Source organism: Tachypleus tridentatus, chromosome 12, assembly GCF_004210375.1.
Source record: "Tachypleus tridentatus isolate NWPU-2018 chromosome 12, ASM421037v1, whole genome shotgun sequence".
NCBI classification, from domain to species: domain Eukaryota; kingdom Metazoa; phylum Arthropoda; class Merostomata; order Xiphosura; family Limulidae; genus Tachypleus; species Tachypleus tridentatus.
The window spans coordinates 24,718,724-24,790,812 of NC_134836.1; the positions used below are offsets into that span (position 1 = coordinate 24,718,724).

The 72,089-nt window shown below is 32.7% G+C and overlaps 1 protein-coding gene across 1 annotated transcript; it reads left to right on the forward strand.

The window, feature by feature from the left end:
* The first annotated feature begins 2,873 nt into the window (after positions 1-2,873).
* Positions 2,874-43,054, forward strand: LOC143235239 (DNA primase large subunit-like). Its single transcript, XM_076473204.1, is given in 14 exon segments — positions 2,874-2,986; positions 5,256-5,446; positions 6,454-6,566; positions 17,415-17,509; positions 19,697-19,823; positions 20,580-20,675; positions 25,375-25,512; positions 27,591-27,740; positions 29,618-29,800; positions 30,976-31,102; positions 33,478-33,533; positions 33,535-33,561; positions 41,337-41,502; positions 41,866-43,054. Coding segments are annotated over 13 exon segments (1,551 nt in total). The 5' UTR covers positions 2,874-2,986; positions 5,256-5,289; the 3' UTR covers positions 41,982-43,054.
* Positions 43,055-72,089: the final 29,035 nt, after the last annotated feature.

The window sequence follows — 72,089 nt, forward strand, 5'->3', positions numbered from 1 at the left end:
TTGTGTGGATTTCTGGCAGGAAAAGAGAATTATTTTGAGATTTAGATACAAGTGTGTATATGGAGTAAAAATACATGTCATTCCTTTGTAAGAAAACATTGTTTCACAGTGTAGTATATTTCTTTCTTTTCATAAACTGAGTCAATTTAGGGAAATTCAGAATTACTTTCCAATATATCTTATAAAACCTCCCGTTATACATTAAACCTGCATTATTTTATTTTCATCGAAAAATCGGTCTTAACTGTAAATATACAAACGTTGTGTCGGCCCGGCATTGCCACGTGGGTTAAGGCATTCGACTCGTAATCCAAGGGTCGCGGGTTCGAATTCCCCATTTCAGCCGTGGGGGGTGTTATAATGTGCGGTCAGTCCCACTGTTTGTTGGTAAAAGAGTAACATAAGAGCTGGCGGTGGGTGGTGATAACTAGCTACCTTCCCTCTGGTCTTACACTGTATTATTAGGGACAGCTAGCGCAGATAGCCCTCGTGTAGCTTTGCGCGAAATTCAAAAATAAACAAACATTGTGGGTTACTTTGTTTTCTCTACACTGCTCTAGTGCATTGTTATTCACTCAGTAAAACACTGTTATTTATTCACCTTTCTCAAATGCAATTTAACATTCCTACGAAAAGACGTTTCTAGTCCTGATTTCTCCAAGCCCGTTCCCCTGGCTGTGGTTTCACTAGATAGTAGACAGGGACAGTGGGAATCTCGTTAATCCATTCATTAATGGATTTAAATGGCAATTTCATTTAAATACAAAATTATTAGCCGAATATGAATAACCTTTCAAGTTGCTCTGGGGCCTATTAGGCCCCACTTTTCGTAGGAGTGTTAAGGAACAAACAAAATTATGCAACTAAATCAGAAAACTATTTTGCTTTTAAATAAACGTTATAAAAATGATACACGTGATTGAATAAATTTTTCAAAAACAGTATTTATTTTCTCATTAAGTCTAATTGAGAAGATCTATACAATGGAACTTAAAATTATATGTCAATATTACGATATAGCGTATAATTTGTTATGTTCAGTTCTTCTAAGGACTATGAAAAGTTGCATATACTTTTTATTAAACCGAATTGACCAAGATTGAAATTGAAATTATCGTTAAAGTCGAAGTGAAGTATTTGGGACTGTGCTAAGTGCTTTAATTGATTCTCGTATTTATAATGTATGTTTGTGTCTAGTCAAAGTGAAGTATTTAATGAGAAGTTATTGAGTATTCAGTACAAATGATTGAGTCTGTTTGCTTGTTAAATTATTTGTTGTTCAATGTAGATTTCGTAGTTTACATTGGAATGTTGGTCGAGGCACTCTATGACCACTTTTATGAAGTTGATTTTAACATCATTTGTTTATAAGCGGTCTTACCTATTGGACAAACTGGGCAATTGCTCGAGGCCCTACGTATAGAATGGCTCTCTATGCTATGCCTTCTAAGCTTCTAAAATTTTCTTATCATTATGAGACTCTATTTACTGAATTCTGTCCAGTGTTTCAAATGACTAAGGCCATACATTCCCTCTAACAAACGTCTAAATCGAAACAATGAAAATATAGCATGCAACAATACAATTAAATTAAAGCCAGCCATAAAGAATTATGACCACAAAGACAACAGTTCAAGTGTTTGTAAGTTTGCTTTTAAGATGCATATCTGGTTTCTAGATCCTAAGGATGTATGAAACTATCCAATTTGCGAATATATAAAATTCTTGGATTAAAAGCTGAGATAAATAGTACAATTCTAAAACTATTGTACAGACTGATTTTTACACATATTTGTTAATATGAAACAATTCAGTATTTTAAAGTTATTATTTATCAAGCAGCATGATGTTTTATTTGTTACAATATTGAGTTTTGTTATTTCATTTCATTTTCTCCTTTAATTTTGTGCTTTTATTTTATTAAATCAGATTTTTTAAATTTAATTTAGTGTCTTTGTGTGTGTTTTCTTATAGCAAAGCCACATCTGGCTATCTGCTGAGTCCAAATTAATTTAGTAACAATGTAGATTGTTATAAAGGAATTTTGAATTTTTATACGAGTTAGATTGTAGAGAGCGTTGTATACTGGCGGCAAAAGTTAACACAAGAATCGATTTGGGTCTGTGTGTTTATGGTACATAAGTATTTGCTGTTTGATTCTAGTATTAAGTCTAAAACACTAAACGGAAGTGTAAGTAAAATATTTTTAATGTTGTTTTACGTTTTAACACTTTGTACTATTTTACAAATAATTGAGGTTCTCTTTCAAATTAAGTGAGCTTGGAACTAAAAATTCAATATTGAGCAGTTCAACTTATAACTAGACCTAAGATTTAAACTTAAATTGTACTAAAAGTAAAGTTGTAAAACGTAAAATATGAACTACGTCATGAGACTAACTCAGTATCTGAACCATCGTTCCCAGGCTTGTTGTTATATTTGAATTGTTGCTTCCGTGAATGTGAAATTTTGAAAGAATAATTTGCAAGTGAAGTACTAGGGCCCAAAGGCATATTCATTAGCAAATTTTGGAAAGTGAGGAATGAAATGGTGGCTTTTCCTGCATTTTGTTTTACATTTCTCTAGTAATTATATCCTGAACATACATGTAATTTGTTTGGTACAATAACTATGCCATCCAGCTTCTGCAATGTTGTCTGTTGACTGTTCACCACTTCACATCTGAACACTAAATTATATGTTGTTAGTTGTTTTTCATTTTTGAAATTGTTTACATTTACCCATAATATAAAACTGCACCTTCAAGTTTTGTATGTGAGCAATTAAAGGAATTTAAATGTAAAGTGCATAATTTCTGACATTGTCGTGTGGTAGGTTTAATGTCTACTTTTTCTGATTGAACTTTGTTATCGGGAAAGTGATTTTCTGGTGTTTATGAGTGGGTGGAGGAGGAGTCAAGTGCAAGTACCATCTGCATAATACACTGAGTTAATAGAACTGTATCGCTTTTTTTACTATCCATCTGGTAAGTTCAGAGAGTGCACATATAATTATATTCAACTATTTTTTGTGATATTTGAATACAAGATTTATGGTTAATCTTATATTTATTTTCCAACAGACATTGCCTTTTATTTATTGCTTTTTACCAAATGAAATCTACAGATTGATGCTGATATAATCATTCTCAGTACTTTTTATATTAAAAATGTTCCATTTCATTTTTTTAAATTGGATAAAAACTAGTTTTATACTGTGCCTTTTTAGTCATTCACTACTTGTGCATAAGTTTGAACAGTTTTGTTCTATAAATTGCAACAAAACTATTTTAGAATTTTGCTGAAGTTATCAGGTAATTTTTAAAAAATGTGAACTGTATAAAGAAATATTTAATCAAAGAAATCTCAGTTTCTGGGAAAAGCTTAGTTCATTATGTATTTCAAACAAAGGAAGTAATCAATTTAGTTAAACTGTCTATTACTCTTTAGGACCTGATTAAAAGTCTCTTCCTGTTTTTTAGAGTAAAAAGAGTGCAAAGTACATTTTGTAGTGAACAGATTCTAGATTATTTTTGACCACAGGAGGTTTTTTTTTAATTCAAATGTACATGAGCAAGAAAAAGAAAATACAACTGTAATAGCTAGTTTTAGATAAAAGTACTCAAAAATTTTCAACTGTGATGATATTTTGGTGAGCACTGGAAAGTGTTCATTTGCCCTAACTAGTTCAGGATTATAAAAAATGTGTAAAGTAAGCTGGATTCCTAAAAATAGTTTATTTAAGTAGTAAATAAAAATTAATTCCTATAAATTACTCCAAACCTAGAGAAAATTTGATTAAAATACTTGATACATTTTCATTTGTCATTCAGTATTTCAACTTTTTGTTTATTATGCAATTATAATAATTATTCTCCACAGAATATAGATTGAACACTAACCTAAGCCTCCTACGCTGATCAAATTTTGAGATGTTACTGGGTTTATATCCAAAAAATATAATTAACAGTGATTGTTACAGAGTGATGAAAGAATAAGTTTTTTAATAATTATAATAACACAGTTTGAGCATTATATTTATCTATGCCAATTAATGGGTATGTATACAGCATTAGTTTTGGTATATATATGTAATTTGCTTTGATTAGCAGTTAATTTGTATATCAACAGGTGAATACAGTAACTTAGAAAATGACATCAGTTTACATGTGATTATAAAAAACTTACTAGTAAGAGAGAGCTGTAATTTTGCATTTGATTGCCTTTTTCATGGAATTATAACTACCTTTGAACAATTACTCTGTTCTCATTATTTTCTCTGTGTGGATATGTCAGTTTACAGACTTATTAAGTAAATCTGTTTTTACTACTACTACATTGCATATAAGCATATGTTAATGTCACAATACATAATTGTTTGAAAAAAAATGTTTACAGTAAGTACAATGAAAATGTTGCTTTACATGTCTTTTATTGTCATGTGTAACTTTTTAACATTATAACTTATGCTAGTAGCATAGTTTCTGATATGGAAGACTACTTATAATGGTATTGTTCAATAAACCTCTAAACACTTATAAAACGTCAGTCACAAGTTCTTCTGCTTCCAGAGTTAAGCAATTAATTTGATTGACTAATATATTTTGTTATCTTTGAACAATTATCACAATTAGTGTAATTTAAAATAATCATTTAATTGAAGTTAGTGTTTTTTTAGTATGTTTTTAGTAATTCGTGATTGTTCAGCATAATCAGTTAGAATCATGACTTGCAAAAATATTAAATATTAGTGTTCCAGTTGTGAATATTCAAGCTGTCCAAGTCTCATGTGAGAATGATTAATTAGTTGAATGTAGTCAATATGTGACCCTCCCTGATCATTATTATGAAATTCCATTAATCATTCAGTTTAATATGACTCAGTCTGTGTTTGACATTCAATAGCCCACAAAAGGTTTCAATTCTGACTAATATCTGCTGATTAATTATACTAGCTGTTATTGCTGAGTGCTTACTCTTCATGGTTAGGCAGAACTGTAGTAAATTTGTTTAAAATAATGAAATTAGACATCACCAACAGACTAGAAAGACAGCTACCCATTGCTACTTTGTGAAATCATAAATACCTAAAGTAAAGATCTTATAACAGTAAGTTGATACAAACAAGCTACTGATGAGAACATTTCAGAATGTTAAGAAAAGTTAGTAAGGAAAGAATCGAATTTTTAAATCATGATTTTTTGCACATGTCAGTTTTTTATTTTAAATTTAATAGTTTTTTGTTCCTCCACACAGGCTTAGGAATCTCAGCTTAAAATCAGTTAAGGAAATGGAGTTGCCTTCTCGCTACAGACGAAGAACAGTGCAGTTAACAGGAAGTAGGAAAGATTGTGATTATCCTCACATTCTACAGTTTTACAGGCTTCCTCCAACAGGCAGTATAAGTCTCAAAGAATTTGAAGAATTTGCTATTGAAAGACTGCAAGGTCAGTTCATTCCTTTTTAAAATCATGTAAAAAAAATGTAAAATCCTACATTTGGCTTATCCACAACCACCAACCAGCCAAAACCATTTGAATTCTTTGTAATATTTGTTGGAGAGATGGATGGTTGTAAAGAGCAACATTTCTTTTTGATTTACAATAAATATTAAGCCCTGTTTATCACTTATTTACAACAACTTATAGATTTATACTGGTTTCAAGGAATTCTACCTATTATCAGTAGTTCTGGACAAGGGCTAAAAAAGGAGCCAAGTATTCATATAGTGGTGGACTATATTATATGTATGGTGATTTTAGTTGTCTTTTACTCACCACGATAATCCTATACTTATGTAAGATTTGGAAAATATGTAGCATTGATGCTAATACTTTATTCTTCTGAAATATTCCAGACATGTTTTGTAAGATATTAAAAATAAATATGAAGCTCATTGATTTATACTAGTTTCAGAGAATTAAATTCCTACTCAATAACTCTGGACAAGGGCAACTCTGCTGGATAATATAGAAGAATAGATGACTAGTCATGAATTTTACATATTCCTCAAATCCTGTACAAATGTAGGTTCACTGTGGTGAGTACAAGAATGAAAATCATATGTATAAATTTTGATTTTTTACTGTTGAAACATCTAGTATTTTGCTTGAAAGTAAATCACTTTATTATGCTTGTAAATTATTTGCCAACTTGTCATAAATTGGTTTCAACAACAGTTTATATTTTTTGGGGGGTAAATTTTTTGTAATTGTGAAAAATCTTTGTTTACAATCATTTATATAATATTTGTCAATTTATAGTGACAAATATTTCAATAAATAATTATTAAATAAATTGTTAAATTTCACATAGAGAAGATTTATTTCATAATGCCATTTTACTAGACTTAACCCAGGCATTTTTAATGTGTAATGCTGTTTAACATGTATTCATAACTTATTTAGAAACTTTACAAAGAGTTTAGAATTTAACTAGAATGGATGTTTTATAGTTTTGAGAGCAGTTGAACGTGTAGGATTGAAGTACATGAAATCAACCAATGACTATCGAGATGCATTTTTAGCTGAGTTGACAAAACAAAAATTGAAAGGATATGTAAAAAAAGCAAGTATTTCTTACATTTCATTGTTTTTTAGCTACAACAATGTATAGCTTACCAAAACACTTTGATTCTTAAATAATTCCACACAAAAAATGGCAGTATCTTGCCATTTTTCATGCCAATTTTCATGATTCTGTGCATGTGTGTGTGTGTATGTATATATATATATATATGTCAAATTTGTCTTCCAATACAATATATAATTGTTGACATATAACTTTTCTAATTTAGTGCTGCTTTTTATATGCAAAAGTTTTTGTTTGCCATTAGCCTTGAATATCCAACCTAAATGGATATGTTTTCCTGTGATATTGTTGGTACATGCAAAGGGGCATGTAATAATTCTCCACCAGTAAGTGTGACACACCCTCCTGGTACAACTGGTTCCCTCTATACTGCTTATTAAATCCTCATTTCTTGATTTGGCCCTCACATGTGAAGATATATCTTGCTTTTTTGCATACTTTTGCAGTATATGATCATTGTGTTGGCCACAAATTAGTCCAAGGGTCTGACATTGCTTGCAGGTTGATTATTGGGGACCACTGGTTTAGATATATCTACCCATAAAATTACTTGATTAATCATGTTTGAACTGTGAATTATGTACTGTTTTGTCAGATGACAATGTTAATTACTTGTTTTCTTTTATATTTCATTACTTTGAGAGAAGTTTACAATTATTTTTTTTTTTTAAATAAGATATTAATTCTTGAAAGATATTTACCAAACAGTCCTCAAGATATACTGAATCAAGCTTAAAATTATTATTTTTAAGACTTTTCTGTTATTGCAACAGACTTTAGTACAGTAAGAATAAAAAATGAATTAAATGTGTGTTCAAATTGTGATTGTCTTTATTTCAGTGACCATATGGGCTTTAGAGGTAGTCTAGGAGTGAATGGGGTAGAATTTACAGGGTGTAATGAATGCCAGATAAGGATTTATTTGACATTGAAACTTTCAGGAAACTTGGAAAGATAAAGTATATTGATTATAGTTTGAGAACTTGCCAGTTTGTAGATAAGGTAGAGATAGTTTGGAGGAAGATTACCTTATTAGAGGGGGATTAAGCAGTTTAGGTGCAGAAATTCAGGAAATAAGATGGAAAATGGATAGTTAGGTTAAAGATTGCTTTAGAAAGAAGACTTCTGGGCTTATTTTAGTAAAACAGTTAGGGATATAGAGGCTAGTTCAGATAAACAAAAGTGAGTGATGTCAGAAGCTGTAAATCAGAAGAGCTGCTTGTAAAGTATGAATAAAACCTTCAGAGGTTTAGGATAGAAACACATCTGTGGGCCTTTTGGGGTGATCTTTCAAGCTGTGTATAGAAATAATTTGGTATAATCCAAGGCTTAACTCATTTAGTACTGATGGGTCCAGGGTACTAAAGGTGTGGCTAATTATCAAATTTAACAATTTAAAAGAAAATAGTAACTATAACTACTTCAATAACATTTTTTGTTTTACATAAAAATATCCAAGAGTTGATTTTGTGGCTTTGACAAAAGTATTTTGTATAATTTGCAAAGAATAGTTAAAAAATGTTTGTATGTAATTTATAGAAAGAAAGTTCAAGAAATGGAAACAGATAAAAATCTTCAGGATAATTAGGGCAAGATGTAGTTGGAAAAAGATTTAGAATTTAACGAGCTGAATAAAAATTTTACTGATAAATCTGTCAGCTGTGAAGGTAATATATAGGACATTCAAGCATACTTGTTGATGTTTTAATGTTGCAAGTATTAGGAGCATTTGTTAAAATGAAAGATGATGTTATAATGAGAATTACTGAAGTTGTATTAGATTTGAAAATAATTCATCATATGCTTTGTTTTAAAATTCCAGGTTATGTTATTTAATAGATATATACTTTTCTGGAGAAGATGTGTGTTGGTTTTTTATATATAAAGAATGATCTTCAACCTGTTGAAATTGAAGGAGTTAAAAATAGTAATCTAGATGTTGAAACTATATGGGTTATAGTCATGAATTTCAAGCTTTGATAGTTTTTAACTGGCTATTGTTAGAGGCCACTTAATTAGAAGGTTGAGGTAATTAAGAACTTGTTTAATGAGGTTAGGGTTGGTAAGCCTGTCCTTCTAAGGGCAGTGAAGAATTGTTCTGTTTAAGCTCCTTTGAGTTAAGAAAAGTTATGGACTTGAGCAGGTTTTAAATATACACTTGTTGCAGCACAATCAAGTTTACATCACATACAGACACATTACTAGATAGGTCTCGTCCTACGTTTGGTCGGGACCAGCTACCTTTGCTGCATGAGTACAGTACTGTCATCTTAGTTTATCATGCTCGTGTGTCACATGCAGAAATTTGAAAATTTTGTCAAATGTTATATAGTAACAGTTTTCAGTGATCTGGAAAACTACTGTTTAACAAAATGGGTAAGTGGTAAAATACATATAGTGTAACTAGAAATTATAATAAGCAATGTGAACAGCAGTTTAAGTGGCTTATTTGGAATAACAGTGCTTGCTTTTGTAAATGTCGTAAGTGTATTCTACTTTGTGTGGAAATCTGCTTTCAAAGAGCATGAGAAAACAGTAAAGCATAGAAAAAATGTTAAAACCTTTAACAGTATAGGGAAACTAAGAGACACTTTCACTAGAAGCACTTTAACCTAAGTAGGGAACTCAAAGAATTTGAAATAAAGTATAGTGTCTCAACAGCTTGTCACTATAGTGTTTAATCAATAAATCATCAAAGAGAATTAACAGCAAGTTGTCAAGGAAACATTCTTGAGGAAAATTCAACTGCACCATACAAAGTGTATGAAACTAATAAAAAAAAATCTTGTTTTATTGTCATTATTTTACAAACTAACTGATGATCTAAAAGGCAAAAAATATTCATTGCCAGCTAATGAGTCTGCAGATGTAAGTGTAATGAATTTTTGTGTGTGCTTGCATGCAAAATACTTTTCTAAGACGTTGTGAAAAGCATAAACTTATCTAGGTATAATTCATATCTACAACAGGTAATTCTATTCAATGGTATTAAAGACCTTTTAAGCGTGAATAATACTGATATAAACTGCTGCATAGGTTTAGGTACTGATCATGCACACAATATAAGAGTGATTTGAATTAAGTTTTTCAAGGTTTAAGGATCTCAATCTTAACATTAAATCTCTGAAATGTACTTGTCTCAGTTTAGCATGGTGTTTGAAAAGCATTTAAGATATTGTCTTCCAACATAAATTACCTATATATTGATATTTTTCCCTGGTTCAGTTTAAATTGAAAGGAATACAAACAAGTATATCTCTTAATAAACAATGGAAATGAACACTGACAACTTTATTACACAGAGTAGAACTTCATGGCTAATATAAGGAAAAAGCATACAAATAAATTTAGAATGATGGGAATAACTTAGTCTATGTCTGCTAAATTTTTGGTGGAAAATATAATGCATGCTTTCTGAAAGAAATACTAGATGAAGTCAGTGAACCTTATCTCACCTTTGCAAGTTATTTCAGAATCTCAAGTTTCAAGGAACTGAAACTTTTTGCTTCACAAAGTATACAAAGATTTTCATCAAAGAAAATTACCCTGGTCATTAAGTGATGGTAAACTTGGAGAAAAATTTGAACATGACTTGAAACAAAGCTGTAGGTAAGATTTCAGGTCAATGAGTATTTACTCCCTGAAGTCCAATTCATTGCTGAAAAGTAAAATTTCAGTGAGTATTTAAACAATTCATCTTTTTCTCCTTTGGTGCAAATTCTTTGTTCTCTGGTTTGACAGCAGTTAGTCTTTGAATTTCCACTCCTCAGATCAGGAGTTTGATTACTCTCAGTGGACACTGAAGATAGTTCAGTGTGGTTTTGCTATGAGAAAACACCAGCACAAATTATATTGCTATATTATAAAGCCTAAGTCATGTGTTTTAAAAATATGTAAACATTTGTACCTTAAGGAGGAAAAATTACATATACAGTTCATTACCTTAATATTGTTTTCTCATGTGAAGGTGGACTTTCTTGAAGTACTCACCTGCAGTCATATATAACAAAACTGGTCTGTGTAATTTGACTAGCCTAGTCAAAATGTTGTATGACTATCTTAAGTCTTTACATCACAGCTGAATGAATATGAGTAACTGAGTTTATATATGACTAGTATCTTTACACTTCTTGTGCCTTAAGTCTATTACAGCTCTGACACTATTAAATAATATAAAATTTCTCATATTTATGTTAAACTGTATGTATGCCTTACATATAGTTAAATTGCATACACATCTGTAACATATTTACATGTTAAACTAATATACTATACTTGTTAAACTTCTGTAGGAGATGAAGCATTCCTATGACATCTTAACCCTAGGCACATATGATTGATAAAGTCACCCCTTTCTTGTTGTTCTTTTTTTTTTTTTTTTTTTGTAACTCATAGCTTTTCAGCTGTAATTGGATCATAATTTGATAATTGAATATTCAGAAGACTTTCTACAGTTCCTTGTTTCAATGAACACTAGTATTTGTTTTCATTATATTTTCAGCACTGAAACTTCTTTTGTACTCAATACTTGTTACACCTGTACATAGAACTATTGTACATAACTTTGCACTTGTGGAACTCAAACTGATTCTTCAACAGTCTGACACTACATTGGTTGGACCTGATAATGTATGCGAGGAAATGCTATGCCATCAATATCCTGCTTCTCTTGCTATTCTTCTGGTTGCTTTTGAACTGGATCTGGCAGGAAAATGTTTTTCCTGATGCCTGGCACCAGGCTATTGTAATACCTTTCTCTAAGCCCAGGAAGGATTCCAAAATTCCTTCAAACTACCGTCCAGTTGCTTTGATGAGCTGTCTCTGTAAGACTTTAGAGAGGATGGTTAATTCTCATCTTGTTTGGTTTCTCTAATCAAACAACCTCCTCTCACCTGCCAAGTGTGGGTTCTGATGACAGCGCTCCACCATTTGACTTGAAATGGGCTCTATGTCAACGACTTTCACATTTCGCGTCAGTCGTCAAACATGAGATATATTGAGTGGCAGCTACAGACTTCCCTCATTCATTTATTGAAGTGGACTATGGCAAACAGCCTTAATTTCTCTCTCTCTAAAATCGTTTGCATGCACTTTTGCTGCCAATGGGGTATTCACCCTGATCCTGAACTTCATATCGGTGAAGTTTCACTGCCAGTGGTCCCTCAGACCAAGTTCTTTGGGCTTATCTTTGACTGTAAGCTGACCTTTATACCACACTTAAAGCAGCTTCGGGTCAAATGCACAAGAGCACTGAACATCCTCCATGTCCTCTTTACTACCAGTTGGGGAGTAGATCGATGTTCAATGTTAAAGGTATATCATGCTCTTATTCAATCAAAACTCGACTATGGATCAATGGTCTATGGCTCTGCCAGACCCTCAGCCTTAAAGATGCTGGACCCCATTCATCACCAAGGACTTCGACTCTGCACTGGGGCTTTCCGCACCTCTCCAGTTCAAAGCTTAAATGTTGAATCTCGTGAACCTTCTCTGCACCTTCGCCGCTTGCAACTATCTTTATTATATTTTTGAAACTTCGTTCCTTAACAAAGCATCCCACCTGGGGATGTGTTTTCCTTCCTCAGTGGACCGTACTTCTTCAGAACAGACGATCTGCCATTGCTCCTTTTGGCCTTCATATCCAGACGCAATTGGATGAATTGGGTCTGTCCTTGGATAACATTGCAGATTCCACAGGTCTGCCCATCCCACCATGGCTTATTACAGCCCCCAAATGTGACCTTTCTTTGAGTCATCTGAAAAAAGGCAGATACTCCAGATTGGAAGTACAATCTTTTATTTAATGAACATCTTTCAAACAATCATTCCGTTCCCATTTATACAGATGGTTCCAAATCAGGTAATTCAGTGGGCTCTGCTATGGTTTGCTGTGGTTTGGTGGTTGCGCGCAGAATCCCCTCTACAGCTTCTGTGTTCACTGCTGAACTGTATGCATTATCTCTTGCCCTGGATCATATTGAAGCTGAGCAATACTCCAACTGCACTATTTATACTGACTCGCTTAGTTCTATAGTTGTCCTGGAATTGCAACACGTTGGCTCACACCCTGTTCTCGCTGATATTCAAAATCAACTGGCCCATTTCTCATTAACTGCTACTTCCAGTTTTTCTGGATACCAGGCCATGTTGGTATTTGAGGGAACAAGCTTGCAGACATGGTGGCTAAATCTATCTGCTCTGGCACTATCACCACTGTGCCTATTCCGTACATGGACTATGGTCTTGTATTCAAGGCTCGGCTCCGTGCCAGCTGGCAGTCCACTTAGAGTGAGCAACACGACAACAAGCTTTTTCAAATAAAACCCTATATTGGGCTTTAGCCATCTAGCTTCTGTAATGTTCGGAAGGAGGAAGTTGTTCTAACTAGACTACACATTGGTCACAGTTTTTTAACTCATCGTTTTCTTTTATCTGTGACTGATGCACTAATGTGTTGTCTGTGTAACACTGAAGTCACAATAAGCCACATTTTACTTTCTTGCCATCGTTAAGATTCTGAACGATGGCACTATTTAAAACATGTTTTTTCCCAGGGTTTATCTGTAATATTGGACAGTGTTATTGGTGATAGTGACACTGTCCACCTTGATAAAGTTTTTAGTTTTTTAATAGCCATTAATCTTTTTAATCTCATTTAAGTGTTGGATATTTATTCATTACACCTTTTTAATTGTGGTTCCCTTTTTACAGTTTCATTCTCTCTTGTTCAATTTGACATTGCAAAATGGCCAGAACATTATATAACTCGACACCAGGACGCCAACACTAACCAGGACTGGCCATAATGACACATAACCCAGGACTTGAAGCCAACTTCAGGTGATTGACAGTGGTTCTTATACTTACCTGTTAGTCTTCCTGGCAGGTTATGATCATTACCATTGTGCTACAGAAAATCCTTTACAACTTTGTAGACTGGATGTCAACATTGGTTTTATGCAAGTATCTGTTTTTAATGGCCGTTTTGTTTATACTTTTGTTTCCTTTTACGAATTTTACTACATTTACTTTCCTTTTATCTTTTTACTAGACATTTGGCTACTCATTATTATGATTTTGCTATATGTCTTTTAAAACTTCTATTATTTTACATTTTGATCATGACTGCTATGACACATAACCTGGAACCAGGACTGGAAAGGCCAACTTCAGGTGACTGACAGTGGTTCTTGAACTTACCTGTGAGTCTTCCTGGTGGGTTATTATCATTACCATTTTGCTAGAGAAAGTCCTTTACAACTTCTCTTACTCTGCTTTCTCTCTTAACATTGTAGACTAGGTATCAACATTGGTTTTATGCTTTTTCTGTTTTTCAATGATGTTTCGTCTTACCTTCATTTCCTTTTATGTATTTTACTACATTTAATTTATTTTTACCTTTTTACTGGACTTTTGGCACAGATAGCCTAGCTGCTTTGTGCCATAAAACACTAAATCAATCAGTCTATGCCTGTCAGTCTAAATTTTGGGTGATCTCTCATATGCTTATATGCTTGTCACTCCTCTCTCTATACTCCATATGCTGCACTTCAGTCTTCTGATCTAGTCCTTCACCAACCATAAGTAACCAAGAAAATATTTTCTTCCAAGACTGAATTATCTTTTCTAAAACAGTAGTTCCAGAGTGTTTCTTTGTTCTTTGATTGCCAAGTTCACAGTAAGAAATGATGAGATTATCTATAATTTTGCATGCACTCTTTGAACTGTCTTCAGTTTTATTTTATGTAGTGAAGTTTGTGTACAGCAAGCTTGGATTTATTGTAAATCATCCTGGTGACATGCTAAACTGTCAATGAGACAACGTTTTTGTAATTCATGTATCATGAGTGCTTGATAAAGTCAATAAAAATCAGTAAGCTTTTGCTGACTCAGATTTCATCAGACTGACTGGTTTGGCTGAAATTGAAGTAGCATATTGTACTTACTTGGATAGCAGGAAACCAGTCACACACGCTCAATTAGTGTACATAAATTTATGCCAGATAAGACAGTTAATCCATACTGGCTGATTTTCATACCATTTTTTTATGCCCATACCCAAATTTTAATACATTGTTTGGGCAAAAATATATGTAAATATGGAATATACATCTTTATCTAGAGCATTGTTGAAATGTAGCAAAACAAACTAGTCATTCAGCAAAGCTGCCATGACTTTTTACTGGCAATAAACCAGATTGATAAAAAGAAACATAAGACAACAATGTAAATGAAATACATGAACTATTTTAATCCTATTGTTTTTCTTAGCCACATTTCAGTGGTTTTTCCATTTGAACAGTTAGCTCAAGAAGATCTTGATATAATGAAAGTGGTTAATCAGTATAGAATTTTCCTGGCTCATAATGTCCATCAGACTCAGTTTAGTTTTGGGCTTTTATGTTGAATTATGAAAATACAGTTGTAGAAAAATGTTATGAATAGTTAGCAATCACTGCTTTGAACTCCTACAGTATTCCTCTTAGTACTACATTTGTTGAACTGGTTTTTTTTTCATATGTAACAAATGTTAAGGCAAATGCAAGAAACCAGCTTAAGCAAAGTTTCCTTAATCATTTCCCTACCTGATCAGTATAATATACACGAGTTCATCTACACATTTGCACACTTCAAGTACTACAACTTTTGGTACAGCATGTGTATTTTCACAAAATTTGCTAGACTTTCATTAAAGATCACAAGTATTTTGTATTAAAAATAGATTTTTTAATGAAATATTTTTTACTAAAGATTTAGTTTGTTTGTTACTAGTCTGAGTGCAAAGTGACTTTATGTTATGAATAAAAGTACTGTTCTTCATCGCAAAAAGTCTAAAATATTTACATAATTTCTAAAACCTCCTGAATACACTTCAATAGTTTGTTTTCAGTAAGACTTTATATTCTGTTATTTTCTATTCTCTAACTATGTGGGATCTGTCACTTGACCAACCTCGAAAACAGTATATGTGAAATTCAGTACTTGGAATAATCTGAATAGATCTATTGCATGTTTTCATCGAATTTAACAGAAATGCTGGATGATAATATTCACAATTATGAGGATGTTAAAATATAGAATTTAGACTAGATCTAGTTAGTCATTATTTTAGTACAGATTTAGCCCTTTCCATGCCCACATTCATGAGAATTTTGTTGTTTTCAGCTCTAATCATAGGCCTACTCAGTAACCTTTTCTATTTCACATACAAAGTTAAAGTTGTAAATGATGTAAAAAACATGATACAAACTATTTGTTAAAGCCTAATTTAATCAAGTACATTATATTTGAGGCATGCAAGAAATGCATGGAAATATAAAATGGAGAGCCTGCTTCAAAGAAACAAAATTCCTTAGCATCTTCATTTGTTAGTGCAAGGGAGATGGCTGCAAAACCACTAAAGCCTTTAGTAACTGCAAGTGTATACTTGGAACATACAAAAAAGCCATATTTACAGTTTCTGGGTTTCCTTGAAGCAGTGGACGAAATGGGACTGAATATAATTTTTGCACTTAATAACAATAAATCAGCCACAGTTTAACCACATTGTAGCCTAGCAGATGATGAACAGTGTTAATGAGACTAGTGTTGCTAGTACTTTCAATAGCTAGCTGTGGACAGCAACGTTGCAGCTACTTTCGTTGAGGTACTTAGTAGTTGTGAATTCCATGAGAAAACTGTTGAAGCAGGTGCAGACAGTGCTTCTGTTAAATTTAGGAAAAAGAAAGAACTTGTGGAACTCTATAAATTCCAACTGGACTCAAACTGGCAGCAAAAAAGATCTTTGGCTGAGCAGTTTGGTGAGGTTAACAGTCTATGAAAGACTTTTACATACATTTTAGAAACAGCCAAAACAACTGGTGCTTACTTATGAAACTTCCAAGCTGGTGATGCCATATCAATAGCTGATGCCTGTTGGTTGTTCTATACACTAAAAGTTCATTAGCCTCATGATTTCTTTTTGTATAAGATAGTAATAACAATGATGTGTAAATTGTGTAACTTTCATGAAAATTGTATAATAATAACAGCAATAGCAATAATAACAGTTTGTCAGACTTACAAGTAACAAAAATACTAAAATGTATAAATAAGATATCAATACTAATAAACTTAGTACAAGATACAATTCATAAAAGTAGATGATTGTGTGAGCAATTATTCAGTGACATTAGCAGGAACTCTTGGCAGAAGAACCATATAAGCTGAAAGTCACTTATGGATAAGGCTTGTCTGGAGTGACACTTCTAATGTACATCTTGGAACCAGCACTTGTTGATTAGATCCAACAGGCTCTACTGAAAACTTGAAAGATCAAGTTGGCTGTGAACTTTTAGAATCTGATAAGTCTCCATAAAATCCCACCTACTCATAAAACTGATTTTAATGAACCATTAGTGATGACAAATGTCACAGCAAAAGAGAATATCCAAGAGCATCAACAAAATTCTATACAGAACTTAGATAGTGCACTCAGTGCTGAGTTTGACAAAACAACTTGTTTTTTTTTTGTTGTTGTTGTTGTTTTTAAGATACAATTTACATACATCAATACTTGGCTCAAGGATTTGAAAGAATTGTCCAAGTTTTGTGCAACTTATTTTGTAAGAAACTACATAGATACTTATAAATTCCATGAAATTATAACCCTACTTTACTCAAGGATGAGTGTGAAAGGGCACCAAAATGGGCCAAGTTGTCCCTTGTTCTCTTTTATGCTATGATAATTTTGTAAGTTACTGAATACATAATTATAAGTTTAATAACAAATTAGTAAAGTACACAATGGATTTGATGAACAGTATAAATTATAATATTTTACAGGGACTTCAAAACGAACAACTTACTGATGAGATGTATGATGAACGAAGGAAGGATCACATATCGCATTTCATTCTGCGTTTGGCATACTGTAGAACGTAAGAAAGTTTCTTAGTCAGTGGTATTTTTGCCATACTTTAGTGGGAAACAATGGATTGAGGACGTGTAACTAACTCTTGAACCTTGGGAATAAAAAAAATGGTTGATATAGCAGGAAGTTAATATTATAACTTGCTCTTTATCTGAGCTAGAAGAATAAATTTTGAAGTATTTTATAATGCCATAAATATTGAATTGAGTTCTTTAGTAGTAAATAATCAGTTTGTAAAATATTTTAAAGTATGTAGATGTCACTCTAAGTCTTGTAACAAGCAAGGGCTGTTATTTCTACATAAAAATAGATTAAACCATGCAAAAATGTTCAACAGCTTTATTAGTTTAGTATCAGATGTTACCATTTTAATGTAAATTTTAAATAATGTGATTTGAAAGGTTAAATGTTTTACATTTTTGATAGTAACAAGTTTTAGTTTTCTACATTTTAACACTCATGGGTTTCAATTTTGATGATACAGGGTCTTAAAGAGAATGTTTGTATTTTTGTCATAACTAGAATTATTTTTCTCTACATTTACATAACTGTATCTTTTAAAATTTTGTTAGTTTTGAAACTATAGGAATGTATTTGCAAATTCAGCCCTTAAAGCTAAGGTAATAAGTTAAGTTATATTTGTAATATAAAATTTTTGAATTGATGTTCCTTGTACTTGTTCTATTGTATATTGCATTTGTCATATCAGAGTTTCTATCTCCATTGTCACAGCAATATGTCTGCAAACTCACACCACTAAAAACTGAGTTTTAATACCCGTAGTGAACAGAGCGCAGATAGCCCATTGTGTAGTTTCTTGCTTAATTCTAAACAAAGAAACAAACATATCAGAATTTGATGTTAATTTTTTTTTATTTTTTAAACGTAATTATTAACACTAATGTGCTGAAGCTGTTCAGCTAGTGAAATGTATTAGTATATTGTTCCCCCCCCCCCTCAAAAAAAAATTATGAACATAACATTATTATTTGTCTGGAATCAAATTTGAATTTTTGTTTTTTTTTAATGTAAGGTTTTAAAAAACTAATGAAACTTGTATAAAACTCAAATTATTATCCTGGAATTATTAACCCAGAATTATGTTATAGGGGAAATTAAAATTACCTTTCCTCACACTGGATTAAATTTAATCAAATTCACAGATTTATTTCTCACTAAAAAAATATTTATCTGTTGTGCTGAAAGGGTGAGATCAAACTATTAGGTATAATACATTATGTAGTATGCCTTGAATTAATTCATTTCACAAGTTTAATGTAAAGAATGCATATTATCTTTATCCCTAATTGAGATATCTATATAAAAAGGTTGATCATGTTTAAAGAAGTAAGTACAGTTATGAGTATTTGTAGTACAGCTGCAGTCCACCATCTTCCCTGCACTAGTGTAAGGCTTGCATTATGCTGCACTGTGCACCTCATGCTTTCATGCCACATATCACAATATCCTACACATTCTCAGTCATTGTTCAACAATGGTGTTATGATGTATCTCTGTGTAACCTCTGAGTCCTCTACTGCTGCCATTGCTATCTCTGTTGCTCATGGTATTTGTGATTTAAGAATTCATAGAAATTCCTAGGAACCCTTTTCATACAAATAGCAAAGGGTAAATGGATACCATATGAACTGTTTTTGAGCCTAAACTTTCACAGTATATGTGTAACTAGATGCACAATATTAATTGCAGTGAGTGTAATCTTTTAACATATTTCACAAGTTTAATGGTTGTGTTACTAAAGTGTGTATTGTTTCAGAATATATATTGTATGAATACAGTATAGATATTTTGTACACAATTGAAAATTAGCTAGTATTTGTAACTATTTATATATATGTACTTGTATCTAAGTTTGAGGAGCTCATTCTAAAGGTGTTTGTTTGCAGATTTTGTTTTCACTGTAAAAGTTTTTCTCTTATTTCCAATAGATGTAAGTAATTATTGAATGTTGATAAGGATGTGTACCTCTGAAAGTCTTTCAAATATGTCTGATGCTAAAATTCTTTTGTTTTTAAAGTTTGTAATGGATTTTATAATTTTGTTCATGGTATTTTTTGTTTTGAAGTTAGAATTTACCCAAAGTGCTTTATGTAAGATACAGTGATGATGCCATGTGTATTGCTATACTAACATTGATAAATAAATGAAAGGTTAAAGTGTATTTGTATTACAGTGAGGAGCTGCGTCGGTGGTTTATCAATCAAGAGTTAGACTTATTTCGGTTCCGGTTTGTTACAGAAACTGAAAACCACAATAGTATGGAACACTTTTTCAAACTTAACGATCTAGATTATGCTCCTGTAAGTCTAAATATGTTTCAGTCAGTTGATTATTTATCAAATATGTATGTTTTTAGTCTTGTATAAATTGAACAGTCACAGACATTAAATAAAAACATTTACCACATTACATTTGGTTTCTGTTATAGAAAATGTTCTGATAAACAGTAACTGTTTGTTTTCTCAATACAGTATAAGAATTTGAAGGAAAATAAAAGAAACAATAAAAAGTAATTGCTACTGATGATTATTTTTTAATTTGGTTCTTTGTTTTCTATTTGTAAACAACAGTAAACGTAGCAGTTTTGCAAAATGTTCAGATTAGTTTTCACTATCAGTATTATTTTATCCCAATGTATTATGTAATTAAATGTTAATGATGCAGATTTACAGCTGTTGTTGGATTATTCCGTGTTCTGCTCAGTTATATTAATCCTCAAACTTTTCATCACCCATGGAATCCACACGTATTATATTGAACGGTTTTATGTTTTTGCTTGTCAAAACACTTAGTGTATAAAAAAACTGAAAAATAATTGATGAAATTACTAATTGTTTGTCTGAAATACACAGATTTTAGAGGTATGAACCACAATATTAATAGTGTTTTTGTGTTTAAAAAACTATGTACGTGCAACTCGTTAATAGAAACACTATAACAAGAAATGTCGTGTAGCTATGAGCAAATTGGTGGATAAATAGCTTAATAACATGAATGGACTCTCTTATCAGTTGCCAGGTTAATGGTTTTTACCTACTTTTTATATATTTTTTCAGATTTCAGATGAAGAAAAGAATAAGATTGTAAGTGAACTTAGAGATTCTAGCTTTGGTCTCTCTGATCACAAGGTGAAAGACATAAAATATTACAAGGTAAGGATGCTAGATTATAGTATATTAATAACAGAAGTAAGGTATTAAGTTGCATGGTTCTGTCAGTTCTCAATGATGTAAGATAAAGAAATGTTGAAACAGCATTGTGAGAGGAAAAGTAATGTGAATGGGTCATTATCTCATGACGGAGTTAGTTCTAATTTACATAAAGATATTAGATTTATTTTTCTGGTATCTTGTAGTACAAGTAGGTATTAATGGGCCTAACTATTTTAATAACACTATGTAACACAAATTTTGTTCCTGGATAGTATGTGTTATTTTTTAATTGCTTATGTTGTAAAAGCACAGAAAATGGCCATTATTCCCTTCAAACTTTGTTTTTGGGACCTGAATAAAGAAATTTAGAAATTGACCTATTTTCCATGTAAATACAGGCAAATGTGCACATTTTCATTTACATAAGTTCTGAATAAAACGACATATGAATCAAGATTTACATGTATTTAATACTAAAGTTATTCAAAAATGTTTAAAAGTGAGTTGTTTTTCAAGATTTGCAACTATAATGTAAATCACTTTTACGTAATAGCCCTCAAATATAGTCTTCCATCATGGTTTTGTTACACGCTCCCAGGCCACAAAAGCAACTTTTGAAGAGAAAAATAGGTCTTTTCATTTACTTTAGGCATAAGCAATTGGGAAATAACACTTTCTGCCCAGGAACAAGAAAAAGTAAAAATTTTGTTACATAATGTTATGTATAATATAATAATGCAGTCTTGGAATCATCAGTAATTTCTTGTAATTAAATTTTGGATTGATATGCTGTTTTTAGATTTTTTTGGAAACTTGACATTGCTGATCATGCACAGAGATGACAGTAACAGTTGGTATAAAAGTGAATCAATTTAATCTTATATATTGAAGTTAACATTTAATGAAAAGTTAATACAGGTATAGCAATGTTTCATGGTGTTGGTATGGTTCAATATAGGTTTAAGTTCTTGTATTAGAAGAACTCTTTAATTTTTCATTTCTTTATTTTGCTTTCTTTGCTTAATATTTTAGTGTTTTCTGTGGTTACATTGTGTTTGTGTGAGATACAATGTTCAGAGTCATGGGATGGTGTTTTTTGTCTTTGTTGAATCTGGTTTCCATTTATGGCTTGTTTCTCTGATATAGAAATCATGGAAGTTGTTGCATTGTATATTATAAATAACGCAAGTGTTGTGTTTATCAAAGTATCAGACTAAAATCTACACTATGTGAAACCTTAATCAATAACAGTCACTTTTCAAATATTCTTAACCTGACGATGACCTTAGGATGTTGAGACATTATTTGTTTTGTTTTAAATACAAGTTTGTAATACACATATCAGCTGTCTCTACTGTGTATATATTTACTTTAAGTGGGTTTCTTGTCATTGAGGTACTTCTTGTATTTGTTGTTTTTAAAAATTATAATGCCTGGAACACACATGGTACAGACTGTGAGAACTCCATTTAAATTCTGTTTATCTTATTATCACTTCTTAAAACAAACAAGAATTAATTTGCTTTATATTTTTTTGATTTAATGAAAAAAGTTGACTATTTAGAGTACCTGGTGTAACTTTGTTCAGTATAACTTTCTGAGACTTGGATCTAACTAAAACATTTTTTATTATAGATTTTAAATCTCCCAGCAAAAAAGAAAAAGAATCTAATATTTAAATATCAAAATGTGCAAGCTGTAAATAAGTAGATAAAAAAAAACTGTCTTAATTGTTATGTAACTCTCAGGTTACCTGCTTGTTCTTATCATTTTCTGTTGATGGTGCCTTCAAATTACATCATATTCAGTAATTTTTACCATTACAAAACACAGTATAATAGACTAACCCAAAAATTTGGTTAAGTCAGTGTTTCCCAAACTGTGCAATGTGGCAAACACACGAGGGCTGCAGGATACTTCAAATTTTTGAGGGAAACACAGCAATATTGACATCTCTTGGACCCTGTGCAAACTACTAGCTCAAGGTATTTCACAGTTTTAACATTAGATCACACTACATTCCTTTTTGATGACGTTCTCAAATGTTTGAGATATGTTTTTGTTTACTTATACGTTGAGCTACGCCAGTAACTTCTTGAACTTTATCGTTTCTTTGATTTTATATATAAATATCTGTTGACTCTTTGAGTTTGTCAGTAATCAAAATAACTGAAGGGTGTTGTGATCAAGTGTCTGCAAGGTCTAGCAAAATTCAGTTAATTATTTTGTTGATTTTTAGTCCTTATGCATAAAACTGGAAAGATTTTTGAACATTAATAAGAAATGTTGAAGTGAAGAAAAGGATAGTGAACGGTGAACCACAGACCAGTGGCAAAGTTGTGAAGAAACAGAAATATTGGAAATATGGCAATAGTTATCTAGATTTTGGTTGTACTCTGGTAGATGTCAATCATGAAGAGTGCCTGCAGTGTGTATTATGTGTAAAAGTTTTGGCTCCAGAGTGCATGGTTCCAAGTAAACTAAAATGCCACTTATAGACCAGTCATCCTAACATGGCTAGTAATTCCTGTGATTATTTTACCAGAAAGTTGAAAGAACTGAAAGAACAAAAAACAAAGTATATTTTTGAAATAAGAATCAATACCAAGCAATGCTTTGCTAGCATCCTACAAGGTGGCACAGAGAGTCACAAAATGTATAAAGCCTCGTACCTTTGCAGAAGAACTGATTTTACTGGCTGCAGTGGATATAGTGAACGTTATGGTTGGTGACTCTGCGGGAAGACTGCTTTCAAAGGTGCCTTTATCCACCAATACTATCAGTCATAGAATCCAACACATGGCTGATGACCTCAACGATCAGCTAATTGAAAAAATGAAAGGGAAGGAATTCAGGTTACAGCTAGATGAGGTGACGGATAATGACAAGAATGTTCATTTGATTTGCTACACCTGGTTTGTGGATGTTGAAAAAATTGTGGAAGATCTTCTCTTTTGTAAAAGTATTACTGCAAGTATAAAGGCTCAAGACTTGAGATTCTTGACACTTTTATGTGTGAAAACAACTTACACTGGACTAAGTGCATTGGTGTCTGTACCAATGGTGGTCATTCTTTCCAGCTGTTATGGAGGATAGCAGGCACTCACATGAAGTAAAGCTCTTGATGCACTGTGCATCCACTGTATAATCCACAGAGAAGCCCTTGTATCAAAGCACCTCAGTCCTCCACTGAACTTAGTGCTGGAAAGCATATTGAAGGTGGTGAATCTTATAAAAACTCAGCCACAGAAGACGAGGTTTTTTTAAAAAGCTGTCAGGGTATGGGATCTGAGCATATATCTTTGTTGTACCATTATAGCTTGCAATGGCTCTCCCGTGGGAATGCACTGTCCCATGTGTTAGAATTACGACAGGAACTCTACTCTTATGTCGAAGAAGAACACAAATGTGCTAAGAACTTCTTGTATACTGATTTTTTGTTAAAATTAGCATACCTGTGCGATCTCTTCAAAAAACTGAATGCGTTGAATCTATGTCTCTGCAGGGAAGCAATATGCACATTCTGAAACTCGCAGATGTTTCAGCTTTCAGAAAAAAGTTACTACTATAGAGAAAATGGTGGCAAAGACTGTTTCCACCTGTTGCAGCAGTTTGACCCATGAAGTAAAATCTGTTTTTGAGGAATGACTGGTTTGAAAATTACTTTCCAGAAGATATGGAGAAATTTGCATGGATCCAAGACCCATTCAAGGCTAAGGCCCCATCTGAAGTTACCTCTGCAGAAGAAGAAAATTCTTTTGGGCTGTCTTGTGACAAGACATTAAAAATAAAATTTAGCAATATGGAACTAACTGAGTTTTGGACATCAGTAAAAGATGAATATCTGCTGCTAAGTGCTAAAGCTCAGTGAATCCTAATTCCATTTGTGATGTTGCATCTCTGTGAAGCTGAGTTTTTGGAGATTGCTGTGATAAAAAGCAAGTACCACATGAATCAATTTGGAACAGGAAATGAGGGTGGCAGGGTCCAATCTGATTCCAAAGTTTCAGAAGCTATGCAGGGTCCAACAGGAGCACATATCCCATTAGTAATTGTGGTTATTTTAAAATGAAAGAAAAAATTGTTTTTACTTTCAATTTATGTGTATTATTCTTTTAGACAGCTACTAAGTTGTTAGGACACAAATACTTAAGTTGTTTGGACCTAACTACTTAATAAATGTAACTATTAGTGTTTTTGCCTAGGGATACTGTAAAGAAGTTGCTGAGACACTAAAGGTGCCATGAACCAAGAAAGTTTGGGATATGCTAGGCTAAATAATTCATTTTATGTGTAACATAGTTGGGAAACTCTAAAATTAGTAAATATATTTAACTGCAGTATTCATGGTTTTATTTACATTCTTTGTAATGCTCAACTGTTATTAAATACCTTGTGTTAACTAATAATGTAATAATCCCATAAACAATTTGTTTAATAAATAGTTTAGAAAATATCATTAAAAATTCATATAAATTCCCATTGTTTAATTTAGAATAAACATTGTTTTCTTGGTTTATACAGCTAAAGAATCACATTTTAAATTTGTGATTATATTTTTTCCTTTTTTGCACATATTTTAGTATGTATAGTACAGATAATGAGGTAGAAAAGGAGGTCAAAAGGCTAAATATGATATTTTGTGTGGTTATAAAATACATTTTGGTGAATTGTTTAATCTGATAACATTTCTTCACAGGTTCCATTCTTGGAAGCTCTGGACTTGGTACGAAGTCGTAAGGTGTATTTAAACAAAGGCTATGTCTACATTCCTCGAATGGATCTTGTATCAGTTGTTTTAACTGTGTTTCGTAATCATCTCTCCCATGCCTTAGCTGTAAGTATAAGCTTATACCATACAAGGTTATTTAAACTAGAACTTAGTCACTAAATTATATTTTGTTCCCTCTTTATAATAATATTTTTGAGCATCATTGATTAAGGTGTTTAATTATTTATATTTATTATTATAATTTTATAAAAATATTATTTTTCTTTATTAGCTTAATATGTTAATTTAGGACTGATCTAAAACTCCCAAGTTGGCCACACCTCATGAGATAATATTTGGATGATAGCCAAAGGTGACATTTACAATGATGGTACTTAACTGATAAAGCAATGCACTGTAATCATTATAAGAAAGTAAGAACGGTCTATATATTTAGGTCTATTTGTTACTGGGTTGATTTTCAGTTCCAACCTTTCTGAGAAGTTTGCTTTGATCAGGAGCTAGTATTAACAGTTATATATTAGAATCATTAATGTAGAAAAGGTTTTTTCTTGACCTATATAATTTGTTTATGCAACTTACTTTCTCACTGGCCATTTTCTTGTAGCTTGCAGCTACACTGGTTAAAGTCCTGATCCTTTATAGCATTTTCTAAAGCAAGCTCACATACTCCCAATATAAAAAGTGAAATATTAATACTTTGAAAATCAGAATGTTTAAAATGTTAACAGTGACACCAAACCTAAGATAACCTGTCATCCGGAAGGATAATAAGAGACTATTCGTTGAATGGAGCACAAGTACACTATAAACCAGTTGTGTTAAAGTTGGAAACACTATCAGAATTGTAAACAAGATGCTTGAAATGATTTTATGTCCACAAAAGTGATAAAATTTTTGTCCAACTACATCATCAAGTAAATACTGCTTTTTAAAAGCTATGAGTGGTGTGTGGTACATATTCATCAGGAGAGATGGTGGGTTGTTTAGAAGAAATGTTCTGTAAGAGTACAGATGTTAATTTGAGACTTGCTAGTTAAAAAAAATAAAAAGGCTAGAAAGGCATAATGTTCCCAAACACATTAGATTAATACAAGGCAGGAGGCATGCAAAATGTAACAGAATATTGACTCGCATACATAGTATTGACTAAATGTCTAAAGAGACCTTAGATTCAATATTTAGGCCTCATTTTGAATATCAATCTTATGTTATTGATTTGGAGAAGGTTCAAATATTGTTTTCTAGAATGATTCTGGGGGAGCATGTATCATCATATGAGGATAGATTATTCTCTCTTGAAAATAGGTAAGGGTCAGCTTTGAACTTGAGGATTTTAAGAGAATTAATAGAGGCAGGAACTTAGAGAGGTGCAAAGAAAGAGTTAATATGCAGAGATATTAGTTAGTTTTCTGGTTTTTGAGGAATCCAGATGAGTCAAATAAAAGAACTGTTGATACCTAATTTATAGTATATTTATATAAAATACCCTTACAGTTGTCAATCTATTCATTTATATTTCTTATAATATTATATTCCCTTAGCTTCTTGGCATCATTGCTGAAGGCAGTCTTGTTTTGTTTTAGCTTTTTTATTATCATTATTTATGACAGATCTGTATTTTTTTTTAATATGGAATAATTTCCTACAGTTTTATATTATTTGTTGTGGACCATTGTTGGAAATAATCAAATTTTCTTATCTATGTAAAGAGGTGGCTGCATAAGTTGCAAATAATACAAGAAAATTCTGAATTGTAGTTTTTTGTATTAAATGTAGGTTAACTCCAAGGATTTTCCCATTTATTGTTTGAAATTTAACATTGTAAATTTTTAACAAATTCAAATACATTGGGGTTTGGAAGTACAAATTTCTCGATAAATATTTTCCCAAGGTTTCTTACCTTAATTGTACAAAATGATTGGCTTAACAGTTAATATGAGAGCAAAGTTTATGCATTATACCATTTTTTTTATTTCAGTTTATTTTATTTTACTTTTCTCAGGTTCTGCTAGTGAAGAAAATTTGTTATTGATGAAGAGTAAACTGAATTATAAAATAAACTTTTTCATTTTCTGGGTCACTTTTTTTCTAATTTCTCAGTAGATTCCTTGATTGAGAATAGATGTTTAAAAGTGGATGTTTTAAACTTGGTAAATATTACATTTGTTATGTGATTTAAGGTTACATCCCGATCTCTGCCTCAGTTGGAAGAAGATGGAAGATTACTAACCATGCTGAATTGTTTGAATCAACGATATCTTGGTGATGATTATTCCAACAGTAAGAGAGAGGGAGTATCGGGTCAAGTTACTCCTCAGATGGTTGATGCTGTAAGTAAAACTGGTTTAAAAGTTTCATTGAACAATAACAGTGAAAATGCTGAAATATAAATACTTGCTGTCAAAGAGATTGACAGTACTGAAATATAATGTCACTCCTTTATTGACCTTGTGCACCAGTGGGGGTCAAAGGATGAATGTCATGACTTTTACAGAGGTACGTTCAAAATTTAATTAAACTTTATTATCAATGCATGTTGATACATTTGGCATAAAATGTAGGTTATAATTCAAGTTTTAATATTACATAGATTTTGATTTCTTAATTTAAGGAAAAACTATTTAAATAAATTTGCTATTTTCAATTATTTATATTACATGATTCCTCTCAGCTCTGAATTATCCATTTTAGATTTTCTTTCTTACCTTATGTGTTTCAGACTGTCCACTAATTAGATACACCAACTATAGGTATAAGCAGGTCAGAACTTTGAATAAGATGCTCCCACCTTCCTTATTTTCTGAGGTATTGATAAATTCTGTACACCTGCTAAGGAAACATCTTGCAACTCTTTATGTATGGTGTTAGGATAGAGAACAGATAAAACAGTTTTACTGGGGAAAAAAAAACAATCTTTGGTATTAGAATATTTTAAAGATCATACAAATGAAATTGGAAAACTAAGATTAAAAAGATGTTTTACTTCTTAACTTGAAAAATAACTTTGCAATTACACTAGTGTGAGTTAGACCAACTCAAGTGAATTCAGAGACATATCAAATTTTACCAAATTTTGTGAAGGTACATTAAATAGATTTGGAAATAGAGAACCTATAGTAAACATTAATTCTCCAGTAGGAGGCTGGTCCACTAGACCTACCTTGTGCTCATAGAGTTGAAGTACTTAATTCCCTGAATTATTACTTTCAGCTATCAAATTATCATGTACTCAACTCGTAAACTTCAATTACAAAGTAATAACTTTCATTATCAGAACCTATTTCAGAGGAAATAGGAAAATAAAATGTTAAAACACATTAATAGTAATTATTTATTTTTAAATTTTAAATAAATTTTAGAGAATTTCTAAAGCTTACTTGTATTTAATTTAGTCGTACATTTTTCTGTCTTCAGAAATGTTTATACAGCTGTTTGTTTCTGCATACTAAACCAAAGCCATTGATATCGTTTCTGGGGGTAGATAAAAGTCAGTGTTGTTCCTGAAAAATAATTTTCTATTTTTAATACTATAAAAACATTGAATATATTATTAAACTACTGTTAATGTTTCATCAGTTATTCTTATTATATTAGTTTGTAGATGTTAAAAGAACCCAAGATTAACAAGAAAGGAAATATTGCTAAAATTAGTAGTGGCCAAACTGTTTTAACTTTTGTTGCTCAAATGGTGTGATATCACCCATTTCATGAGGGCAACTATCTGTTTCAGTATTTGAATGTTGATGTGATGTATAGACAGGTTAGTTTGTCAAAATATGATTGAACCAGTTTTATTTCATTTGTGAAATACTTAGATAATTCCAGATTAGAGCCAAAATTTAATACAAGTGAATTTTGTTTTAATCATCAGCTCTTATGATAAAACTCATTTGCTAAAAGATAAAATTTGGTGCAGAATTTTGTTACATTCTTCAGATTAACAAAGGCCAATGTTTTTAAATCTTAACGTTGAAAATTATCAAATATATAAATAGTATATGCTTTGTAAATTTACCTTCTATAAACTAGATAACACGCTTCAGGCTTAAATGTTCCTTTGTCTTTAGGTTTCTTAGTACAGTCACTAGAATTTAGTTGTGACAAAAGTGATCATGTCGTTACAAAATGTATGATGTATAACTGTAACTTAATAGCACACAACTTTTTCATTTAGATAAAAAAAACTTATTGTGTGTTTATTTTTTAGTTGGCAAAATCATCCTTTCCCCTCTGCATGCGGACACTTCATGAGACACTGAGACAAAACCACCATCTTAAACATGGTGGGAGAATGCAGTATGGTCTGTTCCTCAAGGGTATTGGATTAAGCCTTGAGGATGCATTAAGATTCTGGAGGGAAGAATTTATCAAGATTATGGATACTGATAAGGTTAGTCAAAGTACATGAATTAAGGCTGCCACAAATATCACATTCACTGCATATCTACCATCAACATTTATTCAAATATGTCACATCTTATCTTGCAGACCACTAACTTTCATTCAGATGTAGATTATAGTAATTTTATTTAATTGACATAGAAAATCAGATTTTCATAATGACTAAATTTTGTTAAATACACAAAACTGTAGAGCTATAATTGTAATATTTATGAAGGTTTTGAATTTTATTAACTTTTTGTTAAATATCAGTGCATCATAATAAACAAACGATTGCTAAAAATTACATTTTAATGTTATATTTAGATTGTCTTTATATGTTCCTCTGAGTATATTATATGTATACTTTATATTAACAAAAAATCTTGTGCAACATTTTTGTGACTAGTATGCAAGTCTATATCACACATTGTTTAATACATTTCTGCTTCATTTGGAAAGAAGGCCCAACATGACCAGGTGGTTAAGGCATTTGATTCATAATCCGAGGGTTGCGGGTTTGAATCCCCATCATACCAAACATGCTCGCCCTTTCAGCTGTGAAGATGTTATAATGTAACGGTCAATTCCACCATTCATTGGTAAAAGAGTAGCCCAAGAGTTAGTGGTGGGTGGTGATGACTAACTTCCTTCCCTTTAGTCTTGCACTGCTAAATTAGAGATGGCTAGTGCAGGTAGCCCTCATGTATCTTTGCACAAAATTCAAAACAAAACAAACCATTTGAAAAGTTAACAAAAAGTATGTTCTTTTGTAACATTTAGTACTATGTTAAGCTGTTGAATTACACTATTGCATTACATTAATGGTAATATTGTGAATTCCATGACTATTAGCCATATTTTATACCAGTACAGTATTTTTTGGGTGTGTAATAATATAAAGTACTCCATGACTGTTGCATGCGTGTGTGTGTATACATATATATATATATATATATATAGTAATTTTTACATACATATATATATATTCTTTAACTACTGATCTCATTTAGTCAAAAAAAAAATAAAGGCAAGTTTTTATTCAGAGCTTTGTGTGTACATTTTAAACATACTTGATTATTAAGCTAATTATTCAGCAATAAATATTGTGAAATAACTTTGAATTTAAGGTGTTGCATTAATATCTTGATTTTTTGTTGTTTTTTAATTTCTACAAAATCATAGTTTGACAAGCAGTATTCTTATAATATAAGACACAACTATGGGAAGGAAGGAAAGAGAGCCAACTACACACCTTACAGTTGCATGAAAATTATTTTATCAAACCCACCTGGTCCTGGTGATTCTCATGGTAAGTTGCTCATTTGATCCAACTGTAACAGGTGATTGTTATGGTAAGCTCGTAGATGCCATAAAATAACTCTTATTCTTGTGTTTCAAATAATAGTATAATTGCTTGTGGCATTTATGTCTGATTCATCTCTATTTAAGAACTGTGTCCAAATTAATGCACACTTTTCTTATAGTTTTCTCTCTGCTATAGTAGTGTCAGTCTGTAGATAATGATCTTGTGTCGTTTCTATAATGAAACTTAAATAAACATTCTTGTGGTTGTGACAGCATCAGCTTATGGAAGTAATACACATCTATTTCTGTAACATATTTTAATTTTATAGTTGGCATACATTTCCTCTTAGGTCAGTCTTTGTTGTACAACTTCTCATGCATTGACAAAGTGTGTACCATGTTTCTTATTACTGCATTTAAATGTGCCACATGTACTTTTTGAGAGATTCTGATTATTTGCAATACTTGAAGGACTTGAAATACAATGAAATGTCCAAAATGATACAAATGCTTCACTGTATTAAGGTGTGTGTGTGTTAATCCTGGATCATGAATATTTTTTCACATGCTCATTCAATGCATGGAAGCTCAGAGCCACTAACTGGTATCTTATTTTATAATAATTTTTATAATGTATAATATTTGTTTTTAGAAATCAGAATCCTTTTTTACAAACAAGTTCTTAAACTTATTTTTCTTTGAATATAGAATAGAAAATGAAGAACTAACACAAACATTTCTCTTTTTGTTTTTGGTATGACATTTTCACTCGTTTGCTAAGCCTTAAGAAATTTCACACGTAGGTATGTGAACTGAAATAATTTTTTTTTAGCTTTCATGTATGTACCAAAAATTCATAAATTACTATATTGACATCATAGATTTCCATTATAACATTTTAAGTTTAATAACTAAGCTGTATTTCAATCTAGAAAAAATATGAATTTTAATGCAGAGTAAAGACACAACTTACCTCTTTAATATTTTTAAACAAGAATGAAATGGTATTCTAATACATGAAAATAGTTAAGAAAATAACTAAGTGGACATTCTGAGCTTTTAATTTTTATTTACATGTTATACACAAAATTAAATTCATATAAGGGACTGTTTCCAAAAATGGAAAAGAGGTGAGCTGGGCCACTGTTTTTGATTCACTAAATATAGTGACAGCTCAGCAAATAAAACTGATGAAATGTTTTTATTTTAACTTGTAATTTTTAAATATTGGTAATTTGAGTTCCTACTTTGCATAAAATTATAGACATTGTATTTTGACGTCACAGATATCTAAATTTGGACCAGTGCTGTATTCAACGAAACCATGTGATACAAAAAAAATTGATGTTTAAGTGTATTTTTTCTTTATTTTTTTAATTAAGAAATTAAATGTATAACATTAAAATCTGTATTATAATCTACAGTTTGATACTTAAGATAAATTCATAAAATAGTAGTTCAATAAAATTTTGAATAAACACTTTGACATAACCTGTAGCAATAGGTTTAAAAATACAGGGTGAAACAAGAATTACAGCTAATTATAGATGAATGTTAGGTGACTGTATCATGTGGATACACAATGCTTTGTGCTCTATACAATCTGTATCTTTAAGAAACCAACTCCTACGTTATGCAAAACTCAGCACCCATGCTATTAACTTTTCTTAAACACATTAGTAGAATAGTTACTTTTAAAGACATAAAGGCTTATTTAACAGTTTTTAGACATGTTATATTTGAAAAAAAAAACTGCTTTTCTAATGATAAAATTTTGTTTAGTGGAGGTTGTGTCTAAGTCTAAGCATATATTTGCACATTGCAAATATAGTGAATTTACTTACACAGAAAATAAAAATTCTCAATATATTCTCAAACAAAGTTTATGACGATATCCAACTGCAGCCTGACATTATGTATCTTGAATTAATGTAATTAAATAGTAATACCTACAATAAATCATCATGAGCCACTTCAGCTAGCTAATAAGCTGTGTTTGTGATCTTTATGATGCATAAAGTGAGGTCACATATCAAGTAATTCTTTGCCAATAGTTGAGCATAAAAAAGCCAATAAACAAGATAAATAAAAATTAGAAATTTAAAATCCTTTAAGTGGGTATTGTAAAAAAAAAGCAAGGAAACAGGCATTATTTACTCAAACTTAAAACCCTTGTTTTGGCTACATGCTACTACTTAGAATTACATTTGGTGGATATTAAAATAGGGATTAGTAGTTTTAGTAACTATATCTACATTATCTTCAGTCTTGTTTCCATGGATTAAACTAAGTATTTTTAGCAGTGTGTTACTTGATGATATACATACTTTATATTGTGTTTGTTTTCTAAAAGAAGTGTATTTTTGTGTAAATTTACAGGTTGTCCTTTCAGACATTCTGATGCTAAGCTGCTGCAGCAACGGCTACAGAGTCTTCCATGTCACCCCTCATGGTATACGAGAGGTAGAAAGTTGATTGCTTGTTTAAGAATATGTTGCAAATTGTTATCAAATAATAAATTAATTTTTTCTGGAAATATGGTATGATTATTCAGTTACTGCCCAAGAGCATGTTCTTGCCTCATCAGTCTCTTGTCTATCTTTCTCTCTTCATATCATAAAACCACCCCACCCCCCTCTAAGGCTATCCAATAGTGCTTTTTTTTCTTATCTTCAGAAGAGTGCCTTTGAAATCTTTCTTCTTCAAATCTTACTTTGAATAAACCATTCCACCAATCACTTTTTGTTTATTTTGATGTTCTTATTTCTAATCCATGAAGTTTAACCAGTTTTTTTTCTTTTATTTATTGTCAAACCTACATATCAGAACTGTCTAATCTTCTGATGTCTTCTTCCCTTATGTTGCTGCTCCATCCATTACACTCCAAACCAACTGGCTATTCAGCAAATATCTCTTTTTACCAAACACCACTTTTGTCATTGGAGCCTTTGCACTGATTTGTAAGGATACTTCTAATGTACCCAAAACGTATTTGGTTGCTGCAGCTGTTGTGTATTCACTGTGATGTTCAACTTACTGCTACTCTTTCATACCTTTGTTTACTGAATTTCTATTTCAAGATCTTGTATCAAACTGTGTTACAGAACTGGCTACTAGAACTTTTCCTCTACATAACTGGCTTTATACTCTTATTTTCACTACTTCCTTCATTTCTTTTTCTTTTCTGATCACAGATGTTAAAAAGTGTCAAGTAGAAGATACCATTCCTTCTGCTATTGAGGTCTGAGCTTTACTAGTCACCAATGTTATCTGACCAATGTACAGTACTTTAATCAGCTGTGTCCCTCCAGTCAGTCCATCTTTTCTTAAGTAAAAGAAACAATTTTCTGTTTAAATATAAGTTCAAAGAGACAGATTTTGAGTGAATTATTTGATTTTATTTATGACGTTTTGACAACTTCTGTGGCCATCATCAGTGACCCTGCTTTTATAGAAAGCAACAGTCAAAGTTTATTAGTCATTTTATTTTAAAAAACTTGTGAAGAAGAATGTAATTAGTTTGCTTACATGAGGTATGTATATTTAAAAAAAAAAATCAATTTCATTTAACATGTAAATATAAAACTTTATAAAGTGTACAGTATATCTGATAAACATAACTTTAAAACTTCAGTTTTATTATTGAGCACCTGTTATTTAATAGTTTCAAAACTAGGTTTAGAGATATGTTTGTTAGCCTGTATATTTTATAAGGCTTCACACAGTTTTAGGCAGACTATTTAGTTGTATAGAGGATAACGAAACCTTAAAACATTTTTAATTGTTCAAAATGTATAGATTATAGAAAAACTGTAACACATTATTTCCTTGAAGCAAAACAGAAGTGTAATTCATAATATTTCAATATTGACCTTTTCTTTCCATAAATCATTTTAATGTTTATTAGTTCACATTTCTTTCTTTTTTGTGCCAAAGAAGTAAAGTTCATGTTTACTGTTAACTTCTGTGATGTGTGCTGTGGTAGTTCCTGCTAGTCATGTATCTCAGGAACTTCTTAGGTCAGAACATTCTCTGCTTTATTAGTAAAAGTGTTAATACCCATACCAGATGTCCTGAGATACATTTTTACTTCAAGTGGGTTTCTTGTCAACACAAGTTCATACTAATTAGTTACTTCAATTTTGCTATTAATCAGGTGCTTATAATTTTCAGTCACTAAGGTATATGCTGTTTTAACCAGGTATTAGTTTTTGTTTTCATAGGTAGTATTATTATTCAGGAATTTCTCTTTTCTTATCTCATATTATGAACAGTGGTACCTGTCCAAGTATTCATTTGAATAGCTGTATATGCAGGCAAAGCTCAATACTCTTCAAGTGAAGAGACAACAAGGCATGAATGTTGATGTCAAATTTGATTTTTCAAGCAGGATATTTTACACTGAGAAGTTAGAAATTTATCATTTTAAAATGTGACATGAACAATAAAAATGTAAATATGTTATTGTTGAATTTCACCTAGTACAGGGGTTCCTAACTGGTGGGTCGCGACCCCTTGGGGTCGCGAAGCCTTGTTAAAAGTAGCTTGGGATAACATTAATTTTATTTCTTCAATTACATTTTCATGCTCTTACATTTTTTTGTTTCGTTGCAAAGCAAAACGTGTGCTACGTTAGTTCAATGTCATTAGGTGATTTTATGGGTGTATGTATGTGTGAATGTGTATGTGTCTGCAACTGTATGTATGTGTGTACTAGTGAGTAGCGAGTATGTACATATGCTTGTGTGTCTGTTTAGCTGTGATTAAGTGTGTGTGTGCGCTCACTGTCGACGCGTGAGTCACATGTCCGTTGCTGATTGGTGGATGACGAATCAGCGACTGGCACGCCCTTCCTTCCCAATAATCATTACTCTATCTGCACCCCACAAGTAGGCAGTGTAAGATCTACAGTTGCCAAAGCGTTCATTATTCAACATTTTATTTTATTTTAACAAGAAGATAAGTAAGCAGTAGAGGTGAGTTGTGTCCATGGCAGCAGATATTCAGAATGCTACCTCAACATTGGCTTCAACACTGTGTGACAGCATCGAGAAACCACAGTGTGTTTTGTGCCATGCTGTCCTGAGTGAGAATCATTGCATTCAAAATTGCTAAACAAAAAGAAAAAGCGGCATGAATGGTGTCAAACGATTGGGTTGTTTCAGCAAACGTAGTGGAAGCTTCAAAGATTGCATGATGAAAGCAGTAAATCTTATTCATGATGAAAGCAGATCTTAGCCAGTGCAAAGAAGATGCAGCAAGTATCCCTGTCAAATAATACTATACAGAGGCATTTCTAAAATGTCTATGGATGTGAAGGAATAGGTTTTGACTGAAATCAAGGGTTCCCCTTTGTTCTCCTTTCAGCTTCGACGAGTCAACAGATGTAAGTTCATGTTCGCAGTTGCTTGTCTTCGTGAGATACATTAATTCAGGTGACATCAAAGACGAATTCTTATTCTGCAGTGCACTTGAAACCACAACAAAAGCTGATGATGTCATGGAAAAAGTTTCAACTTTTTTTCAAGACTAAGATCTTCAATGGGAAAACGTGTGTGGGGTTTGTACGGATGGGGCACCGGCTATGCTGGGATCAAAATCAGGATTCCAGTCGAGAGTGAAGAAGCTAGCACCTCAAGCAAAGGGCATTCACTGCATGATTCACCGATATGCTCTCGCCAGTAAGACTCTCCCTGCCTCTCTGCAGGAAGTGCTTGAATCTATAATCAAAATTGTAAATTATGTGAGGACTCAAGCACTCAACACTCGCCTATTCAAAGAACTATGCAAAGACATGAATACTGACCACGAAGTCCTTCTCTTCTATATAGTAGTACGTTGGTTGTCGAAAGGAAATGTTATTAATCGTGTCTTTGAAATGAAATATGAAATAAAGCTATTCCTGGAGACTCAAGAAAGGAAAGATCTTGTAGCTCACTTCAAAGATGAAGCATGGAATAAAATGGTTGCGTACCTAGCCGACATTTTTGACCAGCTGAACAAGCTCAATTTGAAGCTTCAAGGAAGAGAAACACATGTTCTTCTTTTTCAAGATAGTCTTCGGGCCTTTGTTTCCAAACTGCAGAACTGGCGTTGGAAAACCAATCTTGGAAACATCGCTATGTTTGAAAAACTTTGTGGAGTAACGGATGAGTCTCAGATCCAACTGGATCAGTTCCTCAAGGATGAGATTACCAAATATCTTCAGTCTCTAGAAAAGGAAGTCGAGCGTTACTTCCCTGAGCTATCACAGGAACAGGAGGTCCTGGTAAGGAACCCATTTTGTACTGAACTGGATGTATCCAGCATCCCAGATGAAATCCAAGATGAATTTCTGGATCTAAGGAACTACTCTTCAGCTCGTGATCTCTTCAAGGTGAAATCCGTGACTCAGTTCTGGTGCGCTATGTATCAGTCATACTCCAAAGTCAGCATGATAGCTTTACGTGTCCTTGTTCCATTTGCTTCTACCTACTTGTGTGAGGCAGGATTTTCCACTCTTGTCAACATAAAAACAAAGAATAGGAACAGATTAGATGTTGGAGATGACATGAGACTGGCTCTAACAAAAGCTCTGCCACGAATTTCAAAGCTTGCTGCTGAAATGCAACATCAGGCATCTCATTAGCTGGGTTGGATAGCTATTCAAACCTATGTTAATATTATTTTAAGAAATATATGTTCTTTTTGTGAATTCAGGTTGGACCAATGTGATTTAATTGCTAATAAATAATTACAGAATTTTTAAATATTTTTTTTAGATGTTTCTTTCCCTCTCCTTCACAGAAAATAAAAGAAAAATTAAGCTGCTGATAGTAAGCCCTAAGTATGGGGTCACATGGGTTTCAAACTTTTAGGTAAGGGGTCACTAGTGACAAAAGGTTGGGAACCCCTGACTTAGTATGACTGAAATGCTCAACCATTACATTTTACAGTGGGCAGAAAAGTAGCTCAGAGCTTTTGGCTTTTGAATGAAACAAGTTCATCACAATCTTTTTAATGTCCATGAAATAATGTAATTGGAAGATTAACTTAAACCTTTCCCATCACTAGGAAGAGTGGTTTTTGCTTGTTATCATTGTCTTTAATTGCTGCTATTGACCTAGAATTTCATCATTTTAATCAGCTGTTAGTTGTTTTAATATCTGCTATTAGTAGCTAAAAGTTTTTCTGTTATTAACCATATCTTTCATTGTTATTATTGACTTAGTTTCATTGTTTTACCAGGTATTAGTTGTTTACATAGCTGCTGCTGTTAGCCAAAAGTTTCTCTTTTGGTATTGCTATTATTAACTGTGAATTTTTTCATTGTTTTAACAATGTATTAGTTGTTTTCATAACTTGTTATTAGCTAGAAGTTTCTCTGTTGTTAAGAATATTTTTCATTGCTATTTTTGACCAGAAGTTTTGTTGTTTTTATAGCTGGTGATATTAGACAAAAAGTCTAAATCTTTCATTGATAATATTGACCAGGAGTTTCATTATTCTTAACTTCAAATGTTACTGCTATCTTTAGGGAAGTGTTTACCTTATTACTTTTTAATCAGATGGTTGGCTTTATTCTCACCTGGATTATTCTGTTGCTTTTATTTGGTTTATATTCAAATTATTTTATTGTAATTCTAAACCAAGATTTAAATTGTTACTATAAACCATTGTTATGATGTAAATGCTTTTCAAGAGTTTTATTTCGAAACAAACTTACTTTTTCTCATGCAGGAGCTATTTCAGTTGTCTTCCCTATAAACATTACTCAAAGAATCGTTTTTAGTAATCAACAAACTAGTCTTTATATCCCACTGGTTTTGTGCCACTTCTGAACAAGTTCATATCATGTGACAGCTATCCACCAATAGCATTGTGCCACTTGTAATGGTGCTATTCCTGCTCAATCCTTACTTTCTTACATGGAAAGACACAGTTTAGACAAGTGTTTAATTTTTCCAAGTTTTTAATGTGTTTTATTGCTGCTTTCGACTAGGTCCATTTTACAATTTATAATTTTTTGTTTCATTTGTTTTCATGAATATGCATTTGAATTTTTCTCATTCCCAAATTAAACATGTTTTAGTATGCATTCGAGGTTTCATGTGGTGGACTATGATATTATCATGACAGACAACAATACATGTGGCACAACTTCCAGGCACATGGAATGAACTCTATCTGTAGAGGAAATACATGTTTTATGTTTGACTGATATTTTCTTCTTTGGAATGTGACACTGTGTTTTTGAGGAAGAGGACTATCATTGAGTTGCCACTTTGGTCTCCTTTTTCAAGCACCTTCCCCCAATTGCAAGCTGCCATTCCTTTTAACCTGGGAAGTTTTGTTTTTTTTTCTTCTAGCATCAAGTTCTCCCAGAAGAGTTGTGGTAAAACTTGGGTCTCTTTTCTAAACCTACACTGTAGTCTTTGCTTGACTTTTTCCTTACTCTTTCCATCTGATAGTGATTCAGTTATCTCCAAACAAAATTTTCCTCATAAAGTGGTCACTCATTTCACGTGTCACCATTCTCCAGCTTCATGCATATTTTTGTGTTGTCCGTTGTCTCAGCTCAGGGCCTGACTCCATGATTTGCATCTTTCCTTCTAAATCCATGAAACCTTCTTCCTTTTCCACTGATGTTAGTGTACCTTGACTTTGGTCCATAGTTTCTGTTCTTCTTACACTTCCTTCCCTATTCTTCACTCTTGTAGTTTGTCACAACTTTGTCCACTTCATCCATATCCAACTCTTGGGCAGCTTGTTTATCTCCTTCCATTTTTTATGGGTTTTGTTTTCCTCTTACCTTTCTCTTTTTTCTGTTCATTTGCCTTGTTTATTGGGATGTCAGTGTGGTCTTTTATGCCCTTTCCTGTCCTATGTTTCAGCATTTGTGTCAATGTATCATTTTATTGCCCTTCTTCATGACCTAATTCCTGCTACTCTTGTGTATAGTTGTTTTCCAGATTTTTATACCATTCATGCTACCCACATGCTTACAATTCTATGTCATCCTCTCTTTCAACCTTGGCCCTCCTCCATCATGACCAGTGATGTAAGTGACTCTGTTCTGGCTTTCATACCCATTTTCTTTCCTCCATTTCACACCTGTACTTCCATTCAGATTCAGATAGACTTCCGTGACCAGTACATTCCTTTACATGTTACACGATACATTTTGCCTGACTACTTATTCCATGGAACCCTTTGGTTTCCAGTGTTCTGTTACTTCTCACTGGTTGGGTTCATCAGCTCATCTGTCTGGCTTTTTGGATTTGTTCACAAAGGTTTCCATCTCAACAGTGTATCTTTGCATCATATTTGTCACATTCCTGTCTTGTTGCATCTTTTGTTGCTCATTATCTACTAGATATTGCTGTCTTCATCTCATGACAATTATATTATACACCTGTTTGCCTGGTGTAAGTCTTACATCCATTGATGTATGTTTTCAGTTTTCCCAATTTTAACACATTCTTTACAGATTTCCATCTTATGGCAGGTATCTTTTGTCTCAAACCAACATTAATTGAAGTAACCATATAAACCTCAACGTTGAGATGAAATGTTTCTGAAACACCACTGACCACTTTCCTGGTGGTGTATATCTATGTGTTAGAAATCATTAAAACTATGTTTATGGTTGACTGTCACTCATATTTTTTATATTGAAATGTATTTTTGATTGATTGGTACTTTGCTCCTTTCACACACACACACACACACACACACTTCCCATGCTTCTTCCCCACTAAAACCAGTTTTCATTCTAGTATCTACCAGTTCTTCAAAATGAGAGTTGAGTGGGAATAGCAAAGGGAGCTAGTTGCACCATTATACATGGTGCAACAATGTTGGTTGAGAGTAGTCATACATTTAGAAATGGCATGAAACTGACATAATTAAAGACTGGTACCTTGATTACTAAAAATTATTTTAACAATGCTTAAAGGGCAGGCAATGCTCAAGATAACTTTTGTGTAAGAAGAGGTAAGTACCTAAATACATTTTTAGTGTATGAGAACATGTTAAGCTGATTTATGACTGATGTGTTTTTTTTTTTATTTCGTGTTAACCTAGTTTTATTGTTAATATTAACAACTGTTACATTGTAATTGTTTATCAAGAGTTAAACAGATGCATGAGTAATATTTAATTACCTCCAGTTATCATTTTGAATAAACCTTTTACAAAACGAATAAACTTGGACAATGAACCAGCAATGTTGTGGATTTGTTTAATTATCTTGTTAGATCATGGATTTTGTGAACAATGGACATTACCAGCTAGCATGTACCAGATACTTTGAGATAACACATGGAGGAGCAACAGTTGATCAGGCTGTTAATCACCCAAACCAATACTTTGAAGAAAGCCAGAAAGTGAAATCAAATTTGTCTACAAAGACAGGAGATAAAAGTAAGTTTGTTTTTAATATCTCAAGTTTATTTCATTATATTGACCTTTTAAATCATATAGGTGATTTTTCACTTTATCAAGTTCACAAGAAGTTAGTTCTCATTGGATGAAATGGTTGGCGATTTTAAAGTTTCATAAAATATTGCCTTTTTTTTTTTTTACTTGCAAAATTCAAGTTGTCCAGCACTACTGTAATCTAGTATTGTTTTATTTGCTTTCTATATAGTAATGTGTCTTGAGAAAGTCCTTGGCTTTGTTTGAAAATCTGTATAAATAATAAGCCTGAATGTTATTTTTTGCAAAACTAGTGAATAGGTACTTGAGAGTAGCTCTGTAGGTTGTCCTTACTGTGTTTCATTTCAGGCATTGTAAACTCTTCTAAACTGACCACAGTGAAGTCTGTAATGTATCCAGGTGTTATTAAACAAGAAATGGAAGTGGTTGAAAATATGGAACTTACCCAAGAAAGTAATAATTAACACCATTAATGTGTGGTGCTGTACTTTTGTAATGTTACATTCAGATTAATATTGCAGGTGTCAGTATGAGTTTCTTCTATTCATCAACCTTCAGCAAGCAGAACATCGACAGTATTGAAGCTAATAATACAATGTTTAGTAATAAACTTGCACATGCAAAGTGAGTGTAGCTACAATAAGATATGAATACCAACTGTGTTACAATTTTAATGATTCTGATACTATTTTTTATTATTGTTTGGAAATTTACTTGCCTAGATATCAATATTTCACTTTTTCTTTAATGTGAACTTAGTTTAAGAAAATAGTTTATTTTTAAGGCTACTGTGTATGATTTTTCATTTGGAAGGATGAATATCAAATCCTTTGAATTATGAAGACTGGTTTTTTAAACACTTTGAAAGCATATAAACATTGAAATAATTTAATATGTTCTTAAGAAATATTTCCTTACTGAGTTATTTTCTTTCTTTGAAAGTTACAAAACAGTATTCTTGGTGGTGATCTAATACATTCAAAATCATTTTAGCAAGCATCACGTTATTCAAATAAATTATAATTTTCTATTTTTCAAAAAATATTTGAAAATTGAGTCATAATATATAAAAGTTCAGCAAGTACTGAGTTCATCCTAACTTTGTTGTTGTTTTTTTAATCTTAACTAATTAATTTATGTTTGTGTCAGATGTTTTCTAGCTTTAGAAGACTTCCTTCTCTGTATTTTAAATTGTAATAGTAAAGTTGTTATCACTTCTGTGATTACTTGTACAGTTTGAACTGGTTCATATACAACTGACATAGGCCTGATATTGAAATTGATTACATATAATAAATACATACATTAACAATATCGGTGTCATAGGTGTGACTATCTGGCATAGGTAATACAGGTATGATAAAGAAAATGTGGATACTTGAACTACATAAAATCTAAGTATTTATGAAAGTGATGACTGTCTTTACTTTATATTGTGAACTCTTAATTTTTGTAATTATGCAATACATAATATTTTGTTTTTGTTTCTTTGTACAGGTAGTTATGTTGCGAATAAAATGTTTCATAGTAGAACAAATCTTGTGTGTAGGCATACTAAGTAAAACAATTACATCAGGCTGAATTACTACTTTAAAATAACATTTTTGTGATAGGTAAGTAACTTGATTTTTGTAATATGTGAATGTTTGAGAAAGCATTCAAGTATATTTCTCTAACAAGATAAAAGTTCAACTAAAACAAAAATGAAAATGCTACAAAACCCCAGAACAGTAATATTCTACATAAATACAAAAAAATATCACTGTTATATGTCAATACAATCTGTTAGTAATGCTTTTTCATGAAAAACGTTGAGGGAGAATATTAAAACTGGATCTGCTTGTGTTATGCAACAAAGTCCTATATAATATTTTCATGTGATTAAAACTGCATTGTTGATTTATTACTGCTTTTAAATAAGTTATGAAATTGGAGTTGTACTTTATTACTGTGTTACAGTTCACAGAATTTGGTTGAAATTTCTAGTTATTTATTAGCAACTTTTTTGGGTTAGGCCCAGTATGGCCAGGTGGGTTAAGGCGTTTGAATTGTAATCCGAGGATTGCAGGTTCGAATCCCTGTCACACCAAACATGCCTACCCTTGGGGGTGTTATAATGTTACGGTCAATCCCATCATTCGTTTGTAAAAGAGTAACCCAAGAGTTGGTGGTGGGTGGTGATCGCTAGCTGCCTTCCCTCTAGTCTTACACTGCAAAATTAGGGGTGGCTAGTGCAGATAGCCCTTGTGCTGCTTTGTACGAAATTCAAAACATATAAACAACCTGGTACACTGTTAAAAAAAGTATTGATTTCAAACGTTATTCTTACAGCTTGATACTTAGTACAACTTAAATATTAAATTCAAAACTTGTTTTAAGAAGAGTAAATAATTTAGTTTAATTTCAAAAGACTAGTTTTTGAATGGATTATTTTATTTTTAATTTTATAAAGTTTCATCCACATGTAATCATAATCAGGTAAACTGTGTTAAACACAAATTTAAGTTGCTTTAGCAGTTTGTTTTAATTTAGAAAAGGTCGGGTGATAACTGTATTTTGATTTATGTTTTAGTTCACAACATTAATAAAAATGTACTGATTATACTAGAAAATACTAAGTTAATGCTGTTAATTTGCTATGATGTGTGCAAATTTAAATCTTGTTTAAGTGTGTGTGTTTGTGTGCACACATATGTACTATAAATATTGTTCATATGTTTTTGATTTGTCCTGATTTCTAACTCAATCCTTACTTAACGTATATATGACCTGGCATGGCCAGGTGGGTTAAGGCGTTCAACTCGTAATCTGAGGGTAGTGGGTTTGAATCCCTGTCACATCAAACATGCTTGCCCTTTCAGCTGTGCGGGCATTATAATGTGATGGTCAATCCCACTGTTTTTTGCTAAAAGAGTAGCCCAAGAGTTGGCAGTGGGTGGTGATGGCTAGCTGCCTTCCCTCTAGTCTTACACTGCAAAATTAGGGACAGCTAGCACAGATAGTCCTCGAGTAGCTTTGTGCAAAATTCAAATCAAACAAACAAACATGTCTATATACTTTAATAATCTTAAGTACCAGAAGACAGTCTAATAACATTTAAAATATGTATTAATGTATCTTGGATTGGTTTAGTTTTATGATGGTTTTGGCTAGTTACAGTTCGAATTATCTTAGGAATTTAAATTATTCTCATGGAGTGGTAGTTAACAATAGTGAGAAAGTTAGGATATTCATTTTAGACAATTGAATTGATTTGTCTTTGAATACCTTGGATTTACAGAAAATTTATTTTCACTAATCCTTATATTTATAGTTGCTCTTTAACATATTAAAATAACACTTCATACCAGAATATAGATTGCTGTTATGTTTTACAAATTACATCAGTAGATGGACTTAATGTCTTTGCTGACTGAAATACATTTATTGATGAAGCTTTGTAGAATGGATGGCAACTGCCTGTTGTGAGGACACAAGTGTTGAGGATGACGTTTTGAAAGTCTTCAGCCTTTCGTCTTCTACACTTGTGTCTTCACAACAGGCAGTTGCCATCCATTCTACAAAACTTCATCATGAATACTCTGCCTAAACAATCTATTAAAAAATACATTTATTTGTTTCATTTATAAAACATCACAGAGGGTTTACTCAGTCCCCAGTTTTTGAGCTTTGATCTACTAGACAACTAGTATGTTGGAGGTGAAAAGGAGTTACCTTATTTTCATGTGATTGAAATACGGTGGATTAAAGAGAATTGTGTAATTTTATGAAGTTTGGTTAAAAAGGAGAGGAATACAAATTTCATAAACGTTTTGAAATAATTACATCTGTGCTTTATTGTTCTATAGCAGTAATGAAAATGAACTTTACCTAAATATTTTTGGTATGCTGTAGATAAACAGTTGTAGTGTCTTTACTCAATATCCAATAGTTTGTGATATTTAGTTTTCACAGACTTACTCTTTATATTCTATTAAAGATTAAAGAAGGTTTTAGTCACAAACAAAGGTTTACCTACAATTCAGTGTAAAGATTATAAATATACACAACAAATTTATCTAAAGTTCTTATGGATAGAAATAACATTCAATTGTGTAATTTGTAGAAAACTAGAAATGGTAAAACCATAAAGCTGTATAAGTATGTAGGAAAAGTATAGTTTACATAATAATGTTAAGAAAAATTGTTATGTATTACAACTTGAAATAGCTTAAAACTGAGTGAAATTTAGGAGTTAATTAAATGTAGATACGAGGTTCACACACTGTTCCATATAGAGTACAACTGAAATTTAGCATATATCTTAGCTACATTTCTCTGCACTCAGAGTAATGGACAAATATTACAAGTTTAGTTTTACACATTGGCAGAAGAAATAAAGAATATTGCAGTATTTGTTCATTAATTGTTGTAGTTATGATACTTTTACTTCTTTGCACGAAATATGTTTCATAAAAAGAAAGTGCTTATTAATAATAGGAAAATAGTAGAAGAACAGGTTCATTCTAGGGTAAGTCATGTTACTGATGTTTATTTACTGAGGATATCTATTTGTTGGTTGAACACTGGTGTAAAGTTTAAGTTATTGTAAAAGTTAAGCGCCCCCCGCTAGTACAGCGGTATGTCTATGGATTTACAACGCTAAAATCAGGGGTTCGATTCCCCTCGGTGGGTTCAGCAGATAGCCTATGTGTCTTTGCTATAAGAAAAACACACACACAAAAGTTAAGCTTAGAGAATGGATGAAGGGTAGGAACTTAACTGCTTAAAAGTAAAGTTGAATGTGGATGAGATGGACAAGTAACTGTAGTGAAGTTGTGTAGTAATAATTGGTATATCTAATTATTTAAAGTGTTTTTTTCTTGCCCCCCTCTAGTTCGGAAGTTAGATAGACTGGTGTTTGGAAGTGTTGGAAATAACTACATTTGCTGATGTAATTGTTGTGTTTAAATTTGGTTTTAAAATATTTGAATAATAAAGATGATGATTGCAATAAGTAAGTTATTTTAAGAGAGATCAGGAGAGACAGTAATATTTGGAAATTAATCTTTCACAAAAGTATAAACTTATCATACACTTTTGAAACTATTCCTTTAAATTCTGATACTTTCTTAACTAGACTATTTACACTATAAAACAAGAGTTGAACTACAGTGATAAAAGAAAATTTACCATGAAAACATGTTAAAACTAATATGTTAAACAATTACCAAGTTCCTTATATTTCTATTTTAAGATGATAATATGTTGAGCTAGTGTCCTCAGTCTAGTTATACATCTAGCTTAATATTAACTACACAAACTCATCTTGTTGTAACTTGTATGAGCTTTTAAAGAGTTCTAGCTCAAAAATGTAATTTTTAAAATATAATTCAAACTTGGCAATTGCTTAACATTCTTTAAACTCAGTATACTTGAATGTGTCTAACTATATATTTCCTCTAAAGAGGAAGTGGCAACCAAACTGCTGTTAATACATGTTTAAAAATTGCACTTTTCAGAAACAATTGGAATAAATATTCTAATTAAGACCCAAATGATGTCTTTTTTCATGCATTTCTAAAAATTCATTAATTTAACTTTAAGAATACAATTTCAGACTTGTATTTTGCTACATCACCAGTTGCTGATCAGGTGACTTATCATGATACTGCAAGTTGTCATTAGTTCTGTATGATGAGAAAGTCTTACATGTATTGCTATTTACATATGTAGTTAAATAATTTCAATACACACTGAACTGTAAAGAAAAAGTGAGCAGTTCCATAACTGATTATGTTTTGAATCTATACTTTTATAAGACTTTAGTAAATGTTCAACTTTTCAAATGGATTCATTATATTCGATACAGTTGATCAGTCATGATATTTTACAAAATTTTAGACAATGTGTCATTGTCTTTAAATACTGGTTATCAGTTGGTTTATTTTTTTTAATTCTCCAAATATATAGTTAATTATGTAGAAAACAGTTACCATGCTTTTACCAGTATTTTTTATATCTGAATAAATCAAATTTAACCAGTCTTATGTTTCATGTTTCACAATTAAATACAGTATTTACTTATCAATGTATGGTGTGTATTTATGGGTTGTGTATTGACTCTTCTCTATCTATACTATTTCATATTTTGTTTAGCTTTTTTTTTTTTGTACTTACTGCTGTTTTAAATATTGTCAGTTTTACACTGCATTTTTAAGTGTGATATCTATATCTTCTGTTATTTGTGAAAGTAATTTATTAATCCAATCCCTCACATGATCTGCAGAAACAAGAATATCAACCAGCATGTTTGGAAGAAAACAAAGTTTCACAATATTGTTTATTATAATGGAAGGGGACAAATTTTGAATTTATGGACCTTATCTTCAATATCAAAGAGAAGATGAAAGAATTACATCATTCATAAGTAAATAATCAAAAATACACTACTGTAACAATGCTAATTTAGATCAAAACTAATACTTAGAAAGTCAAGGAGTAATATATAAAAATACTGTACATGTGTTTTAAAAAGTACTATATAAAAGAAGAATGCATGTTATTAAGTGTTGGTGAAAGGTGTTTGATGTGGAGGACCTCATTAATCAGTAATTCCAGATCAGTATTGGTTTTGAAGAGGATATTACAAGTTGACAAGTCCATTACTTGTTTCTTTATTATGTTGCTATATAGAGGAAGAACAGGAGTTACTCAACTTCGTGTTTTTATGGAAACTTCCATATGGTAATAGCCTTAACTATTATGTGCCATTTGTTTTTCCCAATATAAGAGGCCTTCTAGTCTCCACATTTGTGAAGACATACTACAGAGAGGAATTGGGAGGTCTTTAGTACAAAAGAAATCCTGTGTGTGTGGAAAATGGATTTAAATAGTAATCTAAAATCAGCTAACTAGCTCAACTGTTGCACAGTCATTTGTCATACTCTCAAACAAAACATAAAACACTCTGGAAACTAAAGTTCATAAGTTACATTCATACCAGGCATAGTTGGTTATGAGCTAAGTGCTTTAGCACTAATAAATCTAGCTGTTGTTTACTACTTTAATGAAATCCTTCATTATTAAACTGAGGAGTATTCCATTATACATCTAAACATAATTTTTCAACACACATAAGGACACTTATTCCATACATTGCTACATTTGGCTTTTAAACTAATGACACTACTAAAACCTAATCAGTTGTTAGCACATTACAAAGCATACATTATAAATTCTACAGTAATTCTGACTAAAATGTTGCTATTAAAGTAACTTGTGTGATTTTTCTCTGTTTTAAAAATGCATGTAAGAACTCTTCAAAACCAAGAACATTTAACTGTTTATATTCATCACCATTAGAATTTTACAAAGAATTTTAATCCAGTCACTGAGATTAACACTCCTAATCTTCCAAAAAAATATCCTCTGTAGAAATAAATGTAGTAGCCTGACTATTGCATAGCTCAAAACAGTATTCATACAAGAACACACACAGTAGCTGTGTTATAAGTTAAGACTGTCTTAAAGTGAAAATATAGTTCCAACAATTTTACCTCTGCTGACACTTGTAGATGTTAATCAACTGCTAGGATTTCTTCTTTGGCTATCTAAGCATTGGTTTGATTTTTCTTGCTATACGATGTCAATGTGCCCTCTATTCTGGTACTGTATGTAAGTACCTCATTCAGATAATGTTATCATTCTTTTGAGATTGACTTTATCTCTGTCTCTAACACCAACTCTTAATGGGAAGGAAGGACAGAAGAGTGTCAGTGGAGGTAGGAATTATTGGAAGTATATTTTTAATTTAGGAAAATGTTAACTTCTAAAACGTACTTACCTCTGCTGATAATTATCACTATAATCCCACATTTAGAAGGTGAGGGCATTTTCCATGCAGAAAGCACTTGTGTCGATCCTTGGTGCATTGATAAGATTGGTATCTGAGTGTGGGAACTACACTAATCAAGAACAGGTATGCTCTTTACCCTGAACTTAGTTCTTGTATCAAAAGTGTAATTATTACTACAGGCTATCCTCAACCAGATAGCTGAGGTTCCACTACATTGATTGAATTTCAACCTGCAGTCATAGAGTGATCCATTCCTAATCACCAAAATCCCGACAAAATAAGCAACACTGATGCAGACGAACCCTCTCCTTCACCCAAAAAAACCTAAGAGGCAACTCCTGAGGATTAGAATGATGAGATTGTGTATGCCATACTCAACCAAAGGAGCAGAACTCATCTAGTATGGAATTATGAACATTTATCCTCATCCCCCAAGTGAGTTAGCAAGGAACATTCCACTTGCCCCAGGGGTTATGCAGAGGATGGGGAACAATTATGTTCAACCAAGAACCAAAGATTGGATAACTCTGGATTTAAAATTACAAAGAGATAGTGTACCATCCCCCCTACTTTCATGTTCAATGTATTGAACTAATATTGATCAAAAACAAGGGCCATGCACACCTCAGTTAGAAAATCAAGCATCAATTCTGAACTGGTATTAAGAGCAGGCTCCTGTATAAGCTGATACTGTTCCTACCTACATCTGGGGAAATAAAACATACAGAGATCTATGTAGGAGGGTCTCCAACTTTGCCATCTTCTTCAAGAGTTGCAGAGTTCACTCTAACACACTGGAAGAAAAGTGACTGGTAACTAGGTATTGTAAGAACTTTCTTGCTCCACTAATAGGATTTGAGAGAAATGTGCAGTGCTCTGGAAACAGTACAATAGGTGAACCAAGTTCCCTAAATTTTTAGAAGCAAACTGTTTCTTATCTATTCAGTCTGATGGACAGGATCATCTTCAGCTTTACTCATTATAGTCCATGAGTGGCAGTCCAGCATATTATAGTAATACTATCTGTTGATCTCCTAGGTAGTCATAAGGAACACTTAATTTCTACAGAGCCTGTGATAGCCAGTAGTAATTATAGTGATAGAGTGGTTACTAGCATAGAATTAGTTTGATAAAAGCAACCTGTGTGAACAACTCTTGCAAGAGAGTGGGATCCTGTGAAAACAAGGTAAGGGACCTTGAAAAATATAAATAAAAGTACTCACTCCTCTGGATAATCTGAGAGAAATTGAGATAGCTGAGGTAGGCACAAACACTCAGCTGAAGATATTGCCATATAAAGCCAATATGAAATAAGGTTATTGGTGGAGGTCTATTTACCAGTCCACACAGTGACATCCACTAGACAATTCAACTAGACTTCTAAAAACATAGAAAGGTGAAATCTGATTATATCTGGGTTGTAGAAGATACCTTATCTTCAAAGAGAGCCTAGAATAAAAAGTGTTGTCTGGTATCTAAAGATATTAGTACAGACAACAACTTTCATGACCCTCACTGAACATGAACAGGATTGAAATTTGACTGGATACAGAGGGAGGAGATAAATCTGTGAAAAGGATTAAACCTCTTTCTCACCTGACAGCGTATTGGGTAAAAAATGGTCTGTGGACAAATAGTGCAAATCACTCTAAGCAGTGATGTCAATAGGTTAGCAGGTGTAAAGAGAGAACATGTAATCATTATTTACCTTTTAAATAACTTGAATAGGTATTTGGGACCAGTGACCTAAAACAGTGTGAGGAGTCTGGGGAGTGATGGGACTTAAAAAAACGAGTTATGGGTGACATCACTGATTGAAAACAGTTCACCCTCTTCTCAATACAATTTGCCACTATCCATGTCATTACCTTTAATAAAAGTGCCTTTTGGATTAAGCAGAAACTGAGACAGATATGCATCAACCTAAGAAATTAAACCCCAATGCTGTGTAAAAGGCAGCAAACTTCTGTTCCAGAAGTTCGAGCTTTTGGATAATTGAGTGTATCATAGAAGATGACAGATGCGTCCACAGTCATACCTAAAAAAATGTGAAAGAGATGGGCACATTGTTAGGGCTTGCAGAAGCAGAAATCCAGGTGTAGCAACCAACCTGCTGCTATCAAAAAAGATTTGGCAATGGGTTGAAACAAATAATATTTTGCATCCTGGGTAATGTATGATGTGGAGAGAAGGTTTAGAGTTTTAATCCCATCCTATCCAGACTAAAAACATCTATTGAAAAAAGCCTAAAAATTAGGTAGTGGAGACTAAATTCCCAATAGCTGGAATATCCAGTGAAAGGCCATTACACCAATTATAACTGCAAAATGAGAGACGATCCAACAAGCCTTATGATGCAGCATTTATTCTGTCAGGAGAATCTGTTTGGATTGAGACAATGAACTTGAATATCAGGCATAACCCATGCAACACAGCAAGCTAGAAGGGTGATAGGACTAGTCCCGAGAAAGGAGTCTCAAAATTCGAAAAAAAGGATTCCTAGACCACGTGCCTCCTTCATGAAAAACATAAGATACCAACACAGAATACTCAGAGTGAAGCCTGATGAACTAGCCCTTAAGAAGCCCATATTTCCATATAAGATCAGGAACCTAATTTAAATACTATGTTTTGGCTCAATCATTATCCAAGTTTTGTTATTTCTGCAATGTATATTAATAGTATAAAGCTTTCAATTTATGCATAATATTTTAATAATCTCTGACAGAGTTTTATTTTACTTTTTAATTCAGGTTTGAAAAGGGTTTCATTTTTTTCTGAAGAACCAATTAAGAGAGTATCAAAATATTGGCTAGTGGCAGTGTATAACCGAAAGTTAAATAGAATTTTGGCAAACGTTATGGAACTAGGGAAAATTATTCAAATAATTGTAATGCCTGCACAACAAGCACGTGACAAGGTTAAGTCAATTTTTTTTTATTTGTGTGATTTAAAATGGGGTTAAATTGCATTGTAAAGTTTTAAAACTGAATTCCAGATTTAACCTACAAAAAACTGAAGTTCAAATATATTGAAATTAGTGGATACATAACTTAATAGCATTTCAGCTGAACAAATTACATTTTAGTACTGAAACTAGTTGCTCAAAGTTATATTCAAACCTTTCGAGCTATTTTTTATTTCATTAATACTTTTTCATCAGAATATTGACAATCGAATTATTTTGTGTTGTAGCCTTTAGATGCATAATGTAACAGTCGCGTTTCCTTCCTAGGTACAAATTTCTTGATTTATTGAAATATTTTGATTAACTATAGCATTTAAAATTTAACAATACATGAACTACAAATATAATGCTACACCTTATTTTAGTATATGTACATATTATGTATGTTTAAATCGAATTACTAATTAATATACTAGCCCTTGATGTCAGCAAGGCTATATTGGTTCTATTAAGAAGTACTAGGGCGAGTCGAAGAACCTGTTAACTCAAATGTTCTTACACCTTGAACATGGCCTAAGAGAATGTGACGTTATTGTTCATTGTAATTGGTGTGAAATCTTAGAAAGTACCAACGATGAGTTGAGCCTCTGAATATACCTTATTTCTCGGCGTCGAAGATGCTATTTTTCCCAAAATAAGTCTCAAAAATTTACCATACGTCTTCCAGGCAGAAGGTTACGTTGTTCATACGCCTAAACCTAAGCATAGAGGAAGCGTTTCGATACTACACAGTAATCCAAACCCTTCTATATGACCCAAAATGAAAGGTACAAGTATTGTTTTTTTTAATTTCGCGCAAAGCTACACGAGAGTTATCTGCGCTAGTCGTCCCTAATTTAGCAGTGTAAGACTAGAGGGAAGGGAGCTAGTCATCACCACCCACTACCAACTCTTGGGCTACTCTTTTACCAACGAATGGTAGGATTGATCGTCGCATTATAACGCGACCACGGCTGAAAGAACGAGCATGTTTGATGCGACGGGGATTCCAATCCGCGACCCTCGGCTTAACCCTTAAGGCGAGTGCCTTAACCCCTCTGGCCATGCCAGGCCATGTATAAGTAACTTAGTGTTCAATAACAAATAAATAAACAAGAACTGGTCATCGTACATATGGCGCTGTAATACCAGCAATATTTTTAACTCCTTAGGCTTAGAATAACGTTATTACTGGTAATAATATAAATATTCCAGTAGTAATATAAGATATACACTTTAAAAGGTAGATATGATAAGCATATAACTCACAAAAAACGAGTAGTAGGCAAGAGGATTTATGTATCACAAGTCACTGCGTAAACAATCCACGAAACATCTTGGTAAGATTGGTGGAAGTGCTGCGACATTAGTCTGATGTTTTATTGTTGTTGTTGTTTTCAAAATTTAGCTAATCAAAATGTGGTTGCGTCTTTAACGCCGGGAAATACGTTATATAACAGATTAATGATTCAGAAGCTAATATCTCAAATTAATGTTATTGAAACAATGAGTAAACTGCTTTTATTATTAAAAAAATGTAGTCATTTGTTGTGGAAAGTTTTCATATGTAAATCCTAAATAATACTACAAACAACACCTATCTTGTAAGTCACGTTGTTATTCACAATAATTTATACATCTCTGGCCAGTAATTCTAGTACTTTCTAATTGTTTCCCTAAATCGTGAGAGCAGTACATAAAATATATTAAGCAAAAATTTTTTGGAATTGTATACTCCGTCCTGATATGAATTGTGAATAATATAAGTTTACAAAAAGTTCCATTTTTCAGATCTATGTCAATCAGGACAGTTTAGAAAAGCAAAAAAAAAAAAAAACAAATCTTTCTTGACCACGTGATAATTGTGGTGATCGGTATTATTTTATAGAATGTTACAGTTGCATAAGATGTAAGTATACAAACGTTGCAGCTTCCAAGTTTTATTCATGCAAAAGTAAGTTTTACGAACATCTTAGATTATCGTGACATTTTGACATGACTTGATACACTACATGGCCAAAAGTTTGTGGACACCCGATCATAACACCCATATGTGCTTGTTTAACATTTCATTCCAAAACCATGGGCATTAACATGGAATTAGTCCCCCCTTTGCTGCCATAACAGCCTCCACTTTTCTGGGAAGGATTTTCACAAGATTTTGGAACATGGTTGCAGGGATTCGCTGCTATTTAGCCACAAGAGCATTAGTGATATCGGGCACTGATCTCGGGCGAGAAGGCCTGGCTCACAGTCGGCGTTCCAATTCATCCTAAAGGTGTGCGATGAGGTTGAGGTCAGGGTTCTGTGCAGGCCAGTCAAGTTCTTCCACATCAACCTCGACTAACCATGTATTTATGGATCTCGCTTTGTGTATAGGGGCATTGTCATGCTGAAACAAAAACGGGCCTTCCATAAACTGTTGCCACAAACTTGGAAGCACACAAATCTCTAGAATGTCATTGTATGCTGTAGCATTAAGATTTCCCTTCATTGAAACTAAAGAGCCTAAACCATGAAAAACATGTCATTATTCCTCCTCCACAAAACTTTACATTTGGCAATATGCAGTCAGGCAGGTAACGTTCTCCTGGCATCTCCCAAACCCAGATACGTCCGTCAGACTGCCAGACAGTGAAGCGTGATTCATCACTCCAGGGAAGGAGTTTTCACTGTTCCAGAGTCCAATGGGGATGTTGTTCATACCACTCCAGCTGACGCTTGGCATAGCGCATGGTGATATCAGGCTTATGTGCGGCTGCTTGGCCATGGAAACCCATTTCATGAAGCTCCTGAAGAACAGTTCTTGTGCTAACGTTGTTTCCAGAGGCAATTTCGAACTCGGTAGTGAGTGTTGCAACTGTGGACAGACGATTTTTATGTGCTACGCGCTTCAGCATTCGGCGGTCCCGTTCTGTGAGCTTGTGTAGCCTACCGCTTCGTGGCTGAGCTATTGTTGCTCATAAACGTTTCCAGTTTACAATAACAGCACTTACAGTTGATCGGAGCAGCTCTAGCAGGACAGAAATTTGACAAACTGACTTGTTGGAAAGGTGGCATCTTATGACAGTGCCACGTTGAAAGTCACTGAACTCTTCAGTACGACTCATTCTACTGCCAATGTTTGTCTATGGAGAATGCACGCTGTATGCTTGATTTTATGCACCTGTTAGCAAAGGGTGTGGCTGAAATAGCCGAACCTACTAATTAGAAGGGGTGTCCACATACGTTTGGCCATATAGTGTATATGTCTACACGTGGTGGTAAGAAAATCTCGTGACTTAACAATTAACAATTTATGGCTCGCTACATAGTACTAAACGTTGATTGTGCTACATGTACAAGATATACTAAAGAATCTCGAAACATCTAATATGACAAAATATTTCCGGAACTTTAAGTTTTAGGAGCATTATAAGAACATAGCAAGTTCTTTAGTGTGACTAATGGGTTTGGTTTTAAATTTCGTACAAAGCTACACGAGAGTTATCTGCTCTAGCCGTCCCTAATTTAGCAGCGTAAGGCTAGAGGGAAGGTAGCTAGTCATCACCACCCACCATCAACTCTTGAGCTACTCTTTTACCAACGAATAGTGGGATTGACCGTCACGTTATAACACCTCCACGGCTGAAAGGGCGAGCATGTTTGATGTGAAGGGGGTTCGAACTCGCGACCCTGGGATTACGAGTAAGATGCCTTAACTACCTAACCATGCCGGGCCTGACTAATGGGTAATAGCATGCTGCTGACTGTCTATCTTCCAACAGTAAGTAATCTTAAAACTTTATCCTAAATGTAAATGCTAATCCACATAAATACAACAGTACAATCTGTTATATGTCCATGCAAGCATTTCGCAAGGTGTGGATGGATTTTCACCAAAATTGGTATAGAGGTTCATTAGGTCCGTGCAGAGTTACACACAAATGTACAACTTTGTGTGTTTCGGATTTATGAGCGTTTTTACCACTACTTCGTCCCCTGTTGATGGACCTTAACAAGATTTGTTATGGACATTCATTGGGTCCTTGGAGAGACACACACAAACTTTTGCTCCCACATTTAGTGTTCTGCGATTTTTATTACCGTTTTTGTTTTCTTACAATTACACATAAGTGAAGCATCTTTTCATGTCTTAAGATTGCCGTTTGTTAAACATGAATTTAAATAACATCCATCCAGGGAACAAATACTCCAGCTAGTTTACTAATATGTAGAGTAATTCCACCAACTTTAAACTAAAGGCATTACTCAGACTTAGATATGTGAAATTAAACTTACTAATGTGAATAAAAATATTCTAGGATGTATAGAAATTATTAAAATACAGGTAAACCTTTTTAAATTTCAAAATCATGTAAGCTTAATATTCAGTTGTTGGTGTAACAAGTATGGTGTAAAGTAGTTATTCACAAACTTTTATACCCTCTTCCCACCTGCATCATATGTAAAAATAAGTCTTAAATTTACAAAATACCATAAGGCAAATATGTTGTTCAGTTTACTCACCAAGATAGAATGAAGGGAAAGATTGGCCTTTGGTGAATCTGGGTTCTATTCTCGGGTGTTGTTTGTTAACTTTGTTTCGATACATTAGACTATATGCTGTGTCCACCATGGGGAATCAGTTCTCAGGTTTTAGCGTTGTAATTCGATATATTAGTGCTGCCTCACAAGAGGATTATTCTTCGCTGTTCATACAGCATTTCTGAGATTCTCTTTGGTTCCAAAGGCTGTTTTGTTGTTGTTATATATGTAATTTTCCAAATTAGTTGAACAATGACCAATAATTTTAGGGGAATCAAAACTACTTAAAAAGCAGAAGCAAATGAAGCAGTTATGTAAATTTGTCTTCAGAAAACTGTAGCTTTGATTGAAGTTTGAAATACATATCCTCGAATTTTGGCCGATTGAATTCCACTATAGTTGAATTATTTTCATTGAATTTTCTTATCGCTTCACTTTGAAGGTAATTTCTCTACTTTAGAGAAAGGCCCGGCATGGTCAGGTGGTTAAGGCGCTTGACTCGTAATCCGAGGATCACGGGTTCGAATCCCCGTCACACCAAACGTTCTCGCCCTTTCAGCTGTGGGATGTTATAATGTGACCAACTATTCGTTGGTAAAAGAGTAGCCCAAGAGTTGGCGGTGGGTGGTGATGACTAGTTGCCTTCCCTCTAGTCTTATACTGCTAAATTAGGGATGGCGAGCGCACATAGCCCTCATGTAGATTTGCGCCAAATTTAAAAACAAACAAACTTTAGAAAAAGATAATTTTTGATAAATTAAATAAAACAAACAAACAAATCCTTTGCATTTGAGGTCACCCTTATATTCAGTAGGAACCTTTTTCAATGTTACGAATGGAATTTCAATTAAACCTGGTTGTAGCTTACTTGAAGAAAGGGACTAGATTTCTGACTGTTTACCTCCAAGTTTACTGTTTTAGAATCTGTTGAATAATGTATATTGGGAAGACGTGGTGGTGTGGATGGAATAGAAGACAGTGGAGGTGGGTTTGTAGGTTTTAAATTACGCATGATTTCTTCTTTATAGTTGACTTACAACTTTGAGTCATGTGCCTGTTTTCTTTTGTATTTTAATTCACCTCTATAGTTAGAAGATACTTTCTCGGTTTAAGCAATGGTATTTCAAATAAATCTAACCTTATATTTCCAGTATGTGTTATAACTGATTTTGAGAAGGTATGTGAACATACTTCATCATTTTGATTAGATAAAGAATTAGACACTTAAAGTGTTGAAGATGGGATCTAACTGACAGAATATCCATCAGTTTCCCTGAATTTTTTAAACGCTTCAGTTGTTTGGGTTGGCTCCAAATACATATTTGATGATTCATTACAAATCTCGCCCTCTGATAGACTAAACGTTCTTGGAAATTGTTTTTGTGCTTGAGTCCCATGTTGGGGTTCGTCATAATCCTTGGGAATTGAAAGTCTAGGTTGAAGGGAAGGGCAACTTTTGATTCTTAACAGATCTCGATACTTTTGAAGATGGCATATTCAAATTACTATCACCTCTAATTTGGCCGTCCAAATGTTGACATAATGTTGGCGTTCCAACTGTTTCAATAGACTTATTATATATATGTTGGCTTTCCTTAAGATATTCAGAAGTCTTTGACGGTTTTTCTTTTAATTATAATAAGGAAATTATAAATAAGATAATTTCTAGTTAATATGACTTGTTCTGTTGAAATGTTATACAATGAAAATACTGGTAACTATGTTATATTAATTTACTGGACATAATTTAAAATAATATGCTGTCAAACAATAACTTTATTAAAGTAATTAAAGTTGAAGTAAAGTAATACGATTGATCTTTGGATGATAAAAGTAGAGCGATGAGGAAATATTTTTATTACTTATATCAAAATGTATGATAGTTTAAACATTTGGTGGGAACTTCACGGACGGTATTGCTTTTCCTTTGGACTAAAGTAAAAACGGAAATAATTAATATGCAGCGATTCCACCAAAGAATTTTAACTCACACACATCAAATGATTACTTTATAATATGGATTGTTGGGCACCGTAGACATATAATAGAAGTTTCATTTTTAGTGGAGACAAAGCATCTCCGAATGCTTGTTTCTTTCAAGTGTAAACTTTTAGCTTACATCTCCGTCATCTCTTCACCAATTTCAATCTAATTACACTTTTGAACTCAGGAGGTCAAACCCTTTTGGTTGACGTATTTGACTACGTCCAAGATCTCATGAATTAATTAATTCTAGTTCTAATAGCTGGCAATAATTGTGATGAATAATAAAATTGAATCGGGTTTAAGCACGTCCCGCGCTTGGTATTGTTGGTGCACAGAAATATAGCAAATAAAAAGGGGAAAAAGATCTCGTATATGAATTTGAACTAATCCTGCCTAACATAATTTAAACTAATCCTGCCTAGCATAATTTAAACTAATTCCTGCCTAACATAATTTAAACTAATTCTGCCTAACATAATTTAAACTAATCCTGCCTAAAAGAATTTCAAGTTCCACAGCTGTTGAGGATTCCTTCTTTTTTTATTACATTTCGTAAAATATTTATGTATTGACCAAGGACTGTATTATTAAATGTTGTGAATGTAACCCAATACTCTTATTATAATAATAACAAATTGGAGTGCTAAAGATAGGTCAAAGCTCGAGAATAAAATGACATAAAGAGACGGCTCATACACCTATATCTTGATGGTGATAAATTGTGGTTAATATTTTTAATTAGTTTGTTGAGAAGTCGCAAACATTAGAGGGCGACATTTTTAACTCTGTGTTTGTTCATAACTTGGAAGCTACAAAGTAGATTATATTTGTTCTGCTCACCGCAAGTACTTAAACCAGATATTTAAGGTTATAAGTTCTTAGTTGCACTGCTGACCTAAAGGGCTTCCCCCTCCCCCCAGAAAGTTATTTTTCTGAATAAAACATTAAGATTATCGGTTGATAACGGCTAAGCCCTAATGGTGCTAGGAAATTTATTCAGTTCGTGAACACCAAGTATATAGGTTTAAATAAACTGAAACTATAGAGGGATAGAAGGATAATAATACCAGAATTTCAAGTTATTTTATTTATAAATGAGCCATAGTAAATACCTCGGCCAATGAAATTCTTGAAAAGGCTAAGGAGATGTTATTGTCAAAATTAGAAATTGAATTTTATTGAATTGTAGGTTGTGTTGTTATGGCTGGAATTATGGCATCAACATAGTAATAATAGTGCTTATGAAAAACATAAACTCTGGAAGTTTTGTGGTCTATTAGAGATACGGCGTGTTTTTAACTAGAAAATTTCTAGCTTTTGTAAATGTAACTAATCCATGATTTTTTAAAGAATTATCTAAAGTAAGAAGACTCTAAATGACGAAAGAGATGGTCAAATATACGATAATTGCAAACACATATATCAAAATACTTTAATTATTCTTTCAAAACGTAGGTGTTTCTGACACTGAATACGTTCGTGAACAATAAAGGATTGGTTTGTTTTAAATTTCACGTAAAGCTACACAATCTCCATCTGCGCTAACCATCCCTAATTTAATATTGAAAAAAGGCAGCTAGTCATCGCTACCCAAAGCCTACTCTTTTACCAACAAATAGTTGGACTGACCATAACATTTTAACGGCCCCACGACTGAAAGGGCGAGAGTGTTTGGTGGGACGGGAATTCGAACCCGCGACCTTCACATTACGAGTCAAGCGCCCTAAGCAACTGGCCGATAACAAAGAAAAACAAGCTACCGTAAGTATAGAAATGAACACATTATTTAAAGTTATAGAGTAAGCTTCTATAATTCGTTTTATACATTTCTACTACAGTCTGTGGTGGAAAACTGGTTCGAAACTCGTCACGAAAGAAAAAACAGGAACAAAAATAATGAAGTGTCACACTAACAAATGGGGTCAGAGCCCCACAATATTTATTATTACCTGTACACGTCAGTAGTAATTCCAAATAAGACCTACTTATACAACAACTAAAGACAAAATTAAACCAATTTAAAGGAACAACTTTATACCTATACTAATTAATAACATGGCATCTAACTCTAACGTCCCCTACAATCCCGTCCCTAAAACATGTGTCCGGAAACGATCAGTTGCAAACTTTCTTTTAGTTTACCTGAAGATGACCTATGAAGGTCGAAATGTTATTCTCTGATTCAGTTGTAAAAGTGTTAATACCCATACCAGCCGTTCTGAGTTACACAGTAGTCATTCCAGTTTACTGCATATAAAAGAAATAACTACCCAACTCATATTTATATAAGTTTTTGTATCGCCACTTGGTTGGAATGAGTGCGGCAGGACAATATGACGGAGAAACATGTCCAAGTGAATATAAACTCATGTTATACAGGGTGTTCGGAAAGTCATTGTGCAGTTTTGTAATCATATTTTACTCAGTCTATTTCAAGCTAGCAACTGATAGCGCTGTTTAGAAACAAAATAAGAAGGATCCAGGCCTGTATTGGGGCCTGTAGTGGGGGTCACTTTCAACATTGTTTAAATTGTCATTCATGTTTACCTCCTGTATTCTAGAGGGGCCCGGCATGGCCAAGCGTGTTAAGGCGTGGGACTCGTAATCTGAGGGTCGCGGGTTCGCATCCCCGTCGCGCCACAAATGCTCGCCCTTTCAGTCGTGGGGGCGTTATAATGTGACGGTCAATCCCACTATTCGTTGGTAAAAGAGTAGCCCAAGAGTTGGCGGTGGGTGGTGATTACTAGCTGCCTACCCTCTAGTCTTACACTGCTAAATTAGGGACGGCTAGTACAGATAGCCCTCGAGTAGCTTTGTGCGAAATTCAAAAAAAACAAAAACAAAAACAAACTGTATTCTATATTGAAACATGTCTGGTAATAAATATATAAGTGCACAGTGACTTTCCGAACACCCTGTAGTATTTAATCTTTACTTTCGGTGGATAATGACAGTGCAGTTATACATATTTCCTAGACTCCTTTTACAAGGTGTCGAAACTGCTGTGCAGGAAAATTTACAAAACATATATGAATACACGAGACTAAAGATGCATTCAATACAGTTAATAAAAAGTAAAATATTATGACTGTTCATGTAATTATACTACTGAAATTAGGTAGAAAAACACCTTGCATTACCCCTGTTTTGGCCTCATTGTAAAATTATTTTATGTCTTTTATACGTTATCTGTGTGTTTCTTCTTATAGCAAAGCCACATCAGGCTAACTGCTGAGCCCACCGAGGGGAATTGAGCCTCTAATTTTAGCGTTGCAAATCCGTAGACATACCGCTGTACTAGCGGTGGACTTCTATGTTCTCATCTTTAGAGTTTTGTTCGCTAAGTAAAAGTTCACTATCTTTTTTTTTTCTTCTTCTTTTCTGTCCTCTTCCTTTGTATCTGCCCGGCATGGCCAGGTGGTTAGGGGTGTTCGACTCACAATCTCAGAGTTGTGAGTTCGAATCCACGTCACACCAAACATGTTCACCCTTTTAGCCGTGGGGGCTTTATAATGTCACGGTCAATCCCACTATTAGTTGGTAGAAGCAGCCCAAGAGTTGACGGTAACTGGTGATGACTACCTGCTTTCCCTCTAGTCTTACACTGTTAAATTAAGGAGGGCTATCGCAAACAGTCCTCGTCTTGCTTTGCGGGAAATTAAAAAAAGAAACAAACAAACAAACAAACCATCCTTTGTATCACTTTTGTACACCGCTCTAGAGTTTTATTTTAATAGTAAAGACCAATTTTATGTCACTGTAGTTTGCATTAGAAGAAGAATGTAATACCACAAGATACACGATTTAATTTATCTGTTATTTCTACATCAATGTCGTGTCCATTCAAATTTAATTCTAGTTGTAGTCATAGAATGTTTCACGGAATGGTAGCTTTACTAGAGATATTATGTAAATTGTTATTGTAATATTTTAGTAACGAAAGAGACGTGAAATAAATGCCGTTGTTTAATAGGGATAACAGTGTAATTTTTTCACTGGTTAATAAACACATTTTAAATGTCATTATTTAGTTTTTTATAAGACTCTGATAAAATTATAATGCGTTACGTTTAAAGGTAAGCTGATAAAGAGTAGTAAGCGAATATAATATAATATATAATACAATACTCTGGTATTTTGTATATATTAAACATTTTTTATACTTACTGTAACTTAGCTCTAGGAGTTTATCGTAAATATCAAATTTTCACGAATTTTGAAACCGCATGTTTTAATAAACAATACCTTAATGTATTCACGTACAAAACAGGTTGGAGAATAAAATCTTGTAAAGAAAAGACTGTTTTAGAATAAAAACACATAGAAATAGAGAGTACTTGTGTATTTAACCGTTAAACAATACTCCACCTTCAGTTTGTAGTATCACTCAAGTTAAGGATGATAACTGTTCTTTATTTTTTAGTGCGAATATTTAGCAGCAGTTGGCTATTTTAGTTAAAACCAAAGTAATTATTTAAAGATGCAGATTTTTTAGTCACTTTAAAGTTGTTTTTAAACATATCCCTACATGACATAACTGTAGACAACTTGGAAGTGAACCTCATTCAAGGTAAGGATAGGTGTTTGTAATAATTCTTCGCGAATATGGAAACCTTAGCAACACGAGTTAACTATTAATGAGGTCGTAACTGTCAAGGGCTTATTTTCTGTAAATAGCTTAAAAGTTTTTAGACACTGTTCATGATGGGTTTCTTTACTAACACGTAATTGAACCTGCTAAGAACACAATTGTACATTTATTGTTAACGTCTAATATAGATTGCTTTTATAGAGTGAAGTTTTTTTGTAAGTCTTTGATTAGTAGATAAGTGCCAAATTACTGGAGGTTTCAAAATAATGTCCCTCTTTTTAAGGGAAGTGATAAAAATTGTCCAATGATTATAGGATTACACTACACAACAATTTTTTGAAAAGTTTTTGCTGATTGTGACAGGTACCTGGTGGGTATGCACAAATATAATTTTGATTTTGCTTCATCACGTAGAAACTCTGAGAAATAGACAGTTAACTGTTTATCAGTAATTACGTATTTAATTGCGTTTATGTTTCTAATACGCTATTAAGTTCAACATAATTAAAAGTGTTTTGCTCCTGATTTTCGTTTGTATTTAATGTCCGTTGCATCATGTTAGAGTGTCCAACTGTAGTCAGCTGGCAGTTATGGATTCCAGTTGCTCTGATATCGTTTTTCCATTGTAGCAATGTCCTGGTGAAACTGAAGATTTTGATAAAACGATACATGATGGGCAAATTTGGATGTGATTTTCGTGATCAGCTGCCAAAAATCTATAAGGAGCACCCAACATTATTCAAGAAGCAAAAACTTTGTTGTGCAGTGTTATTAGCGTTATGTCATTTGTGGAAAAAAGATTTTGAAAGTGAAAAAAATGAAGTTTTACATAAATTTTAAAATCTTGTCTTACTTATCATTTGACATTCTTTGTAAAGGTTACTATTGTGTGGATAAAGTTACAGTTTTGGACTTTTGGTATTTGAATTTTCAAAGAATATTTAACAAGGTGCCTTATGAAAGGCTTATTTAAAAATATTTCTGTAGATGTGGGTTGATCCATTGAATGAAAAACTAAGTAGAGGAAGGCGGAGAGCTGTCATCAGTGAAATTTAGTTACACTGAATTAATGACACAAGTTCGGTACCTCTGGGCTCAGCTTATTTTTTTTATTTGCAACATTAACTTAGATGAAGAAATGTCAATAGGTTATTAACGTTTGTTGATGTTGTTAAGATGTTGTGTATTGCAGGCCATGAGGAAAAGGATGTTGCTTTACAAAATAGTTTTGATCACGTGGTGATTTGGGTGAATAAGACGCTTTGAAATGTAAGTACCTGATCTACCTGTGAAACGCACAGGGAAGACGTGAGACTAAAACTTGTTTCCATGTATTTCAACATCAATTTGTCTTCTTAGTGTTGTGTTTTCAAGAGGGTCAGTTCTTTTCTCTCTGCTCCTTCATCCTAATTTGTGATAACCTTTCTTGAGGTTTTCGTGACATTCATCGACTTTGTCTTCCTAACCAACAACGTTATTTCTTTTTTTGCATTGTTTGTAAACCATTTTTATATTTGTTCATGTTTTTAGTTTACAAATTATTTTATTGGTGGTGCTTAAAGTTTTTGCGGTGTAAGACTAGAGGGAGGGCAACTAGTCATCACCACCCACCCCCAACTCTTGGGCTACTTTTTTACCAATGAATACTGGGATTGACCGTTACATTATAACGCCCTCACGGCTGAAAAGGCAAGCATGTTTGGTGCGACGGGGATTCGAACCCGCGACCCTCAGATTGCGAGTCGAGTGTCCTAACTAACAGGCCTCGTTATTATTAAGTGTATTAACTTTACATTGTGCATCTAACAAATTACAAACTGCACTATCTATATCCGATGACTGAACGAGAAAAACTACGTGTGGTAAAAATAATGAAGATCTTGTCTATAATTTTCTGGTAGTGATTGTTTCGGTGGGAACGATAAAAATGAATCAATAAGTAAGAGTATTTGAATAATAAGGACTGGTTTTGAATTTTTAATTTTAAAGCTCAGTTTTAGTATAAGAGACGGTCTAGTTGGACCTTATTGAGTTTAAATTATATCGATGGGTATGTCAAAGATTAAAAAAATTGTTCTTGCTTTAAGGAAATGTTTATAAGTGACACTCCAATTACAGCAGAACTTATGACCTCAGTTGAAACAAAGAATTTGTTAAATATATGAATAGAGAAGTCTGGATAACAATGTTTACACTATAAACGTGTGTCTCTTTATATAAAGATATTTGTTTAACAATACCTTATGGTATTTTGTGTTTTCTTTGTAGTTTATAACACTAAAATATGATAATGTACTTGCATATCAAAATAAACTGGTCATGGGAATTACCACCACGAACGCAAAGTCATAACAAAACAATAGGCAAGAGCAAGGGTTTCTCAGAATTTGAAAGATGCGTGATTATCGGTATTCATTACTAGAAATTAGTTAACAGTTAATTATTCGATATGTGTTTTATGACTTGTTAAATGATGCTTTACCTTGACTGATAATGGGTTATAAGTACAAACAGACATAAGACTAGTTAACCAATTCTGTTTGCATGTTTCAAATAATCTCATATGAGAGACAAGAACTAGTTCAGAATTTCTTAACCAGAAACATATCAGTTCAAATTTTTAACAGTGAATTATTCGAAATGTGTTGTATAGCTTGGTGAATGATGTTTTACTTTTGCACTGGCCGACAGTATGTTATAAATCTGAAAAAAAACTTAATATTTAACTTGATATTTGACGATGCAAGCTGTAGTAAATAGTACAATGATAATAGGTACATTCTTTAGAAGGTAGACTGATATCCACAATGTAGTTTGGTTTGGTTTGATTTGAATTTTGCGCAACGCTACACGAGGGCTATCTGCTCTAGCCGTCCTTAATTTAGCAACTCTTTTATCAACGAATAGTGGGATTGATCGTCACATTTTGAAGCTTCCACACCTGAAAGGGCGAACATGTGATCTTCAGATGTAAATTCTGCAAACTTTCACAATTAAAATGAATCCACTGTTTAGTTTATTGAAAACAGTTTTTATGGACCTAAATACAAATTAGAAATAAAATAAATTTCTTCTCATGCGTTTGAAGGTTTCGAAGCAAAGTAATATTTACAACATTGGATTTCCCCTAGAGTATATCCTTCAGGGCAGTCTCCCGCTTTCTTAGGTTGTACCTATGCCAAAATAAGGTACAAAATAGTTTATAGATTATAATTTACAATCTAAGAAACAACATTCTGCATCAGTATGACCTTGTTGTTACGGTTCAATTTGTTAATTTTTTCAAAAACATTATTGTTCTATTTTTAACTTTTCCTGATGTTAAATTATCAATTATTCGTTACGGTCTAAGATATATTTATTATATCATAGCCATTCTTGTTTACATCCAATTTTAATCTCATGCTAAAAAGAAAAATACAAAGTGAAACATGGGGAAAAACGTAATCCAAAAAATATTTGGAAATCTGAAATTATTTATGTAATGGTATTTCAAACCTTTTTGTGCTCTACATAGTTCAGTGTTATTTGTTATTTATCTGTTTGGTTCAAGTTGTCTAAAACCAAGCCATTTTTTTGTATAATGCATATACACCTTAAGTAGTTCAGTATGAAGCTTGAGGGCTCATAATGTTAAAAACTGGAGCTCGATAACCACGGTGGGTAAATTGTTTTTAGCTCTGTGCTTAAAACAAACAAACTGTATATAGATATATATATTCACATTATTAAGGTTTATCATTATGTTTTAACTTACTAATACTGTCAAGAAAAGAGTACAGTTTTTTATCTTTTTAACATTTAATATTAATTACTATGTTTTGTAGACCAACTAGTAAACAGTATATAGTGTATGTATTCATGACTTCTTGGTTGATATTCAACGTGTTTAATAATTAACTTCCAATTAAACCGAGGCAAATACAAAGACCAGAACTAAAAATATACCCAGTAATGAGTATGGACTATGAAATATACTAATATAACATTTTCACTCATACTGTGTACAATATATTGTTTCATTATTTAAATGTTAAATGTAGCTAAACCATATCACGGAATACTGGAAATGAGGCATGTGGCTTTATGAAACAAAAATTTTTTTCGTAACATTAAAACATAAACTAATTACAATATTTACAGTTCTGTTCATTTGACACATTATATCATGATATTAACATTCATTTTTTTTTCATTTAATTATTAGTTTATGACTTATAAAAACACCTTGTTTACGATTTCTAATGTAGAGTGGATTTCTGTTTGACTTTACAAAATAAGTAAATAAATTAATGAATTGCGTATTGTTGTCGATTAATTTACTTTAAGTACACACACACACATGTTTAAATTGTGTATCCAGTTGTCGTATAAAATAATAACAACTGAGTACGTCTTTAATGGTTCCCTATATTAATAACTACGTGTAGTTTGGTAGTTCTTAAACTAAACAAGGGGATAGTTGTACTGTTCCCACCTTGGGAATCGAAATTCAATTTTTTAGAATTTTAAGCCCCCAAACTCGGGGGACAGGGTCTTCTGTAAACAAGTTGATGAAAAGATAAGTTCATAAATTATTAGAAAACTAATGTAAAATTAATTAAACATTTATCGCTTATAAAATACCTTAAAAACTGACAGTAGAGTTAGATACCTTTTCCTAAATTTTTGTATGTTGTTGTATTAACTATTATTTTTAGCTAAGATAGTTGTTTTAAGTATTCACCTTCTGAGACATGGTTTAAGAGAACTGTTTTGTATACTTTTATCCCCAACGCTGTAGACCAGTGTTTAGATGTGCACTTGTACACACCGGTATCAGAAGTTTGAAGGTTATGGATCGTTCAGTCGCCAGTATCTTCGTGTACTCGGATTTTGTCATTTTCTATGACACCCCTTGGGCCTGTTCACGTCTAGTAAACACATACTGCACACCCTGTTCGATACTTTCAGGAATAATGTTTACTTTATCAAGCCTTAAAAAGGGCAAACAAAACAAACACTTTGATGTATAATAAAGTAAAATGCTATTGAAATTAAAATTTCTAAAGAGATAATTTTTCACTTTAAGATTACTTACAGTATGCAATATGTCAGTCTCAGCCTCGGCGACTTAGAAATTCCTTTCGTTAGTTCTTTGTTACTAACATACAGAGTAATTGTTAGCATTACTTTTGTATTTCAAAATTTAAAGTGCACACTGGATAAATTTATACATTTTGTTAAAATTATTGTTTGGTTTGTTTTTGAATTTCGCGCAAAGCTACACAAGGGATATCTGTGCTAGCCGTCCCTAATTTATCAGTTTAAGACTAGAGAGAAGGCAGTTAGTTATTACTACCCACCGCCAACTCTTGGCTACTCTTTTACCAACAAATAGTGGAATTGCCCGTCACATGCTCGCCCATTCAGCCGTGAGGGCGTTATAATATGACGGTCAATCCCACTATTCGTTGGTAAAAGAGTAGCCCTTTTAGTAAAAGTCGGTGGTATAGACTAGCAGCCTTCCCTCTAGTCTTACACTGCTAAATTAGGAACGGCTAGCGCAGGTAGCCCACGTGTAGCTTTTCGCGAAATTCAAACCAAACTAAGTAATAGGATATTTGTGTTGTGCCAACAAAGGGAATCGAAACCCTGTTTCCAGCGTTATACGTTCGTAAGCTTACTTTTGTGTCGCTTGGGGGCCTAATTCTTTTCAACATCATATATTTAGTATTAAATCAATTCATAAACTAACAATATTTTTTCTCATACTTTTATAACGATGAAATTATAGAAAGTGTTCGTGTTTTGTTACGGATAATGGCAAGTGTTCATGGTAGAATTATATTGATTAGGCTGCTAATGTACGAATATTTACCACGAGAGTCCAACCAGGCTAAAAACATTTGATTAAAAAATTTTCTGAAGACATTTATACTAAAAAGTAAATTCCCATCACATTATATGAATTAGTCCGGCAAATGTGCTAGTGCCAGTTTTCATTAAAGGGAGAAATTATTTTAGACTGTATAATAAGGCATTGTGTAGTCATATGCTAGATCTCAACCAAATTTAACACATAATTCAGTTACAACGATATATATTGAACCTCTATAGATATATCTTATTAATGACAGTACGTTCTCCTCCTATAGATGTCTGTCAGGTAATGACCACAACCTTGGAAGACTCATCAATTTATAAATATGATTAACCTACAAAATTATTAAAACCTCATCACACCAAAAGTTGGCAACAGAAGCTATTTTATTGTTTTATCTTGCATTGTTCAAAACTCTTTGTTATTCCTCTCAACAATTTTTGATTGAGCATCGGAATACTGCGAAATAATGTGAAGTACTTGTCAGATAGGTTTTAATAATATATATTTTGCTGTTTCTAATACAACATTTCGGCTGATTTTGGTAACAAGTGTAGTATTTCTTTATTATTCAGTAGAAATCTTGACATGTTATGATAAACACGTTTTTCCCGTGGGTTTTTTTTAACTCTGGTAACTGAGATTTTTATTAAAATGACTAAAATTATCGTCATTATAATCCATCTTGAGATACAAACTTTATGCGTGAAAACACTGATTATTGTATTCGTTAATTCAAATATTCTATAATAATAAGAGTCCACGTGTGTGTGCGTAACCGCCTTAGGTCCAAGAGAAAAAAAAACAAAAAATTAGAGACCTGAAACTTTCACGCATACTAAAGAGTTTCTGACTGTGTGGACCAGGGTATTATTTTTAGTTCTGAATAAAAAAAATGGGGCAATTTTTGGTGAGTAGTTTTGTCCTATAACCTTAAGCCCCTTAATTATTCTTCCTGGAGTATCACACTTACTGAGTGAACAGTATGTGGAGGCTTTCTGCAAAATACTATTCTAAAAGATCAAAGAGGTAAAAAATATGCTGCCATCTGATTTCCTATTCCAGTTCAAACAGCTCCAGTTCCAAGTTCGACGTAGCTTTGCCAGGACCATTAACAAGGCACAGGGGCAATCGATCACTTAAGGTTGTGGTCTCAACAGTACTTTTATCATGGTCACATCTTTAAATACGGATTTAATAGAGTCTAATGGTGAGATAAGGTAGTCAGTCTTCTCAAGATGTGTTGACTCATGTCGGTCGGCATTTTACGCCTACGTGGTCGTTTTGTGGGCTAACTGTCAACTGTGGACTTCTATTTCTTCAGCATGTTGCCAACTGTCGACCGGTGAACGTTTAATTGTTATGCGATAAAGTAGCATATCTTAACACATGGTTTAATATTCATTTATGAAAATCTCTTACATACCTGTATTGAAAAAAATGGAAGAAGGACTTAAATATTGAAGGATTTTATTTTGGACTTTTAGTCAAATTTGCTATAATGAAAAAATAAAACGTGATAAATGTCTTATCACGAATCGGCTGAACTAATTTATTTTTATAATGTTTAAAAGTGTCGACATCTGAAACATTTATGAGTAAGTGAAACTTTTATGTTATTTGTATCCTAGATGAACTAATGACCTCTGGTATTGACTGAAACGCGTCGTCGGTAATGAATATTTTGAACATTAGGTTGTTAAAATATTAGTATAAACCCTTCATCTTCAGGAAGCGAAGAGAAACAAAAGTACCATTAAAATTTCACTAAGCCTAATACTTTTTCCCTGAGATGAATGTAATTATAAAAGTTACTTAAGGAATTCATAATGATTGCCAATATATATTGACTAAGAAATTGATTTTAGTTTGTTATAGGTTGTTTATGGTACATAAATTATAATAAAATAAATTTATGTATTAATGAAAATAAATTTTGTGTTCCTTAAAAAAAAATCTAATTTTATTTTCATATATCTGTTTTTGTACTTTCATAGGTATACCTGTGACCATACTTGTCCCTAAAATCCATCGCTCACAAATATAAATATCAAATAGTTTTCACAGAGACAAATAATGGAGTCTTTAAGGAGCTGTCGAATATTACAAGTAAGTTACTTAGTATTTGTCATTTTTCAGATGTTTTTAAATTATAACTTTAACACAGCCTCTTCTTCCTGTGTAATATTTACATAATAAAGTTTCATAATGTTTGCTCCTTTGTCGTTACTCTGATAAAGGTTACTGTAAACCACCTTAAATTATAGTAAGACAAAGTCCTGTTCATTATATATTTCATGAAAAGCAAATTAATATAGTAAAATGTTATCTGACAATGTTTCACTGAATAATTCAAGCATGTTCTGTCATCTTCAAGTGATATGGTTGGTTAGTCTAAACTGGAGTGTAGATATGTTTGTTTCTTAAGATAATGCTAGTGTTCAGTAAGATGTCCACCATTTGGTGAGACCATAAGATGGTGATATCCCTTAACATTAAATATTTGCTTTTTTATTTTCTTTGTACATGTATGTAAACCCTGTATGCTAAGTTGTAGATCATACCTGAAGAATGCTCTGTCGAAATATGTATATGTTCTCCGAAAATAAACCACTTCGTTGTGCGTATAAAGCGTTGTTTTTTTCTAAGTAATACCATATTAACATAACTTTATTCGATACAAAAGTGACTGATTAGATCTAACTTAACCTTGAAATAGTTCTAATATCTATACAAAACCAATTTTAAATGCTATATTCTAATCCCAAAACATTTCAATGGATCTTTAATACCTATGTAGTATTAGTTTTAATCAATCTTA